Source organism: Saccopteryx bilineata, chromosome 2 (assembly GCF_036850765.1).
Source record: "Saccopteryx bilineata isolate mSacBil1 chromosome 2, mSacBil1_pri_phased_curated, whole genome shotgun sequence".
NCBI classification, from domain to species: Eukaryota; Metazoa; Chordata; class Mammalia; order Chiroptera; family Emballonuridae; genus Saccopteryx; species Saccopteryx bilineata.
The window spans coordinates 377,488,252-377,542,966 of NC_089491.1; the positions used below are offsets into that span (position 1 = coordinate 377,488,252).

General features: G+C 46.0%; 1 protein-coding gene across 1 annotated transcript; it reads left to right on the forward strand.

Annotated features, from left to right (window-relative positions):
* The first annotated feature begins 1,290 nt into the window (after positions 1 to 1,290).
* CALCOCO2 (calcium binding and coiled-coil domain 2) lies at positions 1,291 to 33,595 on the forward strand. The gene is made up of 13 exons (XM_066263868.1): positions 1,291 to 1,382; positions 11,010 to 11,198; positions 17,119 to 17,221; positions 17,872 to 18,005; positions 18,840 to 18,983; positions 21,815 to 21,903; positions 22,292 to 22,361; positions 22,942 to 23,064; positions 23,335 to 23,421; positions 26,721 to 26,816; positions 29,691 to 29,826; positions 32,382 to 32,410; positions 32,933 to 33,595. The coding sequence occupies exons 2-13, from the start codon at positions 11,019 to 11,021 to the stop codon at positions 33,101 to 33,103; spliced, it is 1,362 nt and encodes a 453-aa protein (XP_066119965.1). The 5' UTR covers positions 1,291 to 1,382; positions 11,010 to 11,018; the 3' UTR covers positions 33,104 to 33,595.
* Positions 33,596 to 54,715: the final 21,120 nt, after the last annotated feature.

Sequence of the window (54,715 nt, forward strand, 5' to 3'; positions counted from 1 at the left end):
TCTAAAACCAATAAATAAATTAAAAAATAAAAGACTTTAGCCTGACCTTTGGTGGCGCAGTGGATAAAGCGTCGAACTGGAAATGCTGAGGTTGCCGGTTCGAAACCCTGGGCTTGCCTGGTCAAGGCACATATGGGAGTTGATGCTTCCAGCTCCTCCCCCCTGTCTCTCTCTTCTCTCTCTCTCTCTCTCTCCTTCTCTCTATTCTCTCTAAAATGAATAAATAAAAAAATAAAAATTAAAAATAAAATAAAATAAAAGACTATTATTTTGGTAACTCAGAAGATGATCTGAAACTTTCAACTGAAGCCCCACTCCCTGGTTTATTCATTTCCCACCATTCACCTCAGTTAAATGCCACTAGTCTTGTGAGAAGGCAGAATTAGGATGCTCAGTCTCCTGTCTGAAACCCAAAGTGGCTTTAGGGCATAACTTCTCTGGTTAGATAGCAGAAAGTTTCCTTCCAGATTTAGACAGATGCTACTTCTTGGAGGAGAGGCACTTTTTACTTTAACCTTTCATAGATAGCATGTGCAGTGTTAAAGAAATAACTATTCTGACACTTGTTAAAATGGTAAGCAAGACTTTATCCAGGACTATTGCAATAAGGACATTACAACAAGGGAGAAAGATTGTATTCAACTCCAAATACAATAAGGACAAGTGAATGGAAAACTACTAACAGGAGACACCAAGGGTAGGGGGGATTCTTGCTAAACCAGCTTAGGAGTCTTGCTAACGTCGGCAGGGGATTGTTCAGCTATCGAAGTTGGGGAATTTTCTCAGAAGTGACTTAGCAGGATTTTGCTGAGTTGACGCTTACACAGTTGGGAAGAGTACTACCTTGGCAGGCAGAGTTCATGCTAAAGAATAATTTCTTTATAGAAAGGGAATGATGAAACACAGAATCTGGAGTACCAAGGAAAACTGATGGGACCCCTTTAGGGGCAAGTGCAAGGCGTGATTAAATGCCAAAGGGAGTCTCATCTATAAGACTGTTAGTGAAATGATATGTGGAGACAGGAGAAAAACAAAGATGACCTCTCAACGGCCCTTCAAAGGTATGGAGTTTTCTTATTCAAAACTGAAAAAGCTTAAGTTTGACTTCTTTAAGGTAAGTAAACTGCTTGTTTTAGTGGAATAGGCTCCGCGGAGTGAGATCGCTGGGAAAAACCGTAGAGGGTAGCAAGCTGTGGGCCGCTGGAACCCAGTCACCTGAATACTATAAGTCCCACCAAGCACCGCGGTGAGGGCGGGGCTTGCTGACCACTGTGACGTGTAGGCGGGGTCAGAAGGGATCAGCGCTCCCTTGGGGTTTTGGCTCCGCCCCTGTCCTCTGCCCTGTCCTGTTGCTGTTGCGCCGCGGCCAGCTGCTGCCCCGGGTGAGTCCGTAAAGTGAAGGAGGGTAATTAGTGGCAGTTGGGCCCTCAGGTTCCCCAAAATCAGACTTCCAGACCTGAGAAAGTACCATGAGCGGTAAAGGTGCTACCGGTTTCGGTTTTCACCTCCTTCCATCTTTCTAGGGAGACAGTAAGTGGGAGTGGCGTCATGAGCCTCTGGAGCTCTTTGCGCGGCCTTGAAGAGTTGAAAGGCAGTTTTCTCCCTAGCAGGGGAGGGCTTGTGGCCGGGTGGGACACTCCTTGGGCAGAAGGTACCGCTCTGACTGGAGTGAGGGTCTTGACGTCACTGCATCACGCCCCCTCCCGCGGACGGAGGTCCTAGTGGTTCCTTAATCCTTGTCCGTAACATCATCGTTGTTTGCTTGGAGGCGGAGGCGAGGCCCTGCCCAGTCACCTCGGCCAGTTACTTTCTCATTGGGGCTCATTTTCCCTGTCTGTGAGTAGGCTCGATCCCTGAAGCCCCTTTCCTTCAGATGAGGCCGCTGTAATTGGAGGAGGTGTTCTAGGCATCCGAGAAGGAGAGACAGCTGGGGTATAGTGACCTGCTTCTTTCCAGCCGGTCTCCCATAGCCCCTCCCACTGCCACCTTCAGGCCAGTTTAGTTTGGGAGCTAACGTTCCTGCTCACACCGTAAATTCAACCTCTCCCGCGCATGTTAACATTTTATCCCTTGGATATTTAGCTCTTGATGCAAGCCAACAAATGCCCTTGGTTGGAGCTGAGTAGAATAATATACATGCTATACAGTAAATCCTCACTTAGCGTTTTCATAGGTTCTGCGACTTTAAGCCAAACGTTTTAGCAAGCCAGTTTTACCAGAGGCTAATTGATATAAACAAGAGTTAAGGTCTGCCTGACCAGGCGGTGGCGCAGTGGATAGAGCGTTGGACTGGGATGCGGAGGACCCAGGTTTGAGACCCTGAGGTCGCTTGAGTGCGGGCTCATGTGGTTTGAGCAAAAGCTCACCAGCTTGGACCCAAGGTCGCTAGCTCCAGCAAGGGGTTACTCAGTGAGTCTGCTGAAGGACCGCCGTCAAGGCACATATGAGAAAGCAATCAATGAACAACCAAGGTCTCGCAACGAAAAACTGATGATTGATGCTTCTCATCTCTCTCTGTGCCTGTCTATCCCTCTCTCTGACTCTCTCTCTGTCCCTGTAAAAAAAAAAAAAAAAGTTCCTACAGCATCTTACCAACATTAGAACTAAACGGCTTTGCCCTGTGGTGGTGAGGTGGATAAAGCGTCACTGGTTAGAAACGTCCAGGCACATGCAGAAAGCAACTACTACGAGTTGATGCTTACAGCTTCTTTCCCCTCTTTCTCACTCCTCTCTCTAAAAATCAATCAATAAAAAAATTTAAAGAGAACTAAATGATGTTACATATAATTTTTCTCCACTACTGCAAAAACCATTTAAAGCAAAAGACTTTTTAGGCAATAGGTCTCTGTAGATAATGTAGAGCACATGATTAAGGAAGACACGGGTGACTCACTTCAGAAGGCCTCTATCTGAAACTACCCTTTAGCAGATATGACAGCTGTGGAGTGGAAAGGACCTTGAGAAAGATGGTCAGTGAGAGTTTCATAGCACTAACCAGTCATATAGTCGCATTATCTTTCAAGTCAGATAGTATAAGGCTCTTTAAAAGGATTTGACAGTGCTTATTGATAGACTGCCATGGCCCTGCTTCTTCTTCTTCTTCTATTCTTTTTTAGAGAGACAGAAAGGTGAAGGGGGGAGAGATAAGCATCAACTCTCAGTTGTTTTATTTTAGTTTATTGTTTGCTTGTCATATCTGCCTTCACCCCAAGGGCTCAAGCCAAACCGGTGATCCCTTGCTCAAGCCAGCGGCCTTGGGCTTCAAGCCAGCAACATGATACCATGCTCAAGCTGGCGACCTCAAGGTTTCAAACCGGGCCCTCAGTGTCCCAGGTCAACGCTCTCTCTACTGCACCACCACCTGTCAGGCCCTTATTTTCTTAGATGGAGAGGCAGTTAAAATAATTCTTTTTTCTTTCACTCAGAATCATCATTATAGCTGGAAAGTTTTACAGGTTTTTTACCCTGATCTGTGCATTTTACTGATGAGGAAACTGAGGTCTAAAAGGAAGATAGTGCCACTTCACCAAGATCTCAGAGCTTGTTGGTGGCAGAACTAAGACAGGAACCCAGGTGCCCCGGCTCCTAGCCTCGTCCCATTTCCACAGCACTGCGAACACTATCACTATGCTTTTCACTTCAGAGGTTAGCATGGTCACCCCATTCAGAGAAAAAGTATAAAATCTCAGTAAAGTAAAACGGAGATTTAATACACAACTTTGAGCTTCGCACACTTTCTTCTGGTTGCCTGCATCTTATGTACCAGAACAATTTTTCTGTTCCTCTCAAGTACTGCTGGCAATGGTGGTGTGGGGTGTGGGATGAGAGCCTGTTTAGAACAAGCTGGGCAGCCAACCCAAACAGTTGTTACTGAGCATATGTAAAGCCTGGGGGCGGGGGGTATACAATTTTTCTAAGGCACTCTGAAAGATTTTAGGTAAGGAACTATAATAAACTTGGAAAATTTGAGTTACAGCAAGTGGCTCAATAATTTGAGGACAAGTGACTATGTGTCTTTTGCTCCCTGTCTCAGGCCATCTACAAACCCACTGTATCTGTTGTCGTTTGTTCTCTAAGGGTATTTCTGTGGCAGCATCTATCTGTTCCTGGGCCACGGAGGAGTAGGCCTCAAGTCAGTTCATCTACTTGCTAACTGCTAATTGTTTAGAAAGTTAAGTAAGCAGAAGGAGGAAGAAATTAGACTAATGTGGGTTTGGTTTTTATTTATCTTTGTTTTACTTTTCCCAAATAAGGAATTACATTTCTTTCTTGGCTATAGAAGCGTTTGGTTTTCTTCTGTAACCTAATCTAGAGAAACTACCTATAACCTTCATTTCTCTTGAAACATGTGCCCACTTCTATAAAAGGCTAATGTAAAAAGTTAGGTATTCTTTCAGGTAGAAAACTATTTTGGTTTTTTGGGGTTTTTTTGTATTTTTCTGAAGTTGGAACCGGGAAGGCAGTCAGACAGACTCCCGCATGCGCCCGACCAGGATCCACCCAGCACGCCCACCAGGAGGCGATGCTCTGCCCATCTGGGGCGTTGCTCTGTTGCGACCAGAGCCATTCTAGCGCCTGAGGCAGAGGCCACAGAGCCATCCTCAGCGCCCGGGCCAACTTTGCTCCAATGGAGCCTTGGCTGCAGGAGAGGAAGAGAGAGACAGAGGAAGGAGAGGGGGGAGGGGTGGAGAAGCAGATGGGCGCTTCTCCTGTGTGCCCTGGTCGGGAATCGAACCTGGGACTCCTGCACGCCAGGCCAATGCTCTACCACTGAGCCAACCGGCCAGGGCCCTATTTTGATTTTATATTTATTTATTTGAGAGAGAGAGAGAAACAGCATGTCATTGTTCCACTTATTTATACATTCATTGATTTTTTTTCATTGATTTTTTTTTTTTGCAAGAGAGAGACACACAAAGACAGAAAAGGAGATGAGAAGCATCAACATGTAGTTATGTCATTGATTGCTTCTCATACGTGCCTGCCGAGTCAGTGACCCTTACTCAAGCCAGCAACCATGGTATCGTTTTTTTGTGTGTTTGTTTGTTTGTTTGTTTAATTTTTCCGAAGTTAGAAGTGGGGAGGCAGTCAGACAGACTCCTGCATGGGCCTGACCAGGATCCACCCATGCCCATAGGGGCGATGCTCTGCCCATCTGGGGCGTTGCTCAGTTGTGGCAGGAGCCATTCTAGCGCCTGACACAGAGGCCATGGACCCGTCCTCAGCACCCCAGCCAACTTTGCTCCAGTGGAGCCTTGGCTGCGGGAGGGAAAGAGAGAGACAGAGAGGAAGGAGAGGGAGGGGTAGAGAAGCAGATGGGCGCTTCTGTGTGCCCTGACCAGGAATCAAACCAGGGACTTTCCACACACCAAGCCAACGCTCCACCGCTGAGCCAACCAGCCAGGACTGTGACCATATCATTTTGATGATCCCACCTGGGGAGTCTGGCTCAAGCCAGATGAGTCTGCACTCAAGCCAGCGACCTTTGGGTTTCAAACTTGGGACCACAGTGTCCCAGGTCGATGCTCGCTCTATTCACTGTGCCGCCACCAGTCAGGCTCCATTGGCTGATCCTTGTATGTGCCCTGACTGGGGATCAAACTGCAATTTTGGTGATTCTGGATAACACTTTAACCAACTGAGCTACCTGGCCAGGATGAAGTCTAATTTGGTTTTTTTGTTGTTTTGGGTTTTTTTTGTATTTTTCTGAAGCTAGAAACGGGGAGAGACAGACTCCCGCATGCGCCAGACCGGGATCCACCCGGCACGCCCACCAGGGGGTGGCGCTCTGCCCACCAGGGGGCGATGCTCTGCTCCTCCCGGGCAGCGCTCTGTTGCGACCAGAGCCACTCTAGCGCCTGGGGCAGAGGCCGAGGAGCCATCCCCAGCGCCCGGGCCATCTTTGCTCCAATGGAGCCTCGACTGCAGGAGGGGAAGAGAGAGACAGAGAGGAAGGAGAGGGGGAGGGGTGGAGAAGCAGATGGGCGCTTCTCCTGTGTGCCCTGGCCGGGAATCGAACCCCGGGACTTCTGCATGCCAGGCCGACACTCTACCACTGAGTCAACCGGCCAGGGCCTAGTTATTTTTTTTGTTGTTGTTTTGTTTTGTTTTGTTTTTAGAAAGGAGAGAAAGAGAGAACGGGGGAGGAGCAGGAAGCATCAACTCCCATATGTGCCTTGACCAGGCAAGCCCAGGGTTTCGAACCAGCGACCTCAGCATTTCCAGGTCAACGCTTTATCCACTGCGCCACCACAGGTCAGGCCAGGGCCTAGTTATTTTTAATAAAGTTATTTATTCTTTGTGGTCCAGGATACATGAGGAACATCTTTAGAAAAATTGGTGTGTTGATTTAGTTGAATATTTGCAGTTAGAATTTGAACCAGGAAGCTTTACAACATTGAAAATTTTTCTACTAAAAATCCTGTGAGTGTAGTTTATAGGCATACTCAGAATGAGCAGACGTCAAACTGGTTGTTATTCCTTTTTTTCAGAAGACGTAAGAGACTCTCTGCCCTCATGGAACAGCCCTGGGAGTAGTATATAAGGCTGGAAGTGCCCATTAGATGAACATGAGAAATAAGCATCTAATTCTTTTCCACTACTTCTCCCTTTCTCTCTCTCTTCCATTGTCGCAGCCAGTGGCTCGATGGATGTCAAATTTTCTTAGAAGCCAGGAGCTAGTTCAGGGGACTTATTTTAAAATACATTGCCTATTATTTCCACCTCCTCAGAGGACCTAATCCTTTTGGCAACTGAACAACAACAACAACAAAGTAACAACAATGCCAGAGTCCAGATAAAATGCCTGTGACAATTTATGGAATCTGCATTGTTCTCCCAGGCTTGCTGGTTTGTTTTTTAAAACCTCTATTTGTTTTCCCTGGTCACTCCTCATGTGGCCATCTATGACTAGAGGGTACGGTTAAGGAATTAGTGGAATACCTTTCCACAATTTCCAGGGGGCCTAATTCATCCCAGAGCTTTTTTGTGACTCAGTTGCTCCTGGGCTTCTAAAGTTATGGTAACTTCTGCTCATGTATTTTTTCTCCCTTCCTCGCCTCTGTGGATATTACCAGAATTAGAAGTGTATGGTGGACAGGTACGAGTGGGAAGAGTGGGTAAAGGAGGGGGAAATTAATGCTTAAATCATTCTAATTTTTTTTACACATCTTTCTTGCCCCCCCTCCACAAAAAGTCATATTTAGACTGCTTTGTCAGAAAAGTAAATTCCCATTTCTCCCAAGGAATTTTATCACCAGAAGGGACAAAAGACTTTAAGAATTCCTGACCTTCACTGGCTTAAGCCCAGAGGTTGCTGATTTGAAGCCCAAGGTCACTGGTTTACGCCCAAGGTCATTGGCTTGAACAAGGAGTCACTGGCTCAGTTTGAGTGCCCCTGGCCAAGGCACCTATGAGAAGCAATCAATGAGAAACTAAAGTGAAGCAACTACGATGCTTGTCATCACTCTCCCTTTCTCCCTCTCTCTCTTTCTCAAATCAATTAAGAAAAAAAAAAAAAGGATCACTGACCTTAAAAATGAGTAGATCCCTTCCTTCCAGGAAAAGCTGAATGAGGTATTTTTAGATTGGCATGGTTGTGCTCTAGATTTGCCCAGGGCCTTCTCTGTCCTCAGCTTTGGTAAGAGGTAGACAGGAAGCCACTGCTCTGTTCTGCTCTCTTCTGCTCTGTGTGCCTCCTCAGCCCCTTTCCCAGTCTTGGCAGAGGAGAGTTTTTCTTTCAAGAATGGTTGAGTTTCGCCTAACCAGGCAGTGGCGCAGTGGATAGAGAGTCAGATTGGGACGCGGAGGACCCAGATTCGAAACCCCGAGGTCGCCAGCTTGAGCACAGGCTCATCTGGTTTGAGCAAGGCTCACCAGCTTGAACCCAAGGCCGCTGACTTGAGCAAGGGGTCACTCAGTCTGCTGTAGTCCCCGGGTCAAGGCACATATGAGAAAACAATCAATGATCAACTAAGGTGCCACAACAAAGAATTGATGCTTCTCATCTCTCTCCTTCCTGTCTGTCCCTCTCTGTCTCTCTCTATCTCTGTCACACACACACAAAAAAGAATGGTTGAGTTTCAAATATCCAGAGTGCCATTGGTTGCCCTTTGAATCTTGAGAAAGTGATGAGATCACTGAAATAAGGAACTTCATGAAGTCTCTTACATGTTTGATGAGCAAGGAACCAAACTTTTGACTTTTCTAGACAGATGAGTAGGTCCTCAGATGAAAGAAAAAAGATAAAGTGTCCATTGAATCTACACCCAAGCTTTGACATGAGCTCTTCCATATTGTTTCGAACATATACGCTGACCTTCCATCAGTGTTCTTCTGTTCATGAGCTAACATATAGATTGTTCTTTACAAGGAAAGAGAAACTATATCAAGGCCCCATACCCTTCCTGGTCTTGTCTTTCACGGTAGCATCCATTTGCCAGGAAGCTTGCTAGAGTTTGAGTGTGTGGAAGGTAGGTAATGGAGTGTGGATTTTATGGGTTCTTAAGGAAATCAAATCTGTGCCTCTTGTTTCTTTGGCACCATGCCACCCGAACTCGCTCTGCTTGCTGAACCAGCTGTCCAAGAATTGACCTGGCGCTTGGAGATTCTCATCTCCTTCCCCTAGAAAAGAGAAAGCTGAGAAACAGCAGCTGCTCCAAGGGTAGCCCACAAATAAGAGCAAGACTAATAAAAAAGAATTAGTCCTTTTATACCACCTTTTATACCATTGTTTATGTACAGAGCCCCTTCCTTTTATTTTTTGGTGAATTATATACATATCTTATTCACTCATTTATTCAGTGAATACTCAAGCAGCAAATACTATGGGCTAGGCATTATGTCATGTATACAGTGGTGATAATGTTATGACGGAAAAGAACAGAAAGTATGGCACGTAGATTAAATGAGACATTTTCTGAAGTCACTCTTACCGGAGTGTTCTTTAGATCTATAGTCAAAAGACAGTTTAAGTCATTTTACGTGCTCAGATAAATGGCGCTCCAGGCTCAGGACAGAGTGGATATGCTGTCCTCAGTATGACTGGAGAGCACTGGGGAAGTTAGGGGTCTGAACCTGAGAAACCTTCCCCCCTCCCTCCCAAAACATCTGTAAGAGCTCACCAAGCAGCAGCTTATCATGAGGAACAAGTCCTGACAGACTGCAATGTGATCTCTCTCTTCCTCAGAAAAACTGATCTGAGGTTTGAGGTTGAGGATGTGGTTAAACTGTGTCACAAACCAGAAAGCCAATACATTTTTTTAGCTACTAAACTCAATCCCAAGAATAAATAGTTCAGTACCTCCAAGTCCCTTTGCCTTCTCTGTGAAAAACAAAACTGGTTTCTGGCGAGACTTGGAAGAAGAGGCCTGGTTGCTTAGAGTTCAAAATAAAACCAGAAAGTAAGTAGGGTGGGGCAGGCCTAGAAGAGCTACTTTCTTATTTTAAGTTGTGTGTGTGCCTGCATACAATCTTCCAACATGTTCCAACAGCTGGATTGGTAGGCGTCATATAGTGCTTGCATGTGCACAGATCTTTCTACATCTGCCTTGGAAAGCTGTAATACTGTGTTTATCTCCCAGTAAAATTCTGGTTAAGAATCATGGACTCACTACATGTTAGAACCGGATGCATTTACAAGACAAGGCATGTAACCTTTGAGGGGGTTGGAGGGGAGTATTGGCTCGACAACTGAAAAGACTTTGTTTCTTTTATGTATTGTTTTTACCTCCCAATTGTTTCCCATCCTTGCTTGCATTTTATCTGTACTGTGACCTAGAAATGATCCTCTCCATTTTATAGATAGGGATCCAGACCTGCTTGCTGTCCTCCAAACAGGGGCTGCACTTTTCTGTTTCTTTGCTGTTATGCATTCCTGGAATGTCCTCCCCCCAAACCTATTTGTCAAAATCCTGATCTTCCTTGAGGGGTTTATCTGGAAGAGTGCGCACTCCCCGAAGCTTTTCTCCATTTTCCTAACCAGTCGTATCTCTCCCTCTTTTGAACCTAAGAAATTTTGTTCTTGTACCATCCATTTAGCTGTCACTTGTTTCCTCATCTAACTTCCATATTGGATTGGGACCCATTTTGAGGGCAAGCATTGTACCAGAAGGAAAAAACAAAAACAACACACACACACACACACTAGCAATAATCACTAACGTGTTAAATCCTTTCTTTGTGCAGACTCTGTACTAAGCACTTTATTCTGTCATTTAGCCTGTCCCTACTCTGTGTGCAGTGCCTTCCCTATGGCAATCTGATTTAAGGACTGGACACTTTACAGTATTTCAATTCAGACTCACAGAAAAACGAGTGCAGTAGATGTGATGAGCCCCATTTTACAGATGAGAAAACCAGAGCCCAGTTGATTAAGTAAATTGCCCAAGGTCATGCATTTAATTGGTGGTGAAGCTGGAATTTGAACTCCGCTCTTCTGATTTCAGAATCCATGCTTGTCACCTCTGCATGTCACATAGTCACCTCTCATCCTTGTCTTTGTTCCTGCACCATCCCCAACTCCTAACAGAGTGCCTTAATACATGGAAGGCCCTATAGGATGGGTGGAATTGAATGGAAAAGTTGGAATCTAGAGAAAATGGTATTCTGAAAGTCGCAGGGCTTATTGGGATGAAAATCTAGAACCTATATCTTACAATTCCCGGCTCAAACTACTTTCCTCTAGGGAGGCTGGCTTAATTATTTAAAGCATTTAGAAGAAGGTGAACAACAGTAGTTATGAGCAGAGAATTGAGGTTCTGTGGGGGGTGGTGTCTGTGGTGAAGAGGTCAAAGATATTCTCAGAAAATTCGTATAGAAAGTTATAAATGCAAAAATGGCTCAAAGTGAAACTGAAAGTGAGTTGGATGATCTCAGTTCCAGTCAGGCTTTTTTTTTGCTTTTCCCAACTTGTCTGGAACGAATGTTCCCTGGATAAGAGCCTAGAAGTCAGTCTCCACCACTTCCAGCCACCCTGTCTGAGCCTCATTCTGTCCCCTCTCTCCTAACAGGACCCCACCATGGAACAGACAGTAGAAGACCCCCCCACATCAGCTGTCTTGCTGGATCATTGTGACTTCTCCCAGGTCATCTTTACCAGTGTGGAGAAGTTCTATGTTCCTGGAGGGGATGTCACATGCTACTACACCCTCACTCAGCGTTTCATTCCCCGGCGAAAGGATTGGATTGGAATCTTTAGGGTAAGCAGTTAATTGAGTACCAAGCGACTGGGAACTAGAGGCGAATCTTCATGGCCGTGTATGAGAAGCATTTTGCTTCTTACACCTGGCCAATTTTCAAGTCCTGAACGCAGCTCCCTAGCACTTTGCCCTTCACGCACCAACATATGCTCTGGGACTTGAGTGAAAATATGGTGGCAAATCATACAGTCCCCAAGTCTTATGATGCTTTCAGAGACCAAATGTAAATTTTTAAAAATTTATTGATTGATTATAGAGAGAGGGAGAGAGAGAGACAGAAACATTGATCTGTTTCCATATGTCCATGACCAGGGATCGAACCTGCAACCTTCATGTTTCAGGACAAGCTCTAACCAACCGAGCTATCCAGCCAGGGCAGACCAAATGTAAATTTTAAAAATTACCCTATTTTAAAATATTCATCTGTGACTTTACTGGTGTGATTGTCCCCTTATATAATTTCTGTGGCTTTAAGCTTTCTTTTCTTTCTTAGTAGAGTGTTTATTTTTATTTTTTTTACAGGGACAGAGAGAGAGGGATAGATAGGGACAGACAGACAGGAACGGAGAGATGAGAAGCATCAATCATCAGTTTTTCATTGCGACACCTTAGTTGTTCATTGATTCTTTCTCATATGTGCCTTGACCGCGGGCCTTCAGCTGACCGAGTAACCCCTTACTGGAGCCAGCGACCTTGGGTCCAAGCTGGTGAGCTTTGCTCAAACCAGATGAGCCCGCGCTCAAGCTGGCGACCTTGGGGTCTCGAACCTGGGTCCTCCGCATCCCAGTTCGACGCTCTATCCACTGCGCCACCGCCTGGTCAGGCAAGTGTTTATTTTTATATGACTATTACAGATCAGGAAAGAATGTTGAGAAGTTACCTGGTTTGACATCCTACATCCAAGAAGTTTGTTCCTGAATAAGTGTCTTACTTCTTTGTAAAGATTTCCAAGGAAATCCTTATGAGCTCCCTCAGTGACTTCTAGTTTCTAATTACTCTGTCAGTTCAAGTACAGAAATGATACTTTTAAATTATAATCAGCTTACTCTCTATCTCAGCTTCTCCCCTCATCTGTGTCTCTGTCACACACACACACACCATAATGACAAATCTTCCTATTTCCAGAGACAGGAAATAAAGGTCAAATAGTAATTGATACTTCGGAGTGCCAGTGTCTGTGACCTTTGCTTTGACACTTTGGCATGTCATGTGCTTGTTTACCGATCCTGTTCATCCTGAGGTCAGACGTTACTCCTGCCTGCACTGTGAAGCACCGGTGCTTATGTACACCCCTCATTAAGTTCCTTTTCCTTAATTGTTTGAAACTCCAAGCTAATTGTTGGAGCCATGGCAGCTGGGGTTTAGAGACAGGGATAGACAGCCAGAGGGACATCAGCAGGTACCATGACAGTTCCCGAGACTACAGGAAACATTAGACTAAAAGATATTCTAACACAGAAAATTGACACACCAGTGTTTCTTATTTTGTAAAGAAGATGATAGTTTATTTCTTCCCCACAGGTAGCAAAGCTATCTAATAGAACTTACTACAATGGACCTACACCTTCGGTGCCCAGTACAATAGCCTCTACCCACACTGATCACTTAAAATGTGGCTAGTACGACTAACTGGATTGTTCAGTGGGTAGAGCATCATCCTGGCATGCTGAGGTTGCTGGTTCAATCCCCGGTCAGGGCACATACAAGCAACCAGTGAGCACACAAGTAAATGGAACAGCTAAGTGGAACAACAAGTTGATGCTTCTCTCTTTCTTTCTCCCATATCAAAATAAATAAATGTTTAATTTTAATTAATTTAAAATTAAATAACATCATGTGGCTATTGGACAGTGCAGATATAGATAATAAAAAAAGAGGAAGATTCAGAAATACTTATTAGAGTTTGTAGTATAATCTGTAACTTTTGTTGTTTCTGTTTAACCTAGACGGGTTGTATTCTCCAAGCACTTTGCAACTTCCAGTGAAGACTTTCCCATAAAACAAATGAAAATCAAGCTTTTTAAAAACAAATGTTTAAAAACATTTTAAAAATGCATTTACATTTGGGCCTGACCAGGCAGTGGCGCAGTGGATAGAGCATCAGACTGGGATACGGAAGACCCAGGTTTGAGACCCCGAGGTCGCCAGTTTGAGCGCGGGCTCATCTGGCTTGAGCAAAAAGCTTGCCAGCTTGGACCCAAGGTCGCTGGCTCGAGCAAGGGGTTATTCAGTCTGCTGAAGGCCCACGGTCAAGGCACATATGAGAAAGCAATCAATGAGCCCTGGCCAGTTGGCTCAGCGGTAGAGCGTCGGCCTAGCGTGCGGAGGACCCGGGTTCGATTCCCGGCCAGGGTACATAGGAGAAGCGCCCATTTGCTTCTCCACCCCTCCGCCGCGCTTTCCTCTCTGTCTCTCTCTTCCCTTCCCGCAGCCGAGGCTCCATTGGAGCAAAGATGGCCTGGGCGCTGGGCATGGCTCTGTGGCCTCTGCCTCAGGTGCTAGAGTGGCTCTGGTCGCAATATGGCGACGCCCAGGATGGGCAGAGCATCGCCCCCTGGGGGGCAGAGCACCGCCCCTGGTGGGCGTGCCGGGTGGATCCCGGTCGGGCGCATGCGGGAGTCTGTCTGTCTCTCCCTGTTTCCAGCTTCAGAAAAATGAAAAAAAAAAAAAAAAGAAAGCAATCAATGAACAACTAAGGTGTCACAATGCACAACGAAAAACTAATGATTGATGCTTCTCATCTCTCCGTTCCTGTCTGTCTGTCCCTGTCTATCCCTCACTCTGACTCTCTTTCTGTCTCTGTAAAAAAAAAAAAAGCATTTACATTTGGAATGCTTCACTCATTTCAGAGGTATTGCCATATCTCAGTGACTAAATAGTTAACCAGAGAATGGCCTCTAATGTTCATTGTCCATAAAGCTATTGATTTGAACACCTACCCTGAATCCTGAAAGAAAGGTTTAAGACTAATAGAAAAAGAACACAAACTCTCTGAGAATACAGGATGTGCCAGGTCTTGGATGAGGTTGTGTTTGTGTGTGTGTGTGCTAATTTAATCCTCACAGCACAGCAGCCCCTGGAGGTAAGCAGTATTAGCTCTTGTGCACAGATGAATACAATGAATACACTTAGATGGTGACTTTCCCAGATCTCCCAGTGAGTAATGGGTAAAGCAAGCTTGTTTGGCATCTACACCTCTGCTTCTTCTCCTCTATTCTGATGAAGTCCTTTGAACAACAGATGGTAAAATAGAGAATTAAAAGTTGACTATAAAGTTTTGTCTTTCAGTGTGTTCTTAGAGAGGAAGGGAGAGAAAGAGATAGAAACATTGATCTGTTCCTGTTTGTGCCCTGATCAGGGATCAAACTGGCAGCCTTTGCATATTGGGATGATGCTCTAACCAACTGAGCCATCCAGCCAGGGCTTTTTCAGTGTGTTCTTAATCCTATTCCTCAATTCCACATTACCTCTAACACTGGTACTTCCTGGCAGCAAGTAGGCACTCATGAAATGTTTTTGAATGTGCAGCATGCTTCATAGAGCAAAAGCTACCACCAATGATCCAGTCTAAAGTGGGTGGGAGAGCGCTTTCCTTCCCTCAGTGTAGGGTCCCGTGTCCGTACTCTCCCTTCCCCGGGCAGGGAAATGTTTCCAGGCTTTAAGAGGGGAGTACCCTGCCACGAGGGGCCGGCTGGGACTCAGGCTACTCAGGTGGGGGGCCAAGGACAGAAATGCAGGTAGCTAAAAGTTGTTTCCTTGTTCCAGGGCGACAATAATTCTTAGGCCCTTCCAAAGGATATTTTGGTCCCAGAGCATTAAGAAACTCCAGGATGTGAATGAAGGCTCCATAAAATCCTGCTTCCTGCACCACCGCGTGTTGCAGTGGCTCTGAGATGCTTTCAGCAATGGGGTGTGGATTAATGAGACACTAAAACATGCCCTAGTATGTTTTGATGAGCTTTCAGTGTAGCCTTTTCAACCAAACTCCAATTCCTTAATATATAAAAATGGAATTTATTTTTAGTTCTTTTTCTTCCCACTGGGCTCAGGCAGGGTCAAATACTGCAATAAATGTAATTTTGTTTCTCATTTGCTGAGTGTTCTCGGTTGAAGACACAATGGTTCCCTTTCTATTCTCTGGTGTGCTCTTACCTTCCAGATAGGATTTGAGCCATCTTTTACTCCTGTTCACATTTAGTGAGAATATTTTCCACTTAGCCAGCAGTCTGCTCGAAGGCATATGTTACAGTATCCTTATGTCTTATGACTTACTGCATTCAATACCTAGAAGAGACCTTTATGACTGCCAGATTGTTATTCTTTTTAGGACCAAAAAGCCTTTATTAAGCATGCATTATGAAAAATACTGAAGAAAAAACTATATAGACTGGACTCAGTTATCTGATAGCTCATAATAATCTAAGAAGCCTCTAGCCCTTCCATCCCCAACATGCACATTTTTCAAAAAATATATGTATTTAGCCCTGACCGGTTGGCACAGTGGTAGAGCGTTGGCCTGGCGTGCAGGAGTCCCGGGTTTGACTCCCAGCCAGGGCACACAGGAGAAGCACCCATCTGCTTCTCTACCCCTCCCCCTCTCCTTCCTCTCTGTCTCTCTCTTCCCCTCCTGCAGCCAAGGCTCCATTGGAGCAAAGTTGGCCCAGGCGCTGAGGATGGCTCTGTGGCCTCTGGCCTCAGGAGCTAGAATGGCTCTGGTTGCAACAGAACAACGCCCCAGATGGGCAGAGCATTGCCCCCTGGTGGGCATGCTGGGTTGATCCCGGTCGGGCGCATGTGGGAGTCTGTCTGACTGCCTCCCCATTTCCAACTTCAAAAAAATACAAAAAGGGAAAAAATAAAAAAAAATAAAAAATATATATATATGTATTTAAAGAATGCAGTAGTGCCCTGGCCAGATAGCTCAGCTGGTTAAAGTGTCAACGTAATACACAGAGGTTGCAGGTTGGATCCCCAGTCAGAGCACAGACAGGAACAGACCGATGTTTCAGTCTGTCTCTCCCTCTCTAAAATGAATTTTTTAAAAAATTTTTAATGAAGTTAGTATAACCAAGTTGATATAGGTGACAAGACTAAATTGGACATAGAAGAGAACAAATCAATGGAGAAGGCAGGTCAAAAGTGCTTTCTAATTAAGAAGTTCCAAGGCCTGACCAGGCAGTGGCACAGTGAATATAGAGCGTTGGACTGGGATGCGGAGGACCCAGGTTCGAGACCCCGAGGTCGCCAGCTTGAGCGCGGGCTCATCTGGTTTGAGCAAAGCTCACCAGCTTGGACCCAAGGTCGCTGGCTCCAGCAAGGGGTCACTTGGTCTGCTGAAGGCCCGTGGTCAAGGCACATATGAGAAAGCAATCAATGAACAACTAAGGTGTCGCAATGAAAAACTGATGATTGATGCTTCTCATCTCTCTCCGTTCCTGTCTGTCTGTCCCTATCTATCCCTCTTTCTGACTCTCTCTCTGTCTCTGTCTCTGTAAAAAAAAAAAAAAAAAAAAAAAAAGAAGTTCCAAGAACACGATTGTAAGAAGATAGTGGGACAAGGTTCACTGTCCTGGAACTTTTCCCCCCAGAAACTCTCAGTTCTGAGTCTGACTTGGAGATAGAATTTTTGGAACTCCTGTCATGGATGTTGAGTGGCTGGAGTTTTTGTTTCCTTCCAAGGCAGGTATTCTGGACTCTGTGTGTGCCGATCTTTAGTTGTACCAGACATTTTACCATATAATGTTGTCATAAGTCAGAAAAACAAGATTTGCTGCACGGTTAGTGGATCTTGTCATAATGAACTCATTCTATTGTCTTTTCAACATAAATAAAAAGTAAGCACATTTTGAGAAAACAGCCCAAATAAGGACTTTCCTCTGAGCACTTTCAGAAGCTGAACCAGAGCCCCTTGTCATTACAGGTGGGATGGAAGACAACCCGTGAGTATTACACCTTCATGTGGGTTACTTTGCCCGCTGACCCAAACAGCAAATCAACCAAGCAGCAGGAAGTCCAATTCAAAGGTGAGAAAAATATTGGATGAAAGGTGTTGGAGACAGCAGCCAAGACTAAATTATTTCCTTGAGCTTGGGCTTTCTGGAGCAGATAAAAGACTTCCAGATTTTTAGTTTTCTTTTTTTTTTCTTTTGTGACAGAGACAGAAACAGAGAGAGGGACAGACAGAAAGGGAGAGAGATGAGAAGCATCAATTCTTTGTTGCAGCACCTTCGTTGTTCATTGATTGCTTTCTTATATGTGCCTTGACCGTGGGGCTACAGCAGACTGAGTAACCCCTTGCTCGATCCAGCGACCTTGGGCTCAGGCTGGTGAGCTTTGCTCAAACCAGATGAGCCCGCACTCAAGCTGGCAACCTCGAGGTTTCAAACCTGGATCCTCCACGTCCCAGTCCGACACTTTATCCACTGTGCCACTGCCTGGTCAGGTCAGGTCAGATTTTTAGTTTTCTGAATAGACCTTTTTTTTTTTTTAAATCAATTTTAGAGAAAGAAGAAGGGAGAGAGGAAGACAAGAACATTGATCTGATTCTGTATGTGCCCTGACCAGGGATTGAACTCAAAACCTTTGCTTATCAGGATGATGTTCTAACAAACCGAGCTAACTGGCCAGGGTATATAGACTTAATTTTGGATTACAAATCATATTGTGTTTTCAGCTTATTACCTGCCCAAAGATGATGAGTATTACCAGTTCTGCTATGTGGATCAGGATGGTGTGGTCCGGGGAGCAAGCATCCCTTTCCAGTTCCGTCCAGAAAGTGAGGAGGACATCTTGGTTGTTACCACTCAGGTCTGTAAACATCTCGCCTCCATCTCTTCTTGCCAGTTAAGAGTAACAATTCCAGGATAGGGTGAAATTTGAGTCAAAAAGCCTGAATTGAATGCCTAACAGATATTGAGAAGAATTTACATAATACTCAAACTTGCTCCAGAATGACAAGAACATTAACAAGAATCATAACAAGTGATTTCTCCTTTCTCTAAAACTACTTTAACTCAGTAGACATTCAGTCATTTCCTTAACTTTTTCAGTTACTTAAATTTTGTCATCTCCACATGTTATCACCACAGTAAATTGATAAGCTCCGTTAAGGAGAGATGCACCAGATATTGTTCTTTGTATCTCTCAGTTCTGACACAGAGCCTGCCATTCATTTACTTACTCAGTTACATAGCAAGGTACCTACTCTCCATCCTGCACAATGATAGGCACTAGGGATGCAATGAAGAATAAATTAAACCACTGTCCCTGGCCTCAGGAGCTAAGTCCAGAAGAGAAACAAAGAATACTAAGTGCTCGCAAGAAGACTACATTCTTCTGTCCCTCGCCTTTTTTACTTTTTATGGCCTGACTTGTTTATCTTTCCTCTTGGTAATAGCAGGCCAGTGCCGCAGTTTATATAGACATACCTCCATTACTGTCTTTCTTACGCACTAAGGGGTGCCCCTATCTGTATATGTGCTGCCGGAGCGAGCACAGGGGTGCTCCTATCTGGATGTCACTACAGTGAGTGGGCCTCTGCCAGACCCTCGCTATCCCAGGCTGTGGGGATTTTCTGCAAGTGGGATTTGAATATTGAGCTTTAAAGGGTCAAATAAGAGTTTACAGAATGCTCTTTCGTAGAGTGAGGTGGAAGAGATTGAGCAGCAAAACCATGAGCTTTGCAGAGAAAACCAGGAGCTGAGGGACAGCTGTGTCAGCCTCCAGAAGCAGAACGCAGACATGCAGGCTGCGCTCCAGAAGACGCAGGCGCAGTGTCGCTGCTGGGTAAGTGAATTTGGAGCGTGGAGCTCGGAATGGGATGGTGCCTCTTAGCACCATGTTGTTTTGCTTGAAATCTCACTCCCTTTACTAATCTCTCTGGATAGGCACAGTGTTAAAAGTTTATGTGGATTAGTTTATTTAAACTTCATGGCAAGCCTTTGGAATGTGTACTATTATTACCCCAATTTTACAGATGAGTTACCTGAGGCTTAGGGGGTTAAGTAATCTCTTAAACAGCTAATCAGCGATGGAGCCAGGATTCAGATCCAGGCAGTCTGAATTCTTCCTACTGCCTGTGTTTTAATATGAAATAATTTGCTTTGATTAGCTAGAACTGGACATCAAGAGAGGAGACAGTAATAAAGTAAGGTTGCGTGTTATCCAAACTCTTTACAACGTCTCTTCAAATAAGCAGGTGATGAATGAGCGTCGGTAATGCTAGAAACTGAATTGGAGAATTTTCTCTAAAGACTGAGATCAGAGCTCAGAAAGTTTTTTAAACATACAGACCTCGACAATCACCACCTCTAAAGCCCCTAAACTACAGGCGAGGAAACCGAGGCCCAGAGGAGAGGGGAAGTTTAGCGATTATGCTGGACTAAGACTCACTTTTATTGACTCCCAGACTGTGCTCTGAACTTAACAGGTTGTTGTCACACAAGTGCCTGGGATGTCCTCAGCCCCGGGCTGATGTTAGAAGTGTAGATGGCAGGTCCAGGCTACAACCTGGCCTGTCCCAAGCAGTGAGATAACAAACAAAGGTGGTACAGGTATAACTCACAAAACTCGGATGTCACGAACCAGCATTCACCCAGTAGCCTTTCAGCCTACATGCCGAATTCTAGCCAAGGAATCAGAGGGTCTGGGTTCTTGGGTTAGGTCTCCTACATACTTGCTACCAGTTATTATATATAACAGCATCAGTATTTATTTAGCACCTACTATGTGACAGGCACTATAATAAGCACATTGCTTTACTTTATTATTATTATTATTATTGAGAGAGAGCAGATAAGAAGGGAGAGAGAAGATGAGGAGTATCAATCCGTAGTTGCTTTCACTTTAGATACATGCCTTGACCAGACTGTTCCACTGTCTCCTTGTTCAAGCCTGTGACCCTTGGCTTCTCACGCCAGCAACCTTTGGTCTCAAGCTGGCAAGCTTTTGGATCGTGTCTTTGGAGTCACATAGGCTGCTTCTCCCAGTTATTGTTTGATGAGCCAGAAGAAATTTCTTTAAATCTCTGATGAGCTTCATTTCCCTCCCTGTAAAAAGAGGATTGATAATACCTGTTTTTTCAAAGAGATTCTAATACCCATGTTCATAACAGCATTTTTTTTTTTCTTTATTTTTTTCTGAAGCTGGAAACGGGGAGAGACAGTCAGACAGACTCCCGCATGCGCCCGGCCAGAATCCACCCGGCACGCCCACCAGGGGCGAAGCTCTGCCCACCAGGGGGCGATGCTCTGCCCCTCCGGGGCGTCGCTCTGCCGCGACCAGAGCCACTCTAGTGCCTGGGGCAGAGGCCAAGGAGCCATCCCCAGCGCCCGGGCCATCTTTGCTCCAATGGAGCCTCGGCTGCAGGAGGGGAAGAGAGAGACAGAGAGGAAGGAGGGGGTGGGGGTGGAGAAGCAAATGGGCGCTTCTATGTGCCCTGGCCGGGAATCGAACCCGGGTCCCCCTGCACGCCAGGCCGACGCTCTACCGCTGAGCCAACCGGCCAGGGCCCATAACAGCATTTTTTGCAGTGGCCAAAGGGTGGAGACAGCCCAGATATCCAGTGATGGACAGATGGGTAGGCGTGGCAAGTACACAATTGAATATTATTTAGCCTTAAAAGGGGAGGGCATTCTGACACGTGCTACAGTGCAACATGGATGAACCTTGAGGACATTATGCTGGGTAAAGTGGGTCAGACACAGAGACAGATGCCATTTGGCTCCACCTACATGAGGTACCTAGAGTAGTCAGCTTCATGGAGACAGGAAGTAGAATGGCGGCTGCCAGGAGCTGGGAGGAGGGGAAAATCGGGAGTTAGTGTGTAATGGGTCCAGAGCTTCAGTCCTACAGGATGAAGAGTTGTGGGTGAACGTAGACACAGCCGCACAACAATGTGACTGAACTTCATGCCAGTGAACTGTACATCCAGAATGGTTAAGATAGTAAATTTTATGTCATGTTTATTTTATTACAATTTTTTAAAACAAAAATGATTTTTTAGAAGTCTGCCAAGCCTGACCAGGTGGTGGCGCAGTGGATAGAGCTTTGGACTGGGACGCTGAGGACCCAGGTTCAAAACCCCAAAGTCTGAGGCTTGAGCGCGGGCTCATCTGGTTTGAGCAAGGCTCTCCAGCTTGAGCCCAAGGTCACTGGCTTGAGCAAGGCATCACTGACTTGGCTGGAGCCCCCTGGTCAAGGCACATATGAGAAAGTAATCAATGAACAACTAAGGTGCCACAACGAAGAACTGATACTTCTCATCTCTCTCTGTTCCTGTCTGTCTGTCCCTATCTGTCCCTCTCTCTGTCTGTCTCTATCATAAATAAATAATAAATAGAAACCAAAATAGGAAACAGATTAAAAAAAAAAAAGTCTATCAAGCCTCTAGCTGGTTCGGTCCACAGTAGAGCATCAGCCTGGCATATGGATGTCCCAGGTTCGATTCCCAGTCCCGACACACAGGAGAAATGACCATCTGCTTCTCCACCCCTCCCCCCCTTCCTTCTTCTCTGTCTCTCACATGTAATACGTGCTCAATAAATATATATTTGTCAGCTGCCTGAGATACTAAAACTGTCTTAGAAATGGTCTGTCTCTGCCATTTGAATCTATAGGAGGAGCTAGAAACCTTAAAGAGCATCAACCAGAAGCTGGAACAGGAAGTGAAAGCGCAGAAGGACAGCTGGGAGACAGAGCTGCTTCAGTGAGTGTGACCTTTGGGTTGGAGGAGCTTCTGTGTTACAGGCACCCGTAGGTGGGGTCAGAGTACATTTGTAGAATTTATTAGACTACAGAGTTTCTATTATGACATTGATAGGCATGATTCTCTGCTTTGAGTCATGAGTTCTTTGAGTCTAGTTAGAGAATTAGTGTCAGAATGGTAAGGAGAAATGATCTGAATTCAAGTGTTAACGTTCAGTATGGAATTCTTGCACTTTGAGGTCAGGAAGCCAACCCAGGATTGAAGAAGAGACTAGTGGATTTCAAAATAAATCTGTAGGCTTAGGGCCGAGGCAGCCTTAAATCATTTAAGGCCTGGCGGAGCCAGCTGGCATCAGCATGTAGTTGACAGAGACCTCTCCACCCTGCAGACTGAAAGAGCAAAACCACAAGCTGTCCTCAGAGAACGAGAAGCTGGGAGTCAGAGTGGATCAGCTTCAGGTAGGTGATGGCGAACCTTTGCCCACGTGTATTTTCTTCATCTTGCCGTCACTTCTCTGCAGTGGCCCCAGAAGGTGCAGTTCATTGCAGTGAGAGCTTAATGGTGTACCTTTCAAAGCATCAGGCTCAAGTTCCAGAGGATGTTTCCTGTTCTTGACCCCATACACACACACCCTTTTTTAAAGAGACCCAGTCCACAGGAACTGAAAAATTTTGTTTAGTTTATATTTATCCTGCACTCCTAAGATGGATGACTATTGTCTATACCAATATTTGTCAAACATTTTTCTTTTTAGCTACAAAATCTTTTCAAGCAAAGTATTACTCAGAAGCCTGGGACGTGAAGCAGATAGAACTCCTCTCTTTTTAGGAAGCTGTTCCTTAAAGAAAGGTTTGTCAAATTTCACTTGGCTGAGTCTTAGATTCTCAGGGTACAAGGTAGAGCTCAAAAGTAAAGAAGTCCTTGGCAGTGGAGGTTGTTACAGAACACACATTTCTTTATGTTAAGGCACATTAAAAAGCGTTGTTCCTGGTTGGTTTTCCTTTTACATCTTGGTTGTATTTGCTATTTTTGCTTTAGGCCCAGTTGTCAACTCAAGAGAAAGAAATGGAAAAGCTTGTTCAGGGAGATCAAGATAAGACAGAGCAGCTGGAGCATCTGAAAAAAGAAAATAACCAGCTCTTTCTCAGTTTAACTGAACAGGTAGAAATGAAAGAAAACATTTATTCAGCATTTTGGAGAAAATGTATGCATTGTTCTTTCTCTGTTATATACCTGGGTACCCTTGGCTCTAGGAGAGGTCTCCAAGGAAGCCATCTGCAGTGAGGTATCTCATGGCTATTCTCAGAAACTGATAAGAGAAGACTTGCTTCTCTCTCTGCACCCTGCTTGCTCATTAGCTGGGCAGGCCCCTAGACCCCCGTGTGCGGGCATGCGTGTCTAACACTGGTACCAAAATCTGTTTTTGTACAGAGGGAGCAGCAGAACAAGCTCGAGCAGACAGTGATGGAGCTGAGGCTGAAGGAAGTTGCTGCGGCGAAGGAGGAGCAGGAGTTAATGGCATGTCTGTCTTCGGATGGCTCTGTGGGAGGGAAGGGAAGGGGAGGGTCTGTGCACAGGTGACGCACAGGATAAGTAAGACAGGTGGGAATAGCACTCACTCTGGATGTTTTACATTCTTCCCAGAAGGATAGAGAATTTGCTAGGAACAAATGTTTAGGAAAGGTGGATATTTCTAATGTGTGATGAGCGATTAAAGAATACTAGCAGTTAAACTTCATGACAGGTTACAATATATAGAGCCTTAGGGTAGGAATGCCACCCTTTTTTAAATTCTATCAGTTTTTGTTTTTCTATTTTTATTTTTATTTTTACTATTTATTAAAGCTTTTGGAAGCTACAGGTTTCAATAAAACATCATCTGTACACTGCTTCATGCACCCATAACCCTAGGAAAGTCCCTATCTGTCCCCATTTTCCCTGCCTTTGCCCATGTCCACCTACCCTCATCCCCCTTTCCCTCTGGCTGTCGCCACACTCTAGTCTGTGTCCGTGTGTTTCTTATATTAGGAATCCTCTTCTTAAGGAGTTATTGTGCAGGCAGACAAATGATTATGAAGTTGAGCTCTATTATTGGACAAGATTACAGCACTCAAACAAATTTTGTTACAATTAATATAATATTAGCAATTATCATTATCATCACTATAAATTATTCTGAGCAATAGTAAAATGTTAATGGTAGCCTAATTGACTACTAATAATTTTCTATAATTATTGTTGGAAAAGAGGCCTCATGGAGATGACAGGTGCCTAGAAGCCCCATTTTCTGAATTGATGTAAGAGCATTAGAAATACTGCTGTCTGGGGGCTGTCTAACTATTGGGACCATAACTCATATCTGCATCATTCATTCATTGTTCAATCAATTATTGAATACCTACTGTGTATGACACTGTATATTTTATCCTGATAGAATAAAGAGTAGAACAAAGTTTGAAAACCACCAGCTCACAGGTTAAGTTTAGACCACAGAAATATTTTATTTGGCCCAGAAGGTGCTTTTTTAAAAAATTGAATTAATACCAATACTTAAAAGTAGGAATATTTCCCAATAAAAATTGTAATCTTCAACCAGTTCAGCCCATATTCTAACCAGGTGGTGGCACAGTAGATAGAGCATTGGACTGGGACACGGAGGACCCAGGTTTGAAACCCCGAGGTTGCCGGCTTGAGCAAGGGCTTATCTGGTTTTAGCAAGGCTCACCTGCTTGAGCCCAGGGTCACACTGGCTTGAGCAAGGGGTCACTCGGTCTGCTGTAGCCCCCCGATCAAGGCACATATGAGAAAACAATCAATGAACAACTAAGGTGGTGCAATGAAGAATTGATGCTTCGCATCTCTCTCCCTTCCTGTCTGTCTCTCCCTATCTGTCCCTCTCTCTGTCTCTGTCACACACACACACACAAAAATTTGTATTCCAGCTTCTATTGAATAATTAGAGGATCTGCAAGCATTGCCCCTTTAGATGGGTCCTATGTTCTTCATTCAGCTGCCAACGTCAGTTTCATAGCATTCAGTGCCTTCATTCTATTACATTACTTGCCTGGCCCCTCCCAATAGACATATTTGAATTTGTGACCTCTAATGTAGCAAAGAAATGAACTGTCCTAAATAATCTGGAACCATTCAAAGGTTTGAACCTTCTTGTGGCAAGTATGGGTTTCCTTGGTTTCATGGAGTATTTTGCAAGACCCAGGGGTTCCTCAACTGATAGCAGTTCTTTACTCCTTATGCATCTAAAAGGCCCCTAACTATGAGGACTGTGTATCTTAATACTTCAGGAGCCTAGAAACAAGAAAACAGGTGGTGAAGCAGTTAGTACAAGAGGTGGAACGCCTAAAGGCAAAGGTAGAGGCAGGGACGCCTGTTTCTTAGAGAAGTACAGAGTGTCAGCGACTCCACAAACAGATCAGGCAGCTCGGGGCTGCTGCACTAGTAGGTGACAGAGATGAGGGGCCCAGGAAGCAAGGCGTGTGAAGGTTTGTGGTCCTTAGACAAGCCCAGAGGATTGTACACCCTGTGGACCCTTGTTTGTTTGTTTTTTAATCTTCAACCAGTTCAGCTCATATTCTTTAATGATTTTCTATTCCTTCCTTGTTACTGGATTTATTGGGGTGACACTGGTTAACAAAGTTACACAGGTTTCAGGTGCCCAGTTCCACAACACATCATCTGTATAACGAATTGTGTGTTCACCACCCCAAGTCGAGTCTCCTTCCATCACCATTTATCCCCCTGTACCCTCCTCCACCTCCCTCCCCACCTCCCTGTACACCCTTGTTGAGGAGAGAAGTTTATCTTTCTGCTAAAAAGAGGAGGGATGGAATGTGTAGCCAGAAACCAGCCTGGGAATCCCAGGAAGTATAGGCCCAAGTTCAGCCGTGGGGCTCAGGGAAAATTTCTGTAACCATTGAGCAGGTATCCGTGCGGATTCAGAGAGCCCTTTCTTATTTCTGCCTTTTGAGGAAGTGGAGCAGGACAGGAGAGCCAGCAGGAGCCAGTGGGGGTGGGCAGCCCGGAGCCTGCGGTCAGCCTGGCTCCCGTCATCCTCTCGCATCACTGCCTCAGGGTGAGCTAGAAGCACCCAGCACTTTGGACAGGCATTCAAATAAAAGGTCTTGAGGGAAAAAAACCACAATTAGTAGGATTAGCTAAAGTGTATTTGTGAGGTGTGAGAATGTAGATGTATGTAGGGAGGAGATGGGAGGCTCTGAAACATGCCTAGGAGTTTGGGGTTCATAAAATTAGTCGGGTCGACCCCTCATACTGAGAAGCCCAGGATCCCAGTCTGGGTCCCTGGTTGCCATGGATAAATGCCTTCCCGGGTTCCTTCTTCCTCAGCGTAACCTGAGTCTAGATGCCTGTCCTCATACTGGGAGGGAGTCATGCCAACCTAACCCCTAAGTGCTTTAGACTTCATTGACCCAGGTGATTATTTAAGACAACAACGATCGTTTCCATGGTTGGGTGGGATTAAACAAGGCTCCATTATCCCTCCCTCTGATAAATCAGTCTCGAGGTTTTCACTCAGCTTACTTTTTCTCTCTTTGGTCACTTATACTCCAGCTGAACCAGGAGGAACCAGCTGTGGACACCAGCCCAGGCCTTCGGGCATTCTGTGAAGTCACTTTTCTCTTAGCGTCCCCCTCATCCCACTGCCCACTAGCCCAGCTCCCTTCCTCCGGGCCTCAGTCCCAGCACCTGGGAGGGCTAGAGCGTCTGGGATCTCATTTTATCCCCACCTCGGATGCAGATTACCCTGGATCCTAATCCTAATTTTTTTAAATTATTGACAGGACCAGAACTTGGACCTGTCAAAAAGACTGAGTGAGAACAAGATTACATATAATGTTCTGCAGAGAGAGAAAGAGAGAATGGAGAGAGAAAATGATGTAAGTATGTAAATGAGGGTAGAAAACCCCAAGATTTTAAGGGGAAGGAGCAGAGTGACCCAGAGGTGTGGTGATAGAATGAAAAATTAAATAAAAGAGCCCCTCTGGGACAGTGGGAGAGGAAGCCGCTCCTAAACAAAGTAAATTTACTCTGGTTTCCAAGTCGACCACAACCCTCTCTCTATTCTATAACAAACTTGTTTGGCACGGCTCTAGTCAGCCTGACAGGAGCAGCTCTGATGAAGATCTCCCTTCCAAGTACTAAGCAGGCCGACCCTGCTCAGCGGCCCAGATCAGACAGGATCGGGCGCGTTCAGGGGGCTGTGGCCGTAGACGATGAAGATCTAACTATTTTTGGTTTTATCTTTGTTGCTATTGTAAGCATTGTCTTTGGAGGGTAATATCCTACGTCACTTTTCTGCTAGCTGAGGAAACCTTTTCCTTCAGCACAACTTTTTCTTTTTTCTTTGCTGCCAAACCAGGAGCAGAAATGGTAGTCTCTACCAGTGCTGGACACATGGTAGGCTCCTAATAAATGTTGTGCATCCATCTATTCATTCATTCATTCATTCATTCATTCATTCATTCATCAATTGATTCATTCAACCAATATTTTCTGCTGTGTGTTAAACACAAGTTATGACTGACTGATTGAGGGTAATGACAGCAAATGCAGTGGTTGCACTTGAAGTCATTCTCATGCCTCTAACCTAGCATCAAAGAGTCGGTGTCCATTCATTCTGGCTACTTCTAGATCTATGCCTCCAGCAGTTCCCCATCTCTGCCCTGTCTGTAACCCTCTGGGCTATGTCTCCCAGTGAGCCTTTCTACTTTTGATCTTACGATTTATGCCAATGTGTTTCAGTATTTTGGAGTATTGTAGAAGGCATTTGGGGTCTATTTCTGGCCCTGTCGTTCTCAGCCTCTTGATTTAAATAAGTATACCGTGGCTTTGAAATCCCTATATTCCTGCCTGAACTGCGGTGGCGCAGTGGATAAAGTGTCGACCTGGAAATGCTGAGGTCGCCGGTTTGAAACCCTGGGCTTGCCTGGTCAAGGCACATATGGGAGTTGATGCTTCCAGCTCCTCCCCCCTTCTCTTTCTCTGTCTCTCTCTCCTCTCTCTTTCCTCTTTAAAAATGAATAAATAAAAAAAAAAAGAAAAGAAATCCCTATATTCCTAGGATAGTCTGATGGGGCCAGGGGGCAGAGGGCGGGAGAGAGTGTGCACACAACTTACCACAAGAAGAAAAAGATCTGATATTTGGAAGCTTTGTTAGGAACTGTAGAAAAGCCCTCTTACGATGTTAGGGGCAGTAGACTAATTCTCATTTTCTAAAGAACTTTCAGTGCTGTCTGTCCCCCTTGTAGCTTACTCTCTCGTTCTTTCTCTCTTCACCTCCCTTCCTCCCTCCCTTTCTCCCTCTCACTCTCTCTGTTGCTCTACCCATCAGTAAAATAAAACATAAAGAAGGGAAAATTATATCATATGAATATTCACATTGTGTAAGAAAATGGTTCTAGGAAGGAGACTAAAAAGAAGCATTTTGCTTTCAATAATGTACAACAGTTTCAATCTTAATGCAGCCTCATATATCCATACAACTTTTGTACCTCCTTCAGCTGCTATGTATTTAGAGATTTTAAATTCTTTTTAACATTACTTTAAACAAAATTTGTTATATATTTAAATTCAGATATTAAGAACTCAGCCCTGGTGGCTGACCTGTGGTGGCGCAGTAGATAAAGCGTCAACCTGGAATGCTGAGGTCGCTGGTTCAAAACCCTGCACTTGTCTGGTCAAGGCACATATGGGAGTTGATGCTTCCTTGATTTTGGTCTTCCTCTTGATTTGGTCTTTTTTTATTTCTTTTTTTTGTGGCAGAGACAGAAACAGTCAGAGAGAGAGACAGATAGGGACAGATAAACAGGAAGGAAGAGAGATGAGAAACATCAATTTTTTGTTGCGGCTCCTTAGTTGTTCATTGATTGATTTCTCATATGTGCCTTGACTGGGGGGGCTACAGCAGACTAAGTGACCCCTTGCTCGAGCCAGCGACCTTGGGCTCAAGCTGGTGGGCTTTTGCTCAAACCAGATGAGTCTGCACTCAAGCTGGCGACCTCGGGGTCTCGAACCTGGGTCCTTCACATCCCAGTCCAATGCTCTATCCATTGTGACACTGCCTGGTCAGGCTTGATTTGGTTTTAAAATCTCCTCCCCCCTTTCTCTCATTCTCTCACTCTCTCTCCTCTCTAAAAAAAATGAATTTTAAAAAAGAACTCAGCCCTGGCTGGTTTGCTCAGTGGTAGAGTGTCAGCCTGGCATGTGGATGTCCCAGATTCGATTCCCGGTCAGGGCACACAGGAGAAGTGTCCATCTGCTTCTCCACCCCTCCCCCTCTTACTTCTTGCTTCTCTCTCTCTCTTTCTCTTTCTCTCTCTCTCTCTCTCTCTCTCTCTTCCCCCCCTGCAGCCATGGCTTGATTGGAGTGAGTTGGCCCCAGGCGCTGAGGATGGTTCCGTGGCCTCCGCTTCAGGCGCTGAGAAGAGCTCAATTACTGAGCAATGGAGCAACGCCCCAGATGGGCAGACCATCACCCCCTAGTGGACTTGCCGGCTAGATCACGGTCAGGGCATATGCAGGAGCCTGTCTCTCTGGCTCCCCCCTCTCACTGAATAAAAAAATAAAAATGAACTCAGATCTTCAGAGCATGGAGACTGCTGCTTCCCCTTTTGGAGAATGATAGTTTATCATTTCCTGGGCTCCTCCATATTACATTGTTAACTAAGAACTACCTGTAATGGGCACCCTTTTGCCAGTTCACTGGGGCATTCTTTGTTGTTGACATGGCACTATAAATCTTCTATCCTTAGCTTTTGAAGAGAGAGAACAGCAAATTGATGAGTTACATGGGTTTGGATTTTGACTCTTTGACGTGTCAAGCGTCTACTTCAGATCAAGGAGCCACAGGACAAAACCCAAGACTTGTCTATGGAAACCCCTATGCTGGTAAGACAACTTTGCCATTCACGCTGAAAGACCCCTGCCTACATCCCTTTCCTCTCGCACTCAATTTTTTTGTGTCTGAGATGCTAATTAAGACCAGTCTCACTGTTAAGACTTGCTGGGCAGAAACTGAGGACATGGTAAAAAGATTGCCAGGCGAGGAGTGTTAATTGAGAAATAAATCTGAATCTGGAAGACGCAAATCAGATCATTCGCCTGGAGGCAGCAGACACAAATTGAGTCCCGTGGCTATGTTCCAAATATATAAATCAGAGAAATGTGTCTGCGGAGAAGATATACACGTACAGAGCTGAGGAAGCTAATTACGGCTTGGAAATGGAAGCACAGGAGGCGGGTGATGCACTCAGGATCGGGCAGCTTGGGCAGCCACACGATGGCCTGACCAGGGGTAGCAAGCATGTGCTCCACGGAGATGCCTGGGTGGTTTGGAGGACAGGGAATGGGGGTGACAACCACTCTTGTCACTCAATGACCAAGGGTCAGATGTCCTTGCCAAACAGGAAGCTTTCCTTTTCTGTCTTCAAACGTGATATGAGCCTGACCTGTGATGGTGCAGTGGACAAAGTGTTGACCTGGATGGAATGCTGGGGTCGCCTGTTCGAAACCCTGGGCTTGCCTGGTCAAGCCACGTATAAGAAGTAGCTGTTACGAGTTCAGTGCTTCCTGCTCCTCACCCCCTTCTCTCTTTTCCTCTCTCTAAAATCAATAAATAAAATCTTAAAAGAAAAACAACTATGTTGATTTGGTCTTAAAATCTATTCTCAGACTCCCCAACCAGTAAGTAGCGCAGTGGATAGAGATCGACCCAGGATGCTGAGGTCCCAGGTTCGAAACCCAGAGGTGTCTGGCTAGAGTGCAGGGTTGCTGGTTTGAATGCAGCTGCCTTGAGTGCAGGATCATCTACATGATCTCAAGGTTGGTGGCTTGAAACTCAGGGTTGCTGGATTGAACCCAAAGTTCTTGGCTTCAGCAAGGGTCACTGAACCCCCAGTCAAGGCACATATGAGAAGCAATCAATAAACAATGAAGGTGAAGCAACTATGAGTTGATGCTTCTCATCTCTCTCCTCCCCTGCCTTTCCTGTCTCTCTCTCTTAAAAAAAAAAAAAAATCTATTGGCCTGACCTGTGGTGGCACAATGGATAAAGCATCAACCTGGAACGCTGAGGTCACCAGTTCGAGGCGCAGGGCTTGCCCAGTTAAGGCACATATGAGAAGGAACTAGGAGTTGCTTCTCACTTCTCTGCCCCCTTCTCCCTGTTTCTATCTCCTCTCTCTAAAAATCAATAAATAAAATCTTTAAAAAAATTTTTTTAATCTATTCTCAGACTGTTTCTGTGTTAAACTGTTACTGTGTTAATTAAAATCTCATTATCGGCCCTGGCTGGTTGGCTCAGTGGTAGAGCGTCGGCCTGGCGTGCAAGAGGTCCCAGGTTCGATTCCCAGCCAGGGCACACAGGAGAAGCGCCCATCTGCTTCTCCACCCCTCCCCTTCTCCTTCCTCTCTGTCTCTCTCTTCCCCTCCCGCAGCCAAGGCTCCATTGGAGCAAAGATGGCCTGGGCGCTGGGGATGGCTCCTTGGCCTCTGCCCCAGGCGCTAGAGTGGCTCTGGTCGCAACAGAGCGACTCCCCGGAGGGGCAGAGCATCACCCCCTGGTGGGCATGCCGGGTGGATCCCGGTCGGGCGCATGCGGGAGTCTGACTGTCTCTCCCCGTTTCCAGCTTCAGAAAAATACAAAAAAAAAAAAAAAATCATTATCCACCCACTGGAAATAGGATTATTGGTTTTTTTCTGATTATGTAACACATACGTGGCTATTGAAAATGGCCTCCTTTTTTTTTTTTTCCTTTTTTTTTTTTTTTTTTTTTTCTTTATTCATTTTTAAAGAGGAGAGAGAGAGGGAGAGAGAGAGAGAGAAGGCAGGAGGAGCTGGAAGCATCAACTCCCATATGTGCCTTGACCAGGCAAGCCCAGGGTTTTGAACCGGCGACCTCAGCATTTCCAGGTCGATGCGTTATCCACTGCGCCACCACAGGTCAGGCCTTTTTTTTTTTTTAAGAGAGAGAGAGAAGGGGACAAACAGGAAGGGCGAGAGATGAGAAGCATCAATCTTTGTTGTGGCACCTTAGTTGTTCATTGATTGCTTTCTCATATGTGCCTTGACTGGGAGGCTACAGCAGACCGAGTGACCCCTTGCTCAAGCCAGTGACCTTGGGTCCAAGCTGGTGAGCTTTTTGCTCAAACCAGATGAGCCCACACTCAAGCTGGCAACCTCGGGGTCTCTAACCTGGGTCCTCCACATCCCAATCCAATGCTCTATCCACTGCGCCACCGCCTGGTCAGGCCATTATTTTTCCCCTTATATTGACCTAGATCCCTTCTCTGAGAAGTGAATGATTTCTCTAAGAGAAGTATCAGGAGCAGTGGGGGGAGGGGCAACAATGGAGGTTACGGAAAACAACTGCTAGAACACATTTGGAGAGCTAGGGATGGTATGTTTTCACTGAATGCAATCTTTTTATTATTATTATCCTCAGGCATCCAAGAAAGTTCTTCCCCCAGCCTGGTAAGTATTTTGAATCATGAGATTGACCACATCAAATTCTTGAGAAGATTGTCCTTCCTGCTCCAGTTCATGGGAGAACCTTGGGAAACGGGTTTGTTTTTGATAACTCCAGAAGCCAATTTGTTCAGTGCCTGAAGCTGAACAAGCCTGTTGCGGTGGGAAAAGAAAGCACAGTTTACCCATCAACATTCTGCTCAAGGTCTTCACTGTGAGTTGAGTTAGTAGCAGGATCAGGAAACTAGGCAGCTAGCCGGGACAAGCTATGTCCAGTGCCCCTTCCAGGCTGGAAGCTACTTGACTCATTCGGCAAGATGAGGCCCTTTCAATCCTGGGGTTAGAGAAAGCCCGAGTGAAGCTTTCCAAATGGGAGTTAGTTTGTTCATCCTCTATATCTTGAGCTTCTACCATATACCCAGCTCCTCCCATATGCTAGATGCTGAGGATATAGTGGAAAGGAATATCGACATGATCTCGACTACATACTGCTTACATTTTTACTGACTTCTTTTTTCTTCCTTCCAGCCCTCCATCAAGAAATGCCCCAAAACAGACTTTGCTGATGACATAATTGATCACACCACGAAGGAGCAGCCCACTCAGAGCCTTTATTTGAATTGTCCAATTTGTGACAAGAGCTTCCCAGCAAAAGGAAAGCAAATCTTTGAAGACCATGTGTTCTGCCACAGTCTCTAAGTGGCCCAGCCTCTTGTATCTACACTGTACATAGATTTTGTAGAGGAGAATCTATAGCTTGTACAACAAATCATGACCCAAGATCCTGCCTAACTGAAACTATTAGGGATTTACTCAGTCCTGCTTCCTAAAGGTAGAATCATGTCGATAATCTAAAGGTTAGTGTTAAGGGCTGTTACTTCCATCCGTGTGAGCTACCACCTTTTAAATCACATAACGCTAGCTGTGTCAGCCCCTCATCTATGGTGCATGCTCTTCCATGGGTCTCCAATACAAGGGCCCTGGGATGGAAGGGACCTGGCCATTCACAACAGGCCTGGCTCAAATACTGAGTGATTGGTTTTCCAAATTGTCCCACAGCTATTCAAGGTCAGGCCTTGAATATAGTTGTATTCAGTCCTCAGTCCTACCCTTGGGGCTGGAGATTAACCAGAAGTTGAAAATTTCTTCCTCCTCTTCTTCAGGCCTCTTTATCCAACTGATTGCATTAGACTGGCCAAAAATGGCATGGCAGAGAACTCAGGCATCCAGTTTGGATACCAAAGTTTTCTTATCTTGACTTCTCAGCTCCTAATAGATGCCTCTTATTCCTGAATCATGACATGAAATATTTCAATCACAGAAAGCCTTCTTTCTCTCTGGATACCTCTGATTGGTATTTTCTACTCATTAATCTGTACTATGCACATAACTTTTATTGCTGTAAGTCCTTTCTTCACAGTTAGTAGGAGTTGTGAGGAACTGGATGTGTTTGCAACTTTATAAGCCATTGAGCTTCAATATGGATGAGTCAGAATAATGAAAACTAATATTAATCTCTTGAATCCTAAAAATAAACTAGTCCTCTTTTTCAGGGACTTTGGTAGTTTAAAATAAACCTTGAGTTTATGGTCTTTTATTTTTAAGCTTATGGGAAATGTATAATCAAAAGGATTGTGGGAATCATGGAGCCCACTAATGATCTCTCTTCACCTGTCTTAATGCATCAACAGAAGTTTCATGGCGATTACTTTGAGCTGGAAGGGAGGTGATGAAGCGTTAGTCCCGACATCTAGAACCCTGACTTCTTGCTCTAAATTTTCATGCATTTTTTGAAAGGGGATGGTGTGGAATTTGGCACTTTTGTGAACTAGGTTTGATTCCCTCCTTCTGGACTAGTTGAACCATGAGAAAGTGTAGTTCCATTTTCTCACCCTATAGGAACTGAACAAATATAAATGACTCCTAGACAGTCAACCAGCAGGTCACTATAGAAACTTCTACAACAAGTTTTGGATGATGTGAAGCATGTTGTTGTGGATAGGGTTGAGGCAACAATGGCTACATTCCTTCCAGAGTTTTCTCTGATGTGATTGGAGTTATGCCTTACGAACTATTTGTCCCAGTCACAGCTCTTTGCCTTTATTTCTCCCTTGATAAAGTGAAAATGAAACTATATTACCACTTCTTTTGTATCATCGGTTCAATAAGATGTTTTTTTGACCCAGGCCTTTTGCCCCTTAAGAAATCAGATGTGGGCCCTGGCCGGTTGGCTCAGCGGTAGAGCGTCAGCCTGGCATGCGGAAGTCCTGGGTTCAATTCCCGGCCAGGGCACACAGGAGAGGCGCCCATCTGCTTCTCCACCCCTCCCCCTCTCCTTCCTCTCTGTCTCTCTCTTCCCCTCCTGCAGCCAAGGCTCCATTGGAGCAAAAGATGGCCCGGGCACTGGGGATGGCTCCTTGGCCTCTGCCCCAGGCGCTAGAATGGCTCTGGTCGCGACAGAGCCATGCCCCGGATGGGCAGAGCATCGCCCCCTGGTGGGCATGCTGGGTGGATCCCAGTTGGGCGCATGAGGGAGTCTGTCTGACTGCCTCCCCATTTCCAACTTCAGAAAAATACAAAAAAAAAAAAAATCAGATGTGACATTAAGACTAAGTCTAGGCCCTCACCAGGAAACTCAGTTGGTTAGACCAGTGGTCCCCAACCTTTTTTGGGCCACGGACCAGTTTAATGTCAGAAAATATTTTCATGGACCGGCCTTTAGGGTGGGACAGATAAATACACAAAATAAAAATATGCGACCAGCGTAAAAACTGTGGTATTTTTAAATATAATTGTCGAACTTACAAGACAAGCGTCAAGAGTGAGTCTTAGACGGATGTAACAGAGGGAATCTGGTCATTTTAAAAAAATAAAACATCATTCAGACTTAAATAGAAATAAAACGGAAATAATGTAAGTTACAATATTTATTCTTTCTCTGCGGACCGGTACCAAATGGCCCACAGACCGGTACTGGTCCGCGGCCCAGGGGTTGGGGACCACTGGGTTAGACCGTCAACTCAATATGCCAAGTTTGAGGGTTCAATCCCCAGTCAGGGCGTGTACAGAGGTCAACCATTGAATGCATAAGTGGGTGGGACAATGGGTTAGTGTTTATCTTTCTCTCTGCCCCCTTCCTCTCTCTAAATCAAGAAAAAAGAAAAAGACTAACTCTAGAACAGAAATGTAATGGGGTGATGATAATGTAGTTATACCCTCCCTCCCTACAAAATTTCTGTTGCTCCCCAGATAGTTCCGGTGAAGCATTGCAGCTTTATTTATTTTGCATTATCAGCTCTTAATTAAGCATGGAACAGAGAGGAGCAGTAGTGCACAGAATCCAAATCAGTGAATACCATTTTCTGGTGAATTACCCACCCCTTAGCCCCTGCCACCACCCTGAGAGTTACCGTGATTGTCACCAGTAGCAGGAGCCCCTCCGCAGGCTTGGTTTAAAAAAAAAATAGATAGGTTAATGATCCCTTTTGCTGGAGGTAAAACCTCATCTTGAATGACTGGTCGTTATCCCCAGCTGCTCTTACCCAGGCTTTGAAGGGGAGACTGGTCCAGGCAGCCACGTGCGGTAAAGGAAACAATCCTTACATCAGGCACTCCTCACCCCAGCCTCTCCCCTCTACACCTCTGGCACCACACGATTTATAGCTGTAAAATGCCTGCAAGAAAATGAGGAAGTTATGGAAGCAAAATATGTAGTATTTATATCTAAATTAGATATTAGCATCTTTGTACTTCTATAGAGGACAATTTCTATCGCAACACGTTTTCCTTCCTAATTTATTTTCTCTTAGTCTAATATTAAAATACTTTGGTATTCCCTTACCACACTTACGTGATGGGCAGTGGGAAGAGTCACCCTGGCACATGTGAGACTGAGTGGAAGGAGAGCTTACCTAAAACCAGGGAAGGGAGAGTTGGCAAAACATTCAGTAAACCAGGCCCCAAGAACACCTGTAGCTTCAGTTCTTTATCCTGTTCTTGCTGAAAATTTGGATGAAATTAAACTACCTTAAGGTTTAAATACTATTCTCCTGTGCGAGTGATTTTCTACAGTGGCAGTGGGTTACACTGAGCTAAGCGTACTCTGACCTGGTCTCCTAGCAACAAGTATTAATGAGATGATAGGCCGGGGCCATGATATAGTCCATTACCTAGGAAATAAACAAAATTTATTTAACAGAGATCAAACCTAAAGAGATACTCAGCTAATTCCCCTGAGTTAACCACACACTCAGGGAAGTCACAGAGGCCCCAGTGTTCTCTTAGTCATCTCATATAAATATGAAAATAATGTCTTTACATGCACGTTATGCTCTATGGTTTAGAATGTATTTCATATTTTTATAGATGAATAAGGATAAACAAATAACTTGCTAAAAGTGGAAACAACTTAAATGTCTGTCAGTTGCTGAGTGGGTAAATTAAAATGGTGTATCCATACAATGGCACGTTAATTGGCAACATAAAGGGGTAAAGTACTGATATGTCACAACATGGATGAACCTTGAAAATGTACTAAGTGAAAGAAGTGAGTCACAAAAAAACCCACACACACATATTGTATTTTCCATTTATATGAAATGCCCAGAATAGGCAAATAGTCTATAGAAACAAAATAGATTAGTGTTTTCCTAAGGCTGAGGGTTAGAGGAAATGGAGCGTGACTGCTAATGGGTACGGATTTTCTCTGAGAGACAAATGTATTTTGGAGATGGTTGCACAACTCTGTGAATGTATTTAAACCATTGCATTTACACTTAAAATGGAAGAATTGTATGCTATGTGAATTATATCTCAAGTTGTTACTTTAAAAAGGTTTTAGGGCCTGGTCGCTGGCTCAGTGAATAGAACATCAACCTGGTATATGGATGTCCTAGGTTCGATTCCTGGTCAGGGCACACAAGAGAAGCAACCGCCTGTTTCTCTTCCTCTTCCTTGCCCCCTTCTCTCCCTCTTCCTCTCTGGCAGCCAGTGAGCCACTGGGCACTGGGCACTGAGGATAGCTCAGTTGGTCTGAATGCATCAGCCTCAAGCACTAAAAATAGCTTGGTTGATTCAAGCTCTGGCCCCAGATGGGGGTTGCCATGTGGATCCTGTTTGCAGTTCATGCAGAAATCTGTCTCACTGTCTCTTCTCCTCTCACTTAAAAAAACAAAACAAAACAAAACTTGTTACAGCCTGACCTGTGGTGGCGCAGCGAATAAAACATCAACCTCTGGAACTCTGAAGTTGCCATTTTGAAACCCTGGGCTTGGCCCTGGCCGGTTGGCTCAGCGGTAGAGCGTCAGCCTGGCGTGCGGGGAACCCGGGTTCGATTCCCAGCCAGGGCACATAGGAGAAGCGCCCATTTGCTTCTCCACCCCGCCCCCCTCCTTCCTCTCTGTCTCTCTCTTTCCCTCCGGCAGCCAAGGCTCCATTGGAGCAAAGATGGCCCGGGCGCTGGGGATGGTTCCTTGGCCTCTGCCCCAGGCGCTAGAGTGGCTCTGGTCTCGACAGAGCGACCCCACGGAGGGGCAGAGCATTGCCCCCTGGTGGGCAGAGCGTTGCCCCTGGTGGGCGTGCCGGGTGGATCCCGATCGGGCGCATGCGGGAGTCTGTCTGACTGTCTCTCCCCGTTTCTAGCTTCAGAAAAATACAAAAAGAAAAAAGAAAAGAAAAGAAAAAAAGAAACCCTGGGCTTGCCTGGTCAAGGCATATATGGGAGTTGATGTTTCCTGCTCCTCCCCTCCTTCTGTCTCTGTCTCTCTCTCTCTCTCTCTCTCCCTTCTCTAAAATGAATAAAATCTTTAAAAAAAAAAAAACAAAACTTGTTACAGTCTTCCATTGACTCATGATAGAATATCTTAAATATAGACACTGTACAGAGCAAGTTCAACACTTTTGAACTTGGTTAGAGTACTTTTCTCAGTAGAACCCAGAGCCACAACAGTGTTGGGTTCTCCCCCTATTGTGGGCTAGAGACAGCAGCTTCCATTGTGATTAACAGGGCCAGGGCAATTAGTGGCCAGCAGTGTTAGTGGTCTCTGGGAATATCTATCCTGTGGAGATGAATGTACCCAATAAAGCTGAAGGAAAGTCACCAGCCCACAAATCCCAGGTAATCATATTAAGGATACAGCCAGCTCTGTCTAATGTTATTACTTTCTCGCTGTGGAAAGAAAGAATATGACACCCCGGGGAATTAAGTCTATTGTTTACTCAGTCAATCAACATTTATTGAGTACCCATAGTGTGCAGAAGGAGTAGAAGGTCAGGATTACAAAAATAGAAGACAAGTTTTTCTTTTGAGAGATCTACAAGATGAATGAAGACGTTCTCTCTGCCCTCAGGAAACTCCCAAATTGCTGGGGGAGAGAGCCTCTGTTTTCAGGGATCTAATCCGATGAGGAGATAGCCACCCACAAAAGCAATTTAAGGACACAAAGATGAGGGAAGTCTTGCAAACTGAGGACACAGAGCCATGGGACCTAACGATTAATTAAGTTGTAATCAAAGCCCAAGTTAATGATCTTTTTTTTAGAGAGAAAGAGAAGAGACAGGAAGGAAGGGGGGAAGGAGGAGAGAGATGAGAAGCAGCAACTTGTAGTTGCTTCACTTCAGTTGTTCATTGATTGCTTCTTATATATGCCATGACGGAGGTGAGTGGGGCTTAAGCCAAGCCATTGACCCCCTGCTCAAGCCAGGGAGCCTAGGCTTCAGGCCAATGACATTTGGGCTCAAGCCAGTGACCTCAGGATCATGTTGATAATCCCATGCTCAAGCCAGCAAGCCCACACTCTAGCGGGCAACCTCAGGGTTTCGAACCAAGGTCCTCAATGTCCCTGGTGTACACTCTATCCACTGTGCTGCCATTGGTCAGGCAATCACATCTTATAATAGTGTGCTTTGCAAGAGGTTGAGGGGCAGAAATGGCAGTCAAAAGTGAGGAGGGGAGCCCTGGCCGGTTGGCTCAGTGGTAGAGCGTCGGCCTGGCATGCAGGAGTCCCGGGTTCGATTCCCGGCCAGAGCACACAGGAGAAGCACCCATCTGCTTCTCCACCCCTTCCCCTCTCCTTCCTCTCTGTCTCTCTCTTCCCCTCCCGCAGCTAAGGCTCCATTGGAGCAAAGTTGGCCCCGGGCACTGAGGATGGCTCTGTGGCCTCTGCCTCAGGCACTAGAATGGCTCTGGTTGCAACAGAACAACGCCCCAGATGGGCAGAGCATCGCCCCCTGGTGGACGTGCCGGGTGGATCCTGGTCAGGCACATGCGGGAGTCTGTCTGACTGCCTCCCCATTTCCAACTTCAGAAAAATACAAAAAAAAAAAAAAAAGTGGAGAGGGGCCTGACCAGGCAGTGGCGCAGTGGATAGAGCGTTGGACTGGGATGCGGAGGACCCAGGTTCAAGACCCTGAGGTCACCAGCTTGAGCACGGGTTCATCTGGTTTGAGCAAAGCTCACCAGCTTGGACCCAAGGTAGCTGGCTTGAGCAAGGGGTTACTCAGTCTGCTGTAGCCCCATGGTCAAGGCACATATGAGAAAGCAATCAATGAACAACTAAGGCAGTGGTAGTCAACCTGGTCCCCACTGCCCACTAATGGGCGTTCTAGCTTTCATGGTGGGCGGTAGTGGAGCAACCAGAGTATAAATAATAAGATAGATTTAACTTTAGTAAGTTGTTTTATAAAGATTTATTCTGGTGCGGAGGACCCGGGTTCGATTCCCGGCCAGGGCACACAGGAGAAGCGCCCATTTGCTTCTCCACCCCTCCGCCACGCTTTCCTCTCTGTCTCTCTCTTCCCCTCCCTCAGCCAAGGCTCCATTGGAGCAAAGATGGCCCCGGCGCTGGGGATGGCTCTGTGGCCTCTGCCTCAGGCGCTAGAGTGGCTCTGGTCACAACATGGCGACGCCCAGGATGGGCAGAGCATCGCCCCCTGGTGGGCAGAGCGTCGCCCCTGGTGGGCGTGCCGGGTGGATCCCGGTCGGGCGCATGCGGGAGTCTGTCTGACTGTCTCTCCCTATTTCCAGCTTCAGAAAAATGAAAGAAAAAAAAAAAAAAAAGATTTATTCTGCCAAACTTAGCAAAAATCCGACATAAAGTACTTGGTAAGTAATTATTATTATATGCTTTAACTTGCTGTAACTCTGCTTTATAAATTTTATAAAGTAAAGTTACTTCCCTACTTTATAAATCACCATTACTGTGGAACCGGTGGGCAGTTAGAAAATTTTACTACTAACGGCCTGACCTGTGGTGGCGCAGTGGGATAAAGCGTCGACCTGGAACACTGAGGTCGCCAGTTCGAAACCTTGGGCTTGCCTCGTCAAGGCACATATGAGAGTTGATGCTTCCTGCTCCCCCCCCTTCTCTCTCTCTCTGTCTCTCTCTCTTACACTCCTCTCTCTCTAAAAAATCAATAAATAAAATATTTTTTAAAAAAATTTTTACTACTAACAGGGATACAAAAGTGGGCAGTAGGTATAAAACAGTTGACTACCCCTGAACTAAGGTGTCGCAACGAAAAACTAATGATTGATGCTTCTCATCTCTCTCTGTTACTGTCTGTCTGTCCTCATCTATCCCTCTCTCTGACTCTCTCTCTGTCTCTGTAAAAAAAAAAAAAAAAAGTGGGGAGGGTATTTTAAGGGTTTGTATAAAGGGGGAGGAAGAAGTGAAGGCAGAGAAGCTGGCCCAGAATGCAAAGGACTTCTAAGCAAAACTACTGACATAGGTGCGCTCTCCTTCCCAGGAACATACCTAACCCTTTCCCTTCCTCTCCTCTTCCCCTTCCCTCTCTTCCCCCCCTCCCACAGGCGCATATCTCCTAAACTCTAAGGGTCCCCAAAAGATTCGCAACCAGGGTAGCAATGGGCAGCAGCAGCTCCCAGCTTATCCTGCACTAACCTCCTTACCAGAGGCGGATTAAGGTCACTTGAGGCCCCGGGCACAGAAGAAAATATTAGGCCCCTTAAAAAAGAAGAGAGAGACAGGGAAAATAAAAATACATGTTAATATATTTTTAAATAAATAAATATTATGAACTATTTTTTTATAAAGATTTTATTTATTCATTTTAGAGATAGGAGAGAGAGAAGAGGGGAGGAGCTGGAAATATCAACTCCCATATGTGCCTTGAGGAGCAGGCAAGCCCAGGGTTTTGAACTGGCATCCTCAGCATTTCCAGGTTGACGCTTTATCCACTGCGCCACCACTGGTCAGGCTAAAAAACAGTATGTACTATTAATGTTAAAATTGCACATATGAAACCAAACTTGGTGTCATTAGAAAAAAAGTATAAAGTTGGGGTTTTGCGGGGCCCTTCAGAAGTTGGGGCCCAGGGCGCGAGCCTGGTGCTCCTGCCATTAAATCCGCCTCTGCCCCTGACCCTGTCTCCAAGGCCCCCTTTTCTCTGACTTCCCAGCGAACCAAAGCAGCCTGCCTAGGCTCTTGAGCTGTTACTTTTTCTGCCCTAAATCCTTCCTTGTTTCACTGTCCCCAGCTTTAATAAACATACTCTTAAGCCTGACCTGTGGTGGCGCAGTGGATAAAGCGTCAGCCTGGAATACTGAGGTTGCCGCTTCAAAACCCTGCACTTGTCAAGGCACATATGGGAGTTGATGCTTCCCGCTCGCCCCCCCTTTTCTCTCTCACTCTCTCCTCTCTAAAATGAATTTAAAAAAGAAAAGAAATGGTCCACCATTTTTAAATAAATATATAAATAAATAAACGTACTATTAAAATAAAAAATGTATAGCACCTGCATAAAAAGAAACTAATTTTTTTTCTTTCTTTTTTTTTTTTTTCTTTTTTTTTTTCATTTTTCTGAAGCTGGAAACAGGGAGAGACAGTCAGACAGACTCCCGCATGCGCCCGACCGGGATCCACCCGGCACGCCCACCAGGGGCGGTGCTCTGCCCCCCAGGGGGCGATGCTCTGCCCATCCTGGGCTTCGCCATATGCATATTGCGACCAGAGCCACTCTAGCGCCCGAGGCAGAGGCCACAGAGCCATGCCCAGCGCCCGGGCCATCTTTGCTCCAATGGAGCCTTGGCTGAGGGAGGGGAAGAGAGAGACAGAGAGGAAAGCGCGGCGGAGGGGTGGAGAAGCAAATGGGCGCTTCTCCTATGTGCCCTGGCCGGGAATCGAACCCGGGTCCTCCGCACGCTAGGCCGACGCTCTACCGCTGAGCCAACCGGCCAGGGCCTAATTTTTTTTCTTTTTTCTTTTTTTTTTACAGGGACAGAGAGAGAGTCAGAGAGAGGGACAGACAGGAACAGAGAGAGATGAGAAGCATCAATCATCAGTTTTTGTTGTGACACCTTAGTTGTTCATTGATTGCTTTCTCATATGTGCCTTGACCGCAGGCCTTCAGCAGACCGAGTAACCCCTTTCTGGAGCCAGCAACCTTGGGTCCAAGCTGGTAAGCTTTTGCTCAAACCAGATGAGCCCGCGCTCAAGCTGGGACCTCAGGGTCTCAAATCTGGGTCCTCTGCATCCCAGTCCGATGCTCTATCCACTGTGCCACCGTCTGGTCAGGCAAAAAAAGAAACTAATTTTGTCCTGAAAGACACTACAATCAAGTTTTTAGTCACATCTAACAAGCCCTTTTGTGCTCACAGGGGACAGGAGTGAGGGTGGGGGAGGGTGACGCTGATAAGGATATAGGACTGTTTCCAGGTCCCAGGCTTCCAGACTCCCAGCACAGGAGGCTGGAGCTGCAGGTAACCTTTTCCCTCGGCATCTCTCATCCTGCTTCTCAGCCTGAGTCATTGCTTCTCTTCCACTCTGGGCTGACTCTGCCTCCTGGACCACATGATGTAAAATGGTTTATTCCTGTAGCTCTGGGTGTTTAAGCTACTCTGCTACCACACACACATTTTGAAACAATGGGAATCTCTTAGTCCAATTCCCTGAGAGACGCATAGGCTGTGTTGGGGTGAACCAGTGCTCACTCTTTAATCAGCTGTGGCCAGAAGGTCTGGTCCCCTGCACCAGCATGGCTGCTGTAACCCGTGGTGGCAACAAGAGGGTCTGATATGGGGAGAGGAGGATACCAGAGAGGAATAGGTGTGAGCTGAGCACACAACAAATCATTGCAATAATATAGGAAGGTGGGATTTGAATCGGATATTAAAAGATGAGTGGCCCTTGGGTGGAAAAAAATTGGGGAAGACACAATACAAAGGCACAGGATGGAATACTAAGCAATAAAAAAAGGAACAGGCCCTGGCCGGTTGGCTTAGCGGTAGAGCGTCGGCCTGGCGTGCGGTGGGACCCGGGTTCGATTCCCGTCCAGGGCACATAGGAGAAGCGCCCATTTGCTTCTCCACCCCCCCTCCTTCCTCTCTGTCTCTCTCTTCCCCTCCCGCAGCCAAGGCTCCATTGGAGCAAAGATGGCCCGGGCGCTGGGGATGGCTCCTTGGCCTCTGCCCCAGGCGCTGGAGTGGCTCTGGTCGCAACAGAGCGACGCCCCGGAGGGGCAGAGCATCGCCCCCTGGTGGGCAGAGCCTCGCCCCTGGTGGGCTTGCCGGGTGGATCCCAGTCGGGCACATGCGGGAGTCTGTCTGACTGTCTCTCCCCGTTTCCAGCTTCAGAAAAAAATACAAAAACAAACAAACAAACAAACAAAACAAAACAAAAAAGGAACAAACCTGCCTGACCTGTGGTAGCACAGTGGATAAAGCGTCAATCTGGAATGGTGAGGTCGCTGGTGTGAAACCCTGGGCTTGCCTGGTCAAGGCACGTACAGGAAGCAACTACTATGAGTTGATGCTTCCCGCTTCTCCCCCGTCGTCTTTCTCTCTCTCCCAATCTCTCCCTAAAAGTCAATAAATTTTTTAAAAATCTAAAAAAAAATAAAAAAATAAAAATTGAAAAGCATTTTAAATGGCATACTATAAATTGTGTTCATTTAGCACTCTTGTAATTTTACAATTATAGAAATGGAGACTAATGATCGCTCAGGGTAAGGTCAAGGCCAGGGAAGGGAGAAAAAAGGTGGGTGTGGTATAAGAGCGACACAAGGGGTCTTTGTGATAGGACTGGACCTTGACTACACTGGTGGATACACACACCTACACGTGGTAAACCCCACAGAAGTAAGTCAATACACAGATGAGAACTAGGAAAGCGGGAGATGTGAATCAGATTGGTGGATCGGACCAATGTCGGCACCTAGTTGTGATACTGTACTAAAGTTTTGCGAGATATTTGGGGAAATGGCCTAAAGGTACATGAGATCTCTGTATTTCTTACAACTGTGTGTGACTCTACAATTACCGCAGAATTAAAAGTTTTTTTAAAAAAAGAACAGGAACTTCGAAAGCACGTCAAGCTGAGGGAATTGGCAGCGTCCGTGGGACATGGGACGAGAACACAGTGTTCCCAGGAGGGAGTGTGAGGGAGGCTGGGGAGCCAGTGAGCGCCAGCTGGGAAAAACCCCGTGTAATGTTCTGAGGAGTAATCTGGACTTAGCCGTATTGTAGGCAATAAAGAGCTTTTGAGATTTTTTTGACATGGGAGCGAAGGAATCAGGTTTGTATTCTAGAATGGTCATATGGTTTTAGGTTGTAGAAACACTATGGGGATTGATTTGGGTGCCTTGTGTCGAATTTGATTATTCTTATCTAGCCTTCAAGCAGCACAATCTAGTTCCTGCCGGTCCCCTCTGTGTTGTTGTAATTAGATGGTCAATTCCCTGGTACCCGCCAGTGGGCCTGGAACATGGTGGACCAAATGTCCCGCTTGCCACCCTGTGCTTCCTGATTACTGCTTCCTGTTGTTAGCCTATGGGAGCCCTGGGACACACCTTCATTTGAAAAGCATCTCAAACTAGATGAGGAACAGAAAACCATTGCAAAAATGTGATAAAATAGGCCCTGGCTGGTTGGTTCAGCAGTGAGCTTCGGCCCAGCATGTGGAAGTCCAGATTCGATTCCCAGCCAGGGCACACAAGAGAAGCGCCCATCTGCTTCTCCACCCCTCCCCCTCTCCTTCCTCTCTCTCTCTCTCTCTCTCTCTCTTCCCCTCCCACAGCCAAGGCTCCATTGGAGCAAAGTTGGCCCGAGCACTAAAGATAGCTCCATGGCCTCCACCTCAGGCGCTAGAATGGCCCAGGTTGCAGCAGAGCAACGCCCCACAGGAGCAAAGCATCACCCCCTGGTGGGCATGCAGGGAGGGGGTGGATCCCGGTGGGGCGCATGCAGGAGTCTGACTGCCCTCCCCCAACCCCTCCCACCCCACCTCTCACTTGGGGAGGAGGGAAAAAAAGTGATAAAATATACTGCCACCTGACCAGGTGGTGGCGCAGAGCGTTGGACTGGGATGCTTGGACTGGGATGCGTAAGACCCAGGTTCTTGACCCCGAGGTCGCCAGCTTGAGTGTGGGCTCATTTGGCTTGAACAAAAACCTCATCAGCTTGGACCCAAGGTCGCTGGCTCAAGCAAGGGGTCACTCGGTCTGCTGAAGGCCCGAGGTCAAGGCACATATGAGAAAGCAATAAATGAACAACTAAGGTGTCACAACGAAAAACTGATGGTTGATGCTTCTCATCTCTCTCCATTCCTGTCTGTCTGTCCCTATCTATCCCTCTTTCTGACTCTCTCTCTCTCTGTCCCTTTAAAAAAAAATACTGCCAAGAGGAACTAGAAATTGTTTCCAATATCTGTGCTTTTGCTCCCTGCCATTGGCTGGAAAAGGCATTTTCTAATTGCATTTCCTCTGATTTACACCTGTCTTGTTTCTCTAATCAGCTCCCAGGAACAGGGACAGACTTTGTTCTCCATTCCTTCCCTTCTTTACAAATCTCTGACCCCGGGAGCCATCGCATATTATTTAAATCCAACAGACACTGCGTGTTTACTATAAGTACTATAGGCATCCCCCTCTTTAAAAATTAAACTTATTGGGGTGACATTGGTTAATAAAAATTACTTAGGTTTCAAGTGTATCATCTTTTATAGAGGAGGGAGCCAAGCCTTAGTGAGAATGAGGATCGGTTCGCGGTTTTTCTTTTATAAAGCTTTTATTTATTGATTTTACAGAGATAAGGGGTGGCGGAGTGAGAAATATCACTCATAGTTTCTCCACTTGAGTTGTTCATTGGTTGCTGGTAGTATGTGCCTTGACCCGACAAGCCCAGGGTTTTGAACCCGCAACCTCAGCATTCCCGGTTTAAACTTGAACGGTTCGCAGTTTGTAACACTGTAGTTACTGCAGGGGAAACAGCAAATCCCGCTGTGTAGCAACGGCAACGGGAGGGGCGGATGTAGAGCCTGAGGCAAACTTCCTCTCTCCCAGCCTTTCTGTCCTCTCGGCAATAAAGTTCATAGTCCAGGAAATGCTCTGAAAGTGACAATGACTCTGAAACTTTCCCTGAAGATAAGACCTGTTTGGCGGGGGCCTCCCTCACCCGTTGCCATCCGTTCAGCTGACTCTCAGTAACTCTCTTTGGCAGCAGCCAGGCTTTCCTGCTTAACCTTAAGTCAGGATAAATCCCCCTAAAGAAGCCTGGTGATGCACAGGCTCAGATCGGGGCCCACCCCACCCCCATGCGGGGGCAGCCCTGCTCCCCGCTCCCCACCCTCGCGCCGTCTATCCCTTCCTTCCTTTCTTCCGGGAGTTTTTGCAGCTCAGCTCCCTCTCAGCCAAAGAGAAGCGACTGGTAACTTGAAGCGCTAGGGAGGTTTAGGTGGGGCCCAGCAGGCACTTTTAAACAGAAATTGACTCAGATCCAGGCAACAGCTAGTTACGAACGGGCACCTTGGCAGCCCAGGTGCTCCATATCCTGCTTGTAAACCGCAGGCAGTGCCAAACAGAACATGTTTTTATCAACTGGAATGGATTCAGGAAGCCAAACAGACCCGCGCACCACCAGGGCATCTCCTCCGGGCCTGGCCTCCAGAAATGACCACCCCTGAGATGAAAACGCTCTGGGGAGGAAACTGAGGAGCTAATACAATTGGCTCAGACTTCACACCCTTTCACTGTTCGGAAATGCTTCCTGCAGCCAACTTCATTCAGTCCCTGTTAATACAGGCTCAACAACAGGGTGGTTTTTTTTTGTTGTTCCTTATCTGCTCTCTTTTTCTTTTTCTAAGATTTTATTTATTGATTTAGTGAGAGGGTGGGGAGAGAGAAAGGAGTAAGGGAGAAGCAGGGGAGGGGGAAGGAGCAAGAGGCATCAACTCATAGTTACTTCTGTATGGCTTTCAAACTGTTGAGCTCAGCGTTTTATAGATGAGATACGAAGACTTAGAGAGGTTGAATAAGTTACCCAAGGTCAAACAGCAGCAGTCGGGATTTGAATTCAGACACTACACATTCAGAGCTGGTGTGCTTAATTATTGATGCTCTCTATCTTCCTACAGTGTTCCTTTCTCCAAATGGGATCATTCCACCTCCGTAATCTGTCCTTCTATTTCCCTTTGAGTGAGGAAAACTGGAACTGGCCCCAAAGGCCCTGTGTAGATTTATATGAAAGACCAGAGCCACGGAGGGTTTCCCTTCCGTGACTCAGTTCAGTCTTTGACCACATGCACATCAGTACTCTCCCTGTAAAGCCCTGTCTTGTTCATATCCTTCTCAACAAAGTGGTTCCTCCTGTTGGAAGACTGCTAGCCACTCAGGGATGCTCCATTCAGCAGACCAGGGGCCCTGGTTGTGAGGTCGGTTGGCAATGGGGGAAGGTCACGTGAGGAACCAGGTAAGGAAACTTTGGCTGGAACCGCCCATACCCATGAGTGCCAAAAGAAACTTCCCAGAAGCCCTTTGAAAAAGAAGGACTGTCAGCCAATGAAATTTCGCCAAGTCATATCAACTCACCTTCACTCTACCAACCCTATAAATTACCCCCAAACAGAAGAATCCACACGACTTCTCTGGCCCCTTTTACAGACCAGAGAACCTCGTCTGGGATGTGCTCTACTAAATAAAGCTTTTGCTATTCCACACTTGATAAATACACCCTTCTTTCTTCCTCAGCGGGGAAAATACCTTACATTGGTTACAGGGAAAAAGGAACCCTATTCACAAAGCAGCTATATCTACTAATTAAAAACCACTTCAACAAAACCCCTTTTTACAGAAAAGCTATTGGGGGGAAGGTATTATGCTCTTAGTTGTTTTGTGTTGTGTTTTTTTTTAAGTTTTTATTTATTTATTCACTTTAGAGAGGAGAGAGAGTGAGAGAGAGAAGGGGGAGGAGCAGGAAGCATCAACTCCCATATGCACCTTGACTGGGCAAGTGCAGGTTTTCGAACCAGTGACCTCAGCGTTCCAGGTCGATGCTTTATCCCACTGCGCCACCACAGGTCAGGCTCTTAATTGTTTTTATAGGAACTCAGTATTGAATTCCTACAGGTGAAATAGCAAAAGAGAAAAAAATAGCTGTGTCACCTGATGTTGGGTTCTCCCTCCTATCCCATCTCCCTCACATACCTCACATACCGCTGTGCGCCTCCTTCCCGTTTCCTGGGCCACTGGGCCTGTCGCTGGTCCTGGCAATCTAGTAGAACATCATGGCAAAGAGGAGCCCAGACTTGGAACCGGACAGCCTGGCAGCAACCTTAGGCAAGTTACTCGGCCTCTCCTAGCCTTGGTTTCCCTGTTTGTAAATGGCAGTGATAATTACAGTCCCGATTTCAGCTAGGTGAGTTATGGTGTCTGGCCTGACCAAGCGGTGGCGCAGTGGATAAAGCATCAGCCTGGGACACTGAGGACTAAGGTTCAAAACCCCAAGGTCGCCAGCTTGAACGTGGGATCATAGATATGACCCCATGGTCGCTGGCTGAAGCCCAAGGTCTCTGACTTGAGCCCAAGGTCGCTGGCTTGAGCAAGGGGTCACTGGCTCGGCTGGAGCCCCACCCCCACCCCTGGTCAAGGCACATATGAGAAAGCAATCAATGAACAGCTAAAGTGCTGCAACTCTGAGTTGAGGCTTCTCATCTCTCTCCCTTTCTGTCTGTCTTTCTCGCAAAAAAAAAACAAAAAACAAAAAAAACCCCACAATGTCTGACACATTGATTATAAGCACTCAATAAATGTTCTATTCTGCCACTTAATTCAGAGCCCTGTTACATCAGGCAGGCACTTGGAAAGAGTATGAAGTCAGACAGCCTTGCCCTTGAATCCTGACTTTCAAAAACTTGCTTAATCTCTCTGACCTTAATAAGAGGTCTATCTTTAAAACCTAATAACATCTACCTTCTGTTAGGGTTATTGAGATGATTAAATGAGACAATATATGTAAAGGGCTCAGCACAGGGTCTGGCTGGAAGTAAACACTCAATACCTCAATAGTGGCCCTTGTTACTATTATAATTAAGTCCCTGAACTTCAGTCCCTTCATGTGCAAGTCAGGAACAATAACACCTCAGGAGTTCTGGAAGGCCTGGGGCACATGCCATCTGGTTTCCTTTTACCTCTCTCCTGCCCTTTAAAATGCTCCACCTACTGCTTGTGCAACTGCTGACTCACTTGTCAAAGCCCACTCAAAATGCTGCCTCTTCCCAGAAGCCTTCCTGAATCCCCACTCAGTGCTTTAAAGCCCCTGACTGGTTCTGACTTGAAGTCACAGTTACTCAGTTCTCTTCTTGTCTCCTGTCCCTTCTACCCATGAGCCAGTGCCGGGGGGGGGGGGGGGGGGGGGGGACTTTTCCTTTCCAAGAACTTAAGTAAATGCAAGTTATCTTGAGATCAAGAGTGTTGGCGGTTGAAGATAGTCTTTGTTACTGACCATTATTTATTATCTTCATGAGCTTGGCTCCAAAGCCTTCAGCAGGAAGAGAAGGGATGCAGCCTGTGACCTGGCAGGCAGTGCCCTGAGCCCTCTGGCAGACAGTCTGGGCTTCCACCCAACACTCCATTCTGTCCTCCCTCCAAAGGCCTTTTCAAGGGAATCAAGGGCCCTTGATACTTTAATACTCCCCACATCATGTCAAAAATAGTAAGATACAGTCACATCCCAAGTGAAATGTAACTCATACATAAACTACAAGTGGAGTTGCAGTTGATTGGTTGCCATTTTGTTTTAAACCATTTATTTAAATATTTGTAAATCTCCATTTTGGAATTTCCTGTTTTCAGTTTGAAGCCAATAACTTTTTTCCATGTTTCAGCCATAGTTCTTAGCTCCTATGTCTATGTCTTAAGGGTTGGGTTCGCAGTGCCTAAATCAGGGTGGTTAGATTCCCAGGTCCCAGAGCCCATCTGGACCACGCCCACCCTATCTATCTATATCTATCTACACACCTATCTATATCTATAAATATGTCTATATATCAATCTATTATTTATCTATCTATCTATCTATCTATCTATCCATCCATCATCTATCTAAGCTGCCTAGGGTAGAAAAACAACTAAGCAGAGGCCAAAAAAAAGTGGGCATGGTGTGAGACCGCCCTCTAGAGGTTGCTCCCAGAAGGTGCAGGTGAGGAGCCCCCTCTTCTATCAGGCTGAGATCAACCCCACAACTCACTGCCATTTACTGAGTGCCTGCCTATATCAGGCATCATGCTTGTGCTCTGGAAACAAAGGGTAATACGAAGAGAATAAAGCTCATCCCTGTCTCTGGGAAGTCACCACTTTGTAGCAGCGACTACAAACATATCAACACACAATTACAATTCAGTGCAATGACTACTATAATAGACATGTGTACCAAGTTCTATGAGAGCACAGCGGGAATGGGAATAGGTCTGAGGCAGTAAGAGAAGGCATCACAGGGCAAGTGACATTTACATTGGCCCTAGAAGGATGAGTAAGAGTTTGCTAGGCAGCACTGGAGAGTAAAGACATTCTAGGCAGAGGGAACCGCGGGAACAAAGGCCAGACACTGTAGAAGTGCAGGCTTGTTGGAGGGCCAGTCAGAGATGTGGTGTATCTGCAGCAGGCACAGTATGGAACAGTGCAAGACCCACCTAGAGAGGCAGGTGGGGCCATGCGGAGAGGAAAATACCATTGGGGAAAAAAGGACGTGACACCTGGCCAGTTTCCTATACCAAACAAGAGGGAGGAACCTCTCTCCATTTCCACTGCCCTGGCTAGCTTAAGATCTTGCATTGATTGACTTCCCTGTTTCTCCTCCCTCCCACCTCCTACTTGTCCTGCAGGTTACTAGGAAGGATGCTTCTAAATCATGAGTCTGCTTCTGACTTCTTCATCAACCTGGGCAAGATGAAAGCAGGCCCCCAGCCTCACATACAAGGGAGTGAGTTTTGGGTTCTTATAAGTAACAAGGACCCGAGCCGCACTGCAGTAATGTATGTATGTAATGGGGGCTTATTAAGAGGCCATACGGGGAAGACAGGAAAACAGGCATCCCAGCCACCAAACAGCCAGGCCATGTAGTGATGGGAAGGTGAATGAATGGTCCACAAGGCTACCGTGCAGCTGTGGGGAAGGCAGTGCTGTACTGGCAAACGTGACACGTTCTTACAAAAGTGTACACACATGATGTCTGAAAGCTGAACAATCGATGCATGTGTTGAGGAAAGTTCTGGCCCCAGAGAGCAAAAAATATCTCAAGATACTTAAGGGTGGCTCAGAAGCAGAATGAAATAGTGACTAAGAGTAGTGGTTCTAAGATCAGATGATCCTGGCTCCATTGCTTACTGCCTTTGAGATTCTGGGCAAAATTAATTGATTGTTCTCTGCCCCAATTTCCCTTCCATAATAATAACAAAGAACCTATCTCAGATATAATTATGCAGATTAAATGCTTCACATGTGCCAGTGTTAGGAACAGGGTGTCTATATAATAAACCATTCACTAAACGTCCTTTACTCTGATTCATGCAGACATTGGGACCAAGAGTTCTAATTACCCCCTGAAGTGCCCAACTCTCCCTTTCCTCCTGTTAGACACAGAAGCCCTGCTCTTAAGCTTTAGTAAGATAAGTGGTAGTCCAGCCAGAGATGAGATTTCATAACTCCCCTGGCTGCTACGTGTGGCCTTGTGACTAAGTTCTGGCCAATGGGAGGTGAGCAGTAGTGAGGTGCACAACTTCGGATTGCATCTAAAGAAGGGGAAGAGATGCTTGTTCTCTTCACATTCTTTTATCCTGCTGACTGAAAAATGGCCAAGACACAGAGAAGGAAGCCACATTTTGAGGGTGGCAGAGAAACCCTAAAAGCCCTGAGCTGCTATTTGCCCTAACTGAGGATCCAACCCACAATGTTGGCATATGGGGTGACGCTCTAACCCTTGGGCACCCAGTCAGGGCTTTAATAAAAAATTTTTTTAATTACAGAGACAGACAGAGAGTTAGAGAGAGGGATAGACAGGGACAGACAGACAGGAAGGGAGAGATGAGAAGCATCAGTCATTAGTTTTTCATTGCATATTGCAATACCTTAATTGTTCATTGATTGCCTTCCCATACGTGCCTTGACCACGGGCCTTCAGCAGACCGAGTAATCCCTTGCTCAAGCCAGTGACCTTGGGTTCAAGATGGTGAGCTTTTTTCAAACCAGATGAGCCTGCGCTCAAGCTGGCGACCTCGGAGTCTCGAACCTGGGTCTTCCGCATCCCAGTCTGACACTCTATCCACTGCGCCACCACCCGGTCAGGCCAGGCTATTAAATTTTTTAAAAAGTAATTCTTCCGAGGCCCTGGCTGGTTGGCTCAGTGGTAGAGTGTCGGCCTGGCGTGCGGGAGTCCCGGGTTCGATTCCTGGCCAGGGCACAAAGGAGAAGCACCCATCTGCTTCTCCACCCCACCCCCTCTCCTTCCTTTCTGTCTCTCTCTTCCCCTCCCGCAGCCAAGGCTCCACTGGAGCAAAGTTGGCCCGGGCGCTGAGGATGGCTCTGTGGCCTCTGCCTCAGGCGCTGGAATGGCTCTAATTGCAACAGAGCGGCGGAGCATCGCCCCCTGGTGGGCATGCCAGGTGGATCCCAGTCGGGCGCATGCAGGAGTCTGTCTGACTGCCTCCCCATTTCCAGCTTCAGAAAAATACACACACACACACACACACACACACACACTCAATAATTCTTCCCTTAAAGTGTTGGCCTTGAACACTGAGGTTACTGGTTTGAAACCCTTGGCTTGTCTGGTCACATATGGGAGTTGATGCTTCCTGCTCCTCCCCCTTTCTCTCTCTGTCTCTCTCCCCACTCTCTAAAATGAAGAAAGAAAAAGTAATTCTTCCCTGTTAGAAAAGTGGCAAAAAGCATGAGGTGGTAGTTTCCTCACACACACACCAAAAAGATCTATAATGACCTTTAGTGGCCATGAATTTAAATAGCCTTTAAATATATAAAAATATTCTCAACTTCACCATAAAGAAGAGAAATGTGAATTAAAACGCCATTGTAGCCTGACCAGGTGGTGGCACAGTGGATAGAGCGTCAGACTGGGATGCGGAGGATCCAGGTTCGAGACCCTGAAGTCACCAGCTTGAGTGCGGGCTCATCTGGTTTGAGCAAAGGTCACCAGCTTGAATGCAGGGTCGCTGGCTCGAGCAGGGGGTTACTCAGTCTGCTGTAGCCCCATGGTCAAGGCACATATGAGAAAGCAATCAATGAACAACTAAGCTCTCACAGGAAAAACTGATGATTGATGCTGCTTATCTCTCTCTGTTCCTGTCTGTCTGTCCCTATCTATCCCTCTCTCTAACTCTCTCTCTGTAAAAACAAAACAAAACAAAAAACTCCATTGTAATCCCAGTTCTCATTTATCAGCTTGGCAGAAATTCGAAAGTTTGACCACATAATCGTACTTGGCTTGTGTGACATAATAAGAAATATTAAACCAGGGTCTCTGTCCCTGGTTCCTGACATAGTGCTCTTAAAACCCTGGTAGTTTCCTAAGTACAGGAATGAGAGGAGCATCTTTTATAATCCGTGATAAATCCCTTTGAACTCCTCCTGAGTTTATGCTAGTGAGGTGAGCCCCAGATGGGGGCTGGTTGCCAGAGGAACCAACCACATGATCAAAGGGTTGGGACTTTCAGCCCCACAACCCCACCTCCCACTCTCAAGGTCTGTGGGGAGAGGCGTCTTTGAGGATTACGTTAATCACCAATGGCCAAGGATTAAATCACTCATACCTACTCAATGGAACCTCCATAAAAACCCTAACTGAAGGGGTTCCCAGAGCTTCTGGGTTGATGAACAGAACACATGGAGATGCGGGTTAGGCGGAGCGCGTGGAGAAGCCAGGGAAGCGCCACGCCCCTCCGCACATCCCCCTGCCTGTGTGTCTCTTCCTTTTGGCTGTTCTAAGTTGTATCCTTTATAATAAGCCAGAAGTAGTAAGTAAAGTGTTCCCTGAGTTCTGTGGGCCATTCTTGGAAATTGTTAAATCTGTGG

What these genes read in the sequence shown, in the direction of transcription:
- CALCOCO2 (XM_066263868.1), top strand. Translation starts at nt 11,019, where the DNA reads ATGGAACAGACAGTAGAAGACCCCCCCACATCAGCTGTCTTGCTGGAT. An exon ending in GAATGGAGAGAGAAAATGAT is followed by an intron (nt 26,817 to 29,690) that starts GTAAGTATGTAA and finishes TTCTATCCTTAG; the next exon opens with CTTTTGAAGAGAGAGAACAG. An exon ending in AAAGTTCTTCCCCCAGCCTG is followed by an intron (nt 32,411 to 32,932) that starts GTAAGTATTTTG and finishes TCTTCCTTCCAG; the next exon opens with CCCTCCATCAAGAAATGCCC.